Source organism: Strix aluco, chromosome 5 (assembly GCF_031877795.1).
Source record: "Strix aluco isolate bStrAlu1 chromosome 5, bStrAlu1.hap1, whole genome shotgun sequence".
Lineage (NCBI taxonomy): Eukaryota > Metazoa > Chordata > Aves > Strigiformes > Strigidae > Strix > Strix aluco.
Genome location: NC_133935.1, coordinates 20316965 through 20389053, shown reverse-complemented (window position 1 = coordinate 20389053; position 72089 = coordinate 20316965). Strand labels below are relative to the sequence as shown.

Sequence of the window (72089 nt, the reverse complement as noted above, 5' to 3'; positions counted from 1 at the left end):
AGGAATAGATACTCACCAAGAAGACCAGATAAGTGCAATCATTCTCTTTTGACTGCAGGGAAGGCGGGGGAGAGGCATGTATTGATCAGCCTTGTTCCATCCTGTCTCCTTCTCTGGCTCCATTTATTCACCATAATTAGAATGGTAAAGAAGGTACCAACAATACATTTTCACCACACCTGAAGCTTTTGTTCACCACCTCTTTGCTAATATAAATTAGTTGTTTCCTCAAATAGCTCTTCTGTAAGATTGACGAATTACGCCTCCTGCATTAAATAAACCAATGAATTACAGGATAAAACAAATCATGAACACTAAGACTCAGTCCATATTTTAACTTAAAATCTGAAATACTGTTTAAATGCCAAAAGGAAAATGTTATAAAAATGTTTAGTATAATGGACCGGAGTCAGTTTTTGTGCTACTCCATTAAAACCTACACCCTCTGGTTAGAAAGCACTTTCACTATATCAGATGTTGACACCTATGTAATTTCACTGTGATTCACATGCTTCTGCTTCAGAAGATCTCAAACTACTGTCTGGTTTCTCTGGGGAACTGCTCCAAAAACAGCAGGAAAGGGTCTTTCTTCAGTTAGGAACACTTCCTGCTGGGTATAGTTCAGTGAGGGCTTCTCTGGCGTAAGATGCCTTTTGGTGAACTTCTAACTCCAAAACAGCTGTGTCCATCCCTCCGTCTCTTTTATTCATGTCACTGCTTGGAGAACAACAGTTCTCAGTATTGGAATTTGGAGGTTTTTTAGAATTCCAGCTGCTCACTTATGAGACGGAAACAGTAGCATATAATTTAAGTGACCACTCACAGTGGGTGGTGACCAACAAGCAGTGAGAGAAGGTGAAAAGATACAATCTCCACTAAGCACAAGAGTGGTCATATCTTCTGACTGTCTGCTCAGTTAATACATTGTCCAAAACCCCCACAAAGCTTATTTACTGGTCATTTAAAGAGACTATGTGTAAGGTTATCCTCTAAAGTTGCCTACTGTCTTCCATCAAGTAGCACCATTGTTACAAGGAACGTGCAAGACAGGGATCAAAAGTCAGTATGTGGACATATCATAAAAAATACTCCAACATGTGAAAAATAGCTATAGGCTGTCGCTCTACACAGCTTGATGTCCCAGTTGAGGAACAACTCAGAAAGGGATTGGTGGGCATATAGGCAAACCTTTTCAGTAGGTCTATATATAAGCACATCATGGACCATTTTTTGCCTTGATTCCTCTTTCAGTGCATATGAATACTGCAGCAATGGTCTCTTTTCTGAAAATAAGTCTGCCAGCACAGAACCACCTTTGCAGCTGACAGTAATGCATACGTGGTGAGGTATTTAAAGTTCCATGCTGTACTGAAGGGAAAAGGGCATTAACCTCAGCTTTTGTGATATTATTTGATTGTACAACTGTTTTTATTAGGAAAGCAAGATATTGTATATCATTAAAGGTCATGAGAGAGTTGATATCATTATAATGCTCAGATATGACAATAAAACAGATTTTGCAGACACCATAGTTACTTTCAAACTAATCCAGTGAGAAGAGTTATTTGTTAAGCATTATTAAATACAGCTTGCAGAACAAAATCTGATCCTTTAAAATAACACTGAAGTAGCAGGAGAAAAATATTCATCATAAAAGTGGAAAGGTTATCAAGTTTCACTTCACAGATTGAACAGACAAAGTATACAGAGCAAAATTATTTTTAAGACATTGAGGCTTTAATCATTAATAGAAGTGGGTTTTCCTTGTCATTGTACTACTGCTCTGCTCTAGAGGCACAAGAAAATTATAAGCTGAAGACCAAACTGGAAGATTTCTTGCTACAGTGCCACTCCAATGTGCACAAGAAGGCTTACAATCAGTTTGAGTGAGCTACTGAGAAGACACAGATGATAAAATGTATCTATCAAGAAGTTGCCAAGGTATCTCTGTAGAGAAGAGATTCCTGGAAATAAGCAAAAGCTTTACAGATGTTGGAGATAACCTGTAAACATACAGACCTGGTATGTCTGTAGACAGATAGGTAAAGTTACAAAGTTAACTTTTAAAGTGCTCCCAAATCATACTGTGAGGTTTTTATACTTGTGTAGATGTAGGTATTTATGTAAGACAGTGAAAGAGCCAGGCCCTGTGGATTGAAGCAAGTTCATTTTTCCATGAGGGTACTGAACTGTTCTATGATGGTCTGAACCTTTGCTCACAGTTAATCTTAACTGGATTCATATCACAGTTGAATGTCAACAGGCTAAATGGTCCTGTCGCTCATTATTAGTCATCTGAAATTGGAGTTTCTTAGCACGTTGTATATAGATCACTGGTGGGATGTGAGCTGCGTTTAGCTAACAGAGCCACTTTTGCCTGGCAGTGTGGAGATGCTTATGAGAGCTGAAGGCAGTCAAGGAGAGGTGCACTCCTGTGCAGGTGGCTATTTTTGAGGAGTAACCATCTGGAAGAAAGAACTTAAGAGTTGCACATAAGCAAGATATCGATCAGTAGTAATCCCCTGTCCTGTCAATTGTCATGTATCACTGATCAGGTGGTAGGACTGTGGGTAGGATTCTGTTGGAAATACTAGATCAGAGGATGTGGGGAGAGGAAAGAGGTGCCCCAGCTTTTGGGTATCTGTTGTCATCCTGTAGGAAATGAAGGCTGGAGATTCCTGCCTTCAGCAATTCAGCTGTCTCCAACTCACAGCTTGAAAGAAGTTGTGTAATGAATGCAGAGTGAGTACATGCTGCTCAGTGAGGAAAGAGTACCCAAAATGTGCTTGTCTAGGAGTTAAATTTGTGTGCAAGTTGTTCTTATGTAAGGGTTGAGGCAAACAGTGTAGTCAATGTGAGCCAAACATCATTGTTTTAAAAAATCAATTATCTGCAATTATAAGGCCTACTCCAACAGTACCTATGCAGTATGCAGAACCTTCCCAGGTAGCATAGCTATTTTTATTAGCAATCTCCCCAGCTTTCTGTACAGAGCCAAGTTTAGAGTCAGCAAAATGACTTGGAACCAGCACACTTTATCCCCAACAGGCCAACCAACCACAATTAAACTGTATTACCATACGTTAGGCTTTAAAGGGGTTCCTTTACTGAAGTATAAAAGGCTGTAAGGAGAGACAGAGAGGGAAAGGAGAAGACAAACATTTCACACGTAATGGGTTAAAGTCCTCCCTGATGTAAGTCCATTGACTTCAGTTGGCTAGGGATGACTACAGACAATTCAATATTTAACAATCAGCAAGTTTTGCTTAGTTGGCAAGAAAAGGAGCAATTTAAGGTCCAGAGCCTTCCCTGTGCTCTTTCTGTCTTCCTGAATCTTCATTCGGTTGCAGTAGCTCTCTGCTAGCAACAACGACACTCTGCAGGGTTGGCTGTTGGGTATTTTCTGCTGTGGTGCAAGGTTACTCCTCATGGTTTTATGGTGCAGCAGTAGACTTTAATAGTCACCTGAGACAATTATTCAGATACTGTATTGTGCAGTAAGATTGCTTTTGAACAGCTGCAGAAATACTTAGCAGAGATACACTCCCTAAAGCCCTGGGATGGGAAATAAAAACAAACCAACCACAGCAGCAAGACAAGAGTCTGTGTCTTACTCTGTTTTTTAGCTTGTAAAAAAAGGAGTTGTGTAAGTGATTTAAAAGTTAATTGGGACAGGGACCATTTTTCATTTAGTGGTCCATATAACGCCCAGTAATAATAGGCTACAAATTCATATTCAGTCACTACCCAAACACAAATCCTCTTTGGGCAGAGTTGTGACCCAATGTACGGTGCTTTTCCAGACAATTCTCATTAAAAAGATAAAGAGGTGATAAGATAGGGATGCAATTATTCTCTCCAGTAATGATGATGTTCTTTGGTGCAATCCCATTTACAAAGAACATCACACAATCGTAAGTTCCTCTGGTAGAAATAGGCAATTTTCTTTCTCATAGCTTCAACCTTGACATTCTGATCAGTACTATGCCTTAACAAAAATGCCATTTCTTTTTTTCCCCCCACAAGCCATGATAACCAGTGTTTCTCTGTTACACCCTGTTGCAACTAATTAATTTCCCTGCCATTGCAATTCTAACTAGTCCTGGTGAAAATCGTTTGGCCAATATCATGGTTTGGCTTGATGCTCGATGTTGTTTTAAGTCTCACCATACAAAGGGATATTCAGCTGCACTGTCTATTTAGCTTGAATAAAGAGGGCTCATAAACATATACAATTTTATGGAAACTCTTAATAGCTGTCAAATCCTGCCTCCAGCTCTGGACTCAGGAGGATCTGGCAGTATAGCAGAGGGAAAAAAATACCCTTGCTTAGTTTGGTCTCTGAGAAGGATCCCTGCTTCTTTTTTTCTGCAGATGGGCAGTTGGCAGGGGCCTAGTAGGCTCTGCAAACCCACTCCTCCACTGTATCATAGCCACTTTTCTCTTAAGACACCATTTGAACATTTCCTCAGCATTTTCTCCTGGGGTGACCCCGCGGGCAAAGTCAAGCTGGGACAATGTTTTGTACTAAATACAGTGCATGATATGCTGGGAATTTAGTGGCTGAAAGACTGCTTGTTCACTTTTTACTGATGTGTGCTTCAGTGAAGTTGCTCTTGATTTATAGCTGGATAAGCAAAATCAGAATCAGACCCTTGCTGCTCATTTCTGTGGGAGCAGAACTGGGCTTTACGTGCTCTTGTGCTCATTATATACCTCAGTATCAAGTCTCACAGCTTTGATTCATACAGTTCTCTTTAATTTGGTACATGCAGGCTTCCAGACTAGATCACACAGCAGCAGGATAACAATCCTCAGGAGAGCATTTCAGTTTGAGAAATTCATGAAGAGGGTGACTTTGCTGCTTACTTTCAATGACACTTGTGGAATAGGAAAGAGAAGAAGTGAATGAAATGGAATTGCCAGCCTGTTTCAAAATGTATGCTCTGTTATAGAGCAGATGACAAATAGCATCCTCAATAACATAGTTCTGGTAGCTGTGCGAGTTTTTGTTGGGTTGTTGTTTTTTCACACTGTAATCTGTCTTTTCACATTTAGGGCAAGTTTTTCTTACCCATGTGCATTGCACACAGGAGCTCTGGAATATTACCTTATGTCCTTCTGCAGAGGAGTTATCCACAGGCCTTGTCTGGGGTGGAGGTAAGCAGAAGGGACAGAGCCTCTTTCTGCCATGCGGCAGGTAAAGACCTTGAATTCAGCCTTTTCCTCCTCCCATCTCAATCACTTTGACCAAGAGTGTTGCATTCAGAGCAGGACAGAAGTTGTCATATTATGAGACGGTACAGATCTAGGACAGGTCACTTCCTCATGGAGCAAAACCAGGTTTCTTCCTGCTGCTTTTCTGACCATGAAAAATTGTATGTGCTTCCTTACATGGGAAGGATTGCAAAGCAATAACATTGCCTTTTTTTCAGCAGGAAAGGGCCACTCTCCTATTGGTTAAGGCATTTTACTATATGTTTGGGAATATTGAAGCTGAGGGAAAAAATACATCCTTGACAGTAGTGATAGTGAATCATCGATATATGTATGTGCATAAAATGACTGTAGGAGCTCTGCAGCAAGAGAGGATGAGAAAGTGTTCCTAAAAGAAAAATAATCAGCTTCCCACTTTGAGGACAGCAGGATTTTGCCCCTTTTCATGGGAGATTGGCTTCCCAGTCAGGTAACCACACCAAGAGTATTGGGAACGGAGCTCTTAATGCTCTTCACCCCATCCTAATTTTCACACAGATGCATATTTGCAAAGGACAATATTGGCTCTAATGGTAGCGTGAACTGTCTTTGTACAAGAAAAATTACTTTCTTGTGCAGCTAAGTAAGGGATTTTGGTGGGATTACAGGTTGAAGAGAGTTGGAGAAATGTGATTGACTGTATCCTAAGAACAGAACAAAACAAAGGAACCTGACATACATCTTCCTCCTAGTCCATGTCATATTGCCCTGGCAAAAGCGTCCCACAGTATACAGATCATGACCAACACATTTAGCTCTAGTGAAGTAAAGAAGCTACAAGAAGCTACAAACTGAGGATCAGTATATTGTGAACAATATACATGGGAGCATGGAACACAAAAAGTAAAACGAATTGTAGAGACCCATGTTCTTAATGCTGGTGAGAGGTGTCTTTTAAATGTAATTTTCTTTCCAAAAATCCTGGGTTAGAATGCAGTCACATAAGGGACGGGATGTATGGTAAGAGAAGGGAAAATTGTAGTGATGTTGCTTCGCTACTTCTAGTGAGATTGCATAACTGCTATCACATAAACTATGTTTGGATGGATATATATTTGGGCACTGCAATCCAATAGAGACCCAGATACTGATGCATCCTGGTTTCAGAATTAGTTCATTTGCTTTGGTGGGTTTTCATTCCATCCTCACTGCTTCTTCTAAAAGGGTTGTTTATTTTGTGATGTATTTAATTTCAGTGCCTCAAGATTCTGTGTGTGCACTCACACTGTTGGTGTTTGTGGGAGTATGCTTGCTTGAAATGGTGCTTTTAGTAACAAAAAATAGTCATATGTGTGCAAATCCAATCATTTACCGCCTTGTCCGAGAAATTAATTTGTTCCTGTTTCATCAGATGATCTTACTGACAACAATTTCGGGTCGACATAGTGCTTAGGGATATGGTGTAGTTGAGAATGGTCAGTGTTAGGTTAATGGTTGGACAAGGTGATCTTCAAGGTCTTTTCCAACCTAGATGATTCTGTGATTCTGTGATTCTGTAATTGTCAAAAAAGTTATTCAATAGCAGTGATATTCATGCCTTTTACATATTTTCTTCCTGAAACTTTATAGCCCATTTGAGCTCAGAGAAATCGTCTAGGAAACAGATCTCCAACAGAAATTTTTCAAAGCCTCTTTACCCTTTTAAGGGACTTTATGTGTGTATGTATTTTTATGTTTTGTGCTGTACTGTTCAGACTCAGCAAGGGATCATGAAGAATAATGATCTTGCTCAGCTGTGCACAGTATGGAGCACTGTACATACAGTCGCATTGAGGCCAGTTATGCAGTAGTTCATGAGATACAAACAAACAAAAGTTGATTCAATAATAATAATAATATGGTCCATAATGGCCAAGTTCAACTTGTAATGCTTTGTACTGAGTAGGAAGTTACCTGATTAATCAGATAACTTAATCTGAGGTGGGACAGGCAAATGACAATCTTCCTAAAAGGGCAGATAATAATACTTAGTATGTTGCTCCCCCTGTCCTTTTTCCAGGGACAGGAATAGAAAAGCTTGTTATACCCACCGCAACAATGACCTGAATGAACTACAAGAAGAGGTGAGAGAATAACCAGTCAATGATGACAACTCAGTTCTTGGATCCTCCTGTGAAGCCTGACAAAAATGTTGCTGCGACAGTCACATACTGTCATTTGCTGGGAAGTGAACTAAGATCCTGGACTTGTTTCAACAGCCAACTGAACAGATGATGATTTTTGGTCACTAGCCATCCTGACATTATGATAGTAGGAATGAAGATTTGATGCTCCACTTCTACCTTGTGGGCTTCATAAATGTGTCTGTGTGCAGTAGGTTTTGGTCTTTCAGATTGTGATCCAAAGTCTACCAAAGTCAATGAAAAGACTTTAGACTTTGTGTTCAGTAAATGTTAAATACCCTTTCCCAGAAAACTCTGTATCTAAAGTCAGTGAAGTTCAAGTCCATGGATCATACACGGTCCTTCTAGCTCTGTATCATCTGGACCTTGGTGATCTAGGAACCAACAGCTGACTCACTTTGGTAGTTCTGTTGAAATCTGTTGCTGAGTACCATGGCCAGGTGTTCACAGAGTGGTTTTTATCACAAGCATCCATTATAACACTTAATCCATCCTTATTGATGGGCAGCCTTTTGAAGAAGAAGCTTCAGATGTTGTGCTTACTCCAGGATGGAAGCCAAGTTCCATCCTCCTGTGTGCTGAAACTGACTGCTCTTCCTAGGCAAGACTAAAGGATTTGCCCCTTAACTTCATAACCATTACATAATTAACTTGTAACAGAGTTAAGTGACTATCCCTAGTTTGGGAGTGTAGTTTTTTCCTATCCTTCTTTCATTTTTCTCAGCTGTTAGCACTGCACTGCGTGACACGCTCAGTCACTTCATTGCTTTCCCAGCCTACAGCAGTCAAAGCTAATGGCTGTTCAGCAGCATAAATGAACCCCTTTGTCTGCCCTGTATAACCCAAGGGCAGATTCTAGCCCCATATATTTAAATTATGTATGTGTTCACCATTATTCTTAGTTCATGTTTTCTTTAAATCTTTCATGAAGTTACTTAATTCCTTTAATTCTGAATTTTCAGGAGCAGTTTCATTTTTAGCCTCTAAAAAGCCTCTCTGAAATTGTGCCCACTCTACTTTCGAAGCCAGTTCAGGGACTCATCACTCCTTCTTACCATTCAGTATTCCCTCTACTCTTCCCATGACAAGGCAGATAAATTGATATTAATGCTACATAAGGGAGATCAAGGGCACATTACAGTGGCCTGATTTGCCTGAATGCAGTCTTTCTGCTACAGACCTTCAACAGAAAATCCTGTTAAATTCTGTGGACATTCCATTAATTCCATGAGCATCAGTGCAAGTTCCCTCCCTTTACTAAATTTTTTTGAATAAACAGACCACCTAGAAAGTTTCATGACCTTTTACGATATGTTCAGACACATGTAAAATATAACTGTTGCTTAATGGGCTGCTACTCGCTTGAAGTCAAGTCCTTTGACTACCATTCTTGCAGAAATAAGAGTAGTTGACTTGTTTCTTCCACTGCAGTAGACTTGATCCAAATCCTATTGAAACCAACAGGTTTTTTTTTTTTCTAACTTGTGAGATATGGCTCACACTCAGCTTAAGTGGCTCACAAGGATTTCAATTATTTTTATGCTTTTGAAAAATAAGCCCAGTCACAAGTAGTGGTACCTACTTTAAACCTGAATGTTCCTGGTGATAAAGAAGATTCATAGAGCGGATGCTGAATGAGTAGGGCCTATCTACTCATGTGTTTAACTCTCACAAGTGCAGAGAGTGATAGCAATGGCATATATTTCCTAAGAACTTTACCCTACAACAGCTAGAGATAACTTATCAGAATAAACACTGATGGGACAAAGTTTCCATCTAGTAAGTCCATGCCAGCCAGGAATCTTGACATCTATTATAAAGCAGCAAAATTAATTTTTCACTTCTGCACTTTTGTGCAATAGTTTTAACAAAGAATACTGGTTGTATCCCTGTCTAAATTCCTTAGAGAATCAAAGTTCATTGTATAACACTGGAAGGAAGGAAAAGAGTATTGTATTGTAATGTCTTTCTGCAGACTGAGTGGTGGTTAAAATATACTAGCCAGGGTTTTTCTCAGAGTCTTTTATCTGTTTGTTTTACATACTGGCAATGGTGGAGGATTATCATAGAATCATAGAATCATAGAACGGTTTGGGTTGGAAGGGACCTTTAAGATCATGTAGTTCCAACTCGCTGCCATGGGCAGGGACACCTTCCACTCGACCAGGTTCCTCAAAGCCCCGTCCAACCTGGCCTTGAACCCTTCCAGGGAGGGGGCAGCTTCTCTGGGCAACCTGTGCCAGGGCCTCACCACCCTCATAGTGAAAAACATGTTGTAATAAAATGTGGTTTAATTTCTCCACTTTTGTTGTGGTATCAGTGCTCTAAATGTAGCATAATTTATTGAAAATAATATGAGTAATGTTATTTGATATTTTAATTGGAGCAGTAGTTACATGTTCCAGTTTAGCTACATGCTTTAAAAGCATAAAATAAAAGACAGACCTGTCACAATGCCTTAAAGTGGATATATATACTTAACTGTGCTATTGCATTAATGTCAATAATGTGTATATTGTATACAACTTTAGGTGTGACCATAACTCATTGCAAGTTTCAGACTTACATTGGAGCAGTGGTAAATTTTGTTTACATTTACTACTAGTTTAACAAGCAATAAGATAGTGTGGTGGGAAGATTCAGAGGTTATACTCTATACATTCTGAGGCCTGATTATGTACTGCACAACCCAGTGATGATTCCTGTTACATTTGTGGAAATACATGAAAGAAACTACAGAGCGATTTGGATAGAAGGAGTTCAGGTATTTATGGAAGCTCCCTGTTGTTGGCCTTGTGGGGGCTGGGTGAGTTGAACTTCTCCCACAGTGCTTAACTTCTTCCTTACAACCTGCAGGTATTGACTTATGCAATTCAGTGTTGTTTCTTGTGATCATGTTGCAAGTTCTTTGATACTTGATGTTTTTCCTGAAATCCAAATCCTTCAGGCAGTGAATCTGTGAGAATTTTTCTTGGTAATCCTTTGTGCTAATAGGGCAGGAGGGAGTTAAAAAATGTGGCTGAGTACAGCCCTAAAGGTCAAGCCAGCAGAATACATAACACTGAGAAACAGTGCTCTCATTTAAAAAAGGAAAATCCATTATAAATATTTTTACTTACAGACTTTGCTTTTTCTAAACCTGATTTTTTTTTTCTTTTAAATTGGTTTACTTTCTGAATCAGTTGCTTTGGTTTTAGCTTGGGTCAAAGGTTTGGCAACTGTTTCCCCTCATTTTTATTATAATTAGACAATCCCTGATTTTTATATTCTCTATTAAAAGATTATTTTAAAACTGCAAATTCTGCAAGGCCTACTTCTCTGGTCAGTACAGAGTGTCCTCACATCATGTTGCTCTTAATGGAAATTAGTTGTATTGTGCCTACAGACCTTGGAGCAATTTTGTAGATATTAGATTCTTAGACATCTGTGGTGGTTTATTATTGATTAAAGAATGAGAGGAAATCTCATGGCTTAGGACCTTGTGCTGGGATTTATGAATTACCTTTTTTCCTGTGTGACCCTTGGCAGGTCATTGAATCTGTCTTTCAGTTTCCCATCCGTGAAGCAGGGAATAACGATGATTTTCTGCTGCTGCTCTTTGTCCATCATGCCTACATAAATAGTTCACTCTTTGGAACAGGTCTTGTTACTTGCTAGGACAAGGAAATCTCATTCTGGGTTAGGATCTGAACTGTAATACAAATAATTACTATCAGCATTAAACAGTCAAAGGTATTACATCCAAGATGCATTTGTCCTGAGGCCCACATAGTTCTTAAAATGATGGATTTTTAATTGATTATTTGGAATGAGACCTTTTTACAGACTAGCTAAATCACTTAAGGCCCACGCATGCTAGCTATATTTAGAGGTGAGGAGGTGGCAGAGTAATTCTTAAAGTGCTCTGTTTCTAATAACCCAGGTGAGTGACAGTCTGTGAGTGTTGCCTCTTTTAAAACAAACATGACTTACAACCCCCAGGCGGTAAGCATGTGCAGGCTAGAAATTGTATTGAACTGTCCCCATTCAAGAAACAATGAATACAGCCATAATCATAAACATTTAATTTAATAATTTCACATTACTACAAGAGGGTAGGCATACTAATGGCTTGGCATCTATAACAGCAAAATGCAAAAAGGCTGTGTAAAATCTGTATGTGGGGTTTAAGGTGAGTCTGGAGTAAACAAGGCAATATTTTGATCCCACAGCACACCCTGATTTCAGAAAGCAGAGATGTAACTGGAGTATTACATGTTGTTATGAATTCTGTAGAAACTACATCTTTACAAAAATAAGATTCTCTCCAGTGTCCGAATCAAAGGCAAAATGTAAATGCCTCCTAGATGCCTTGATATTTAATTCTCACTGAAATGGACCCCCCCACATATGGCTGTTTCCCAAGCATTTCTTGTCCCAAACAATTACCATCACCCATGAATGATCTTAGAGCGTACATGGTGATATGAAGCTATGTCCTTAGAAACTGCCAGGGAGGTGCACGGGAGGAGTGAGTACCACACTAGCCTTTTCATATCTCTGACCAAATCTAAAATTAAGCAGCTGAACAGGGAAAAGCTGGTTTCCCAGTGGGAGACGGAATGCTGCTGTATTCTTGAAAGGTGCTTTAATGCCACTTGTGCTCCTGGGGACAATGGGCCCAAGTGATTCTCATTTTGTGTCCTAAGCTTGTCACTGACCTTGGCACCCAGCCACATTGCACTGTTTTCTGTAAGATTACCCAAGTCAAGCTTATCTCTGGGAATCTAAGACAGCATTGCCAGGAACTCCCACTGATGCAACAACTTTCTTCCATCATGAGCTGCAAAGTTAAAAGCACACTTTGGTCTTAACTGCAGTACCAATGCTCGGCCAGGCTCTGGAATAGCTATATCTTTGTTCCAGCAGATTCGCATTAAAGAAGTTAATGGCTACATGAAAAAATGAAGCCAGTTCTAACTACTTACCTTCTTAAGGTAGTTTCACTAGAAATTAGATATGGTCCTTCTTCCCCCAAATCATTGCCTCTTTTTTAATAGTTCCCATGTTTCATTTCCAAGAATTCATATTCCATGAGCATGAAGTGACATTTTTGTGTAGTTTGCCAGTTAATGCAATACAACATGTAACAACACTGAAAACAAGTTAGGTTGAAGACACAATGCAGAGGCTTTCGTTCAGAATTTCCTTGCCTCTTGCTTCCTTTAGATCAAACACAATATTGATTTTGCATTTGCCTCCCAGTTCAGTTTCTCAACAGTGAAACTAGTGACAGGTGAGAGCTGGGCATAATACCTGCTTAACAGCAAGTGCACACCCAGCTCTGCTATTGCTAATGAAAACTCCTCTTGTCAAAAAATCAGGTAGACATTACTCAGTGGTTTTGCACCAGACTAGGAATCTGTGCATTTTAAAACCTCTTCTTTATGTGGGCTTGAGGGAGCCTGACAGACCTGGAAAATAAAGACCCAGCACCATGTAGCAAGGACTTGGTAGCAGAAACTGTTCGATGTCCTCCCACCAATCTGCAAATGTGCCTTCAATTCCGACCCACCTTACTGGGTGGTGTCTCATGTAACCCTTTCTCTTTTTAAGTTTTACGTATGTAAATAACTGTATAATACTTATATATAATCTCTTCCATCAATGTAAGTAGGCCTCCAAGCTCTGAAACTACCAGGGTGTACTAGGTATAAGCTGCATCTGGTACCTGGGGGTGTCATACAAGCTAAGATCAGCTTAATAAAAGTACCGGAAGACTGAGAATTAGTAATATCTGCAACGTGCAGTGCTTTATGCAATATCTCCTTAACTGGAAGTATTTCGTTCAAGTTATTGCCTAAGATTTAGATTCTGTTCTACTTTCAGAAGTTCCTTTATTTCTACACCACTACAGTTAACTATTTATTTGCAGCTAACCACATTGAGCTGCTCATTGTCTTTGTCAGTTTGGGCTGGTCAGTTTACAATTGCTAAACATCTGAAATATGAGATTTAACATCTTTTCCAAACATTTGTGTTGGAATTCTATATATAAGTAAGTCTGCATACATTTCAGTCTCTTTTTGTATCTTGTAAAGTTCTTGGCTTCCAAGAGAAATTAATTTCAAAGTCCAATTATATGCTGGGTAAAAAGGTATCGTTTTTTCAGGGTTGGGTTTTATTCTTCCTAATGGCATTGAATTGAATTTGTCTTCTGATTCTGTATTATGAGACAGTGAGAAAATAAGATCTTTATATCTTAGTTACTGATACACACTTTCAGGATTATTCTTTTTATAAAGGATGCTCATTAGTTTCAGGGATAGATGCAGTGATTAACAGATGAATCACACTTACATTTCAAGTTAATATTCTCAGGTTTTTTTCTTCCTTAATATTTGCTACTATCACAACCAATTTCCAAGAAGGCTTTCCATCTGCTGCTTGTGACCCCCCCCACCCCCCTACCTGCTATAGTGAACATTTCTCTTCCAACCACACTGGCTCCAAAGTCCAATAGAAACAGTGGAAGATTCCCATTGATTTCAAAAAGCCTGCAATCAGGTCATAGTGAAGTTAAAGCGACAGGTTTTTTTCTTTTTTTTTTTTTTTTTCCCTTCTAACTCAGCCTGGGAAGATTTGGCACCGCTTCTAGACTGCTTCAGTCTCTCTCTGCCCAGGATTTAGTTTTATTAATGTATGCAGAAAAAGTATAATACAGAAGGTGACCTTTTCTCCTAAAACCATGCCTGTTTATTCCTTTAAGTTTCTACTTAATAGGCTGTTGCCCTGAGTTGTAGCTCCTGTTTCCTACAAGAACTAGCTTGCTTTGTTTGTCTCCCCCCACAATACAGGACTTTTCTCCTGAAATCATATCCCATATAAGCCATTAGTCTAATCAGTCCAACTCTTGACGAAGCTGATAAATCAACAGTAATCTAAACCCCAGCCTCCCTTCAAGTGCCAGCCTATGTCAAAGGGCTTTGGAGTTCATGCCATTCTATGTAATGAGCTCTGCCCTGGGAAGACAGAGAAAGTACAGCTTGATAGATGATGAACGTTTGAGATTCTTTCTCCTTCTGAGCAGGATTGTGATTTTCTTGCATTTCAGTAAAATATTAAAAGCTAATTTAATCAGTGTGTTGGTGGTGGTTAGATGTGGATGCTTGACCGCTAAAAACTGAGCTGGCAAGCTACACGCTCCTTTCTCCTTAAAGTCACTTAAGAGAAGGGAAAATGATTATCTAGAGTGAGCTGTCAACCTTTATGCCAGCTTTGCTCCTGATATGATTTATAAAACAGCTAAGATAACCTCTTGGGGGGAGCTTTACAATGGAAATAGCAAGTGATTGTTATTCTAATGAACATAACACTGTCACAAGTTTAAAGTTCAAATCTGAGGTACGAAGGTTTGGGGGAAAAAAAGAGTCCGTAAAATATGAATGTGACAGCATATGTGTTCCTTGCCTGCACAGTGTATGAAACAGGAGAAATAGGCAAACTTTATTTTTCTAATGAGGTTTAAAATATTTTTCAGTCTTTATCAGGCAGAAGTTCCTCAATACTGGTTCGTTTTTTGTTGCAGGTTTTTTTGCTTCACACTCTCCCTGATTGAGATGAGGGATTTTTCTCAGAGCAAGTTGTGTGCCCTTTGGTCCTTCAGCATTGCAAAATGTACTGTCACAGTTGGCACTCATTAAATAAGGCTTTATTGGTAGCTTCAGCCAACAGGCAGAACGCTGAATGGACTACAGGAATTTAAACTCCTGGAGGAGGCTTGTTCTGACCAGCATTTAGAAACACCAAGTGAGGATTTATTGGAGAACTTACTTCTTCCCATTCTCTTAAAAAAAAAAAAAAAAAAAAAAACAAAAAACACCAAGGAAAAGAAAGAATCCCATTACTGGGTATCTGACAGCTTTCATTGATACCTAGCTTACTTCAGAACTGTTTTGAAAATAAAAACAGATCCTTTTCTAGAAAGTTACATGCAAAAGAACAAAAAGAAAAACCTTAGAAAGTTTATAAATCAATGGCAGGTTAACCTGCCCCTGAACTTACCCAGCATATTTTTTATGACAAGAGCTGTATGAATGCAATTTAGATAGTCAGTGAACCATAGTATCTGCAGGTTTGCTGAGGCTGATAGCTTTTCACTGTTTGGTCAGTATCTTTCTGCTCAAGACTAGAGTTGCACTAGATCCTTGCTATCAGCTGAAGTAGAAAGAGTCAGCTGAGTAGAAAAGGATAGTGAGCTAAAACTTTTAACAAAGCTGTAAAAACACTTAGAGTAATTCTGCTTATTAGCCTCACTTTCTGTAGGTGTATCTCACTTTGAAGCCTTGTATTAGTAGGAAGCTCACATGCTGTACTAGCTTCTGGGTGCGCTACCCAGTTGGAAATGATGTGGTGGCATCTCGTGGAGTCCAAGAATTCTGTGTTGGTCTTTCCTCAATGGCCCAGCCACCCCCCTCCAGGTACAGAAGGAGACAACGTGCATGCGGCAAACTCCTGCCTCTGTGGAACCATAGAACTTTTCAGTGGGACACCAGTCGAATGCTTATGACCTGGAAGAAATATTGAATGTATCAGAAATTTAAAAAAAAACCCCTTCTGCTGGTTTGGTACAGTTCATGTGAGTTTTGCAGAAGGTGTTCCCAGCCAGTAGGAATACATGCCACTGCCGTGTACTTGCTTGCTGTGGAGTCCTGCCATGCTGAAGTTCCATAACTAGCAGCAGTATTAATTTAATCCCACTTATTTCTCCTTCTCACACAAAATCTGTGTATTTACAGAAAGGTACTGAATAGCCTGAAGACATAAAGCGTTAAAAAAGAAGAAGTATAGATCTAAGTTATGTTTTCCAATGTGGCACACGATTGCAGCTCACTTTACTGTGTTGCAAAAACAAAAATGTAATCTAAACTACTTTCAAAAAACCAAAACCATGATTGAGAAGTATTTTCTTAAGCCTTATCTGCTTAAGTAACTAACTGGTGGGACAGAAAAAGAAAGATGGATGTCCAGAAACCCCCAACATCCTTTTTGAATTTCTGCAAAAAGAAAAGGAAAATGAACAGATCCTATCATTCTCCAGCTGTTCCCAAATGATAGATGCTACCACAGCATTAGGGGGTTTGCATTTACTCTGGGAACCTGACTGCATATGGGAACTACCTGACATTCAGGGAGCAGCAGCCAGGTGACAAGTACCCTGTCCCTCTGTGGCACAAAATGCGAACTGAGTGGGGACGATGTAGCTCAATATTTCTTTCCACAATAATGTCTTCTGAGATACAGTCAGCACAGGTTTGGATTAGGGAATACAAAAGCTCAGTATCACAGCTTCTTGAAAAAATCAGGAAAACACTGGAAATTCTTTCTCTGTTTTTCAGCAAAGTTTGAATTTCCACAGGGAAAATAAAATCAGTAATTCCTGACAAATATGAAGCTTAGTATCAAAAAACTTTGAAGCTAATAAAAATAAGCAGCCTCTCTGTTTTTCATTAGCAGGTGTCTGAAGCCTTGTTGGGTCTGTTACTGGCACAGAGACATGCTAAATGCAGTATTTTGCCACCACCATGGGATGATTTATCTATGGAATATAATTTTTTATGCAGCTGTTATACCTCAAGTGGTAAATAAGGCTTTGTCTGTGCTCCAAAATTGTGCCACTTTAAATATACCACTGTAGTTAGAGTAATACAACCCATTGGTTGTTGTTACAGCCCTGTAAAACAGCATCCAGTCATGTAGTCATCCCTGTACAGCGAGGGAAGAATATCTGTGGTGATTTTGTACTGCATTGCACACTGAAGTTTTATTGGTGTTACGGTAACAGCTAAAAGAAAATAGACAACCAAAATGTTATGCTGGTTAAGGTCCTGAGTGCCGATAAGGCCCAAATCAGAAAAATCGTGAGCAGCTTCACGTACAAACCACATTTTCCTGTGGTCAGGGATAATGGCAACACATTATGTGCTGTATTATATATCATTAACAATGACAAGAGTGTGGCAAAAACTTTGCTGACGCAGGAAAATATGAGTCCTGGCAGTAGCCTTACAACTGAGCACAGAAGAATTTCTCAGGATCCAACTCTTGTGCAGAATGAGACCATTTTAGGTCTGCTAACTGTCAGAAGTCAGTGTCATCGTGTTATGAAGATGCTCCTGAGAACTGGATAGAAATCTGTGCCATTGTAAACAATTGCTAAATACCTTACAATACTTGGAGTATAGTATTTGTTTGCTGATTTCAAATAGGCAGTGAAAAAACAATTCTTGCCAAGGGATCCAATAAGGATTACAGCTGGGTAAAGATTATTTTAATGCCTGATTTTGGAAAAATCAGATTCACTTAAATTAATTGCCTTTTTGCAAAAGAGAGCAATTTAGAGAATATCTGCCTGGAAAAAATCTGTAGGTTCAGGACAGAAGTTATTCTCTGAACAACGCAGATATCAGCATAATGCTCAGTACCAGTGACAGGCTTTAAATGGTGTGCCCCACACATCAACCCCATGATCTGATTGTCAAACTTGGATATTTTGAAAAGGCTTTTTTTTTTCCCCTCCCATGTTAAATTTGGAATGGCTTTGATTTCATCCTCGTGTAAGTAGAGTCATTACTTAGGATATTAGTTTCTCCTCTGATCTTATTTAGGATTCTTCATTTCTATATTTGGCCCTGCTGTTGATTTGCAAGGGGGCCACAAATTCTCTGTATCATAACTGACGCATCTCTAGTGTGGCAAGTAGCATTCCCTGCCTATCTGACAGAAATGTGCCAGACTTAATTAGCAACAGACAATGTTTTCAAAAGTGACTAGTTAGAGACATCCTGTGAAAACTGAGACTCTTGAAGACTATCAGGTTGAGCCTCTGGATACACATTCACACTTAAAAATTCACAGATAAGTTGTTGAAACACGGTTGGTCCTCTGATAAGATACTTTTTAAACACACTACTATATATCATAGCAAATATATTAATGAATACTTTCATACACATATTCTGAAATCTGATTTTTATTCTTTCCCTTATTCAATGCCAAAGACTTGAAATCATGGAATCATTGTATCGTTTTCGTTCGAAGGAACCTTAAAGATCATCTGCCATGGGCAGGGACAAGTCCTACCTACTCTTGGTTGATATATTCCATTTTGTCTCACAGAGAAGGGCAAACTCTGCCAGACCTACTGAGGGTTACCTGCAGAATCCAGAGGTGAAACACACTACAGACTATGAGAAGAAAGAAGTATTAAAATTTAAGTTTCAAGCTTAGATCTGCTCAGGATTTCACAACCCCATGAAAGCATGCTTGTGTGACTGACAAAGTCTGTCACTATGAAAAATATGTATCATGATTTCATCATCAAACTGGAAGCAGCGGCCACTTGCACAGCACATACAAGTGCTATACAGCTGTTTTCATGATGGATCTCTTGCTTGCTGACCTGATTTCATCTGGTGTCAACTCAACACTGTAAACTTTGGATGATTGGAAAACATTCCCCTGAAGTATGCGAACAAATGTGAGCTTCAAGCACTGGGTTGGAGATTATTTTACAAATGTAACATCTCTGCAATGGGACTATGTAACTATGCTATTTTTCTTCCATCAGCTGCTTGAATATTAACAGGTAGTTGCAATCATATTAAACATCTCCCTGACATTTTTTTCAGCAGGAAGCATAATTCTTTTCTCCTGGGAAGAGCCAGATCAAGTTATGTGCTCTATCAACAATAAGTAAATGTAAAATCCAATCTGAATTCGGTGTGTATTTTGATGTAGTGAGGTATGGTAATCTGAGACACTCGTTGCAAGTCTTCCATGGAACATGAACTTGAAATTGTGGAAAGGCACTGGAGCCAAAGATACCTTCCTTATCCCTTGAAACACTTGCCTAATATGCTAAATATTTGTCTGTATTTAGTAACTGCATATTCCTCTGAAATCTTAGTTTGTATGACATGGAAGGATTGTTGGATTTGTAGCATCAGCATCTCCAGAAGATTCCCTTTGCACAGAGCATACTCCATCCCCTCCCTGCTCATAAGCATGCACCAGACTGCAGACAGCAACTACATCCATTTTTGCTGGTTTTAGTGCTTCTGGCTGTCAGAAGCTGCTGGTGCTCTGGGCACTGGAACACAGAGGAGGAAAATGCCATTTTCCAACTGTCTCAGCTAGTCCCCATGCAGCCTGCAGTGTGGAGAGGGCTAAAAAAATAATAATTCAACTTGATGGAGTTAGTCAGTATTTCAAAATTGTGTTTGTGGCAGCTTTGGAAGAATACCCAAACATTTCTAAGTTCTCATCAATGAAAACACCCGTGCTGGTGTGTTCCAGCTGTTGGCCTGAGGATTCCAGCCCTGGTAGATGGTTAAAGATATGTAGGCTTTGGAGCATCTGTCACTCCTGACTTGAAGGCAGTCCAGGCAGTAGGCTGCCATGGGAGTGAAGGACAGCAAGGCAGGCAAGTTTTACATAAGTCTGGCCTAACAAGCACGAACCTGCTGGATTTTTGGTAATCTGGACCCATGTAGTGTAATTGTTCAATTTTTAAAGAACTGGCATTTCTAAGAAAATAGTTTTTACCTCTTTCTTTACCTCTCCATCCCCTCAAAGAAAAGGCAGCAAAACTGTAGAAAGGGAGAATGAAGAAAAAGGTAGTGACAAGAAAAGAGTCTGGGAACAGGCTGAAGAGGAATAATGATACAGACATCTCAGTTCCTGCTATTCTCTGCATAATAAGAGTGTGCAGTGATAGAAGAAAGTAAATAAAGGCCAGGTTAAATTGGAGATGCGTAAAAATAGCAGCAGGGTGGAAAAATGGAGAGGATGGGGAAGAAATTATAGCAAAAGAAAAAAGGTGGAAACTGGAAGGAAAAGTTGGAAGCCAACCTGATTTCCTTAGCTTAGCACTTGGGGTTAGTAGTAGTCTGTACATCTCTTCATCAACTCCATACTTTCCATACTCTGCAAAAAGCTGAGTTTTACAGAAACTCTTATTTGATGGCAATTATCCCCAGAGTAAATCTACCTTGTACTTTGAGATTATTAACAAATTTTATTTTTTAATTAAAGACTATTCACAGTCCAGGAGGAAAAAAAAAAAAAAAAAAGACTGAACAGATTTGCACAGGTCATCCAAAGTTTAACACTTACTATTTTTAAAGTACTTGCCTTAAAGTCTTAACTGTTCTCTCAGGTATGTTTGTGGCATTTTATTTGGGAAAAGGGACTGAAGGGAATTGTGTATAGCAGATAGAAAGATACCATGGTAGTAAAACTTTACTAAATCTTTACTAAAACTCTGCAAGGTGCTGAGTTATCGGTTCCTTTTACATGTGTGCAGCCTGATTTCTTGGGCCACCTCCAGACTTTCTTCTGTTACAACTGGAGATCTTCCCTCCAAAATTCATGGCAACTGTTACACATGGAGAAAGGCAGGCATTTTGTTGATATGGCTGTATTGTTAAACAGTGTAACCATGTGGTCCCCTTGTGCATCACGTGGCACATAGGCTTCTCCTTCACCATTCCTTCATCTCTTCTGCCACAAATATAATTACTTGATGTATGTCTCGCTAAGAGATTTCATATCTAAGATCTTCAAAAAGTCTGTCAAGGAGAAAGCAATAGGGAGGAAAGCTGAGAAACTCAAATGTGGTTTTAGGTCAATGTGTAGTATGAATGTGACAAAACTTTACTGATGTACAAATGCTTATATATCTAATTGTAAAACATGAACACCTAATAGCAAATTTATTTTGTTATTATTCCTTCTCTTTCTTTTTGAGTTTAGCCTTTCTTCCTGTAACAGTATCAATTATTTTTCAATAGTGTCTTGCATCCCATTATTTCTCATCTCTTTTTCAGTACTACCCTTTTCTCTGCTAAACCATCAAAGATATTTTTGTTCTTTTACCTATTGTGGCAGAGTCTGTAAACACAGTCCTACAAAGAGAATTTTTAAGTGTAAGTATTTGTGATGCATTTCACTAAAAGTTTTGAATTTCTATCTCTGATAAAGCTATTTGGTCTGATGATATTGTTTTGGAATTGCACATTCAAGTGCACCTCTCTGAAAAATGAATTTTTCAAAATGTAGTATATTGCATGTCTCAAAATGGGGGAGGATTATTTTTAAATACTGTGTAATCCATGTAAGCAATTGTATTTCTATTCTGAAATTCACACACCAGCAATTAAGAGTGAAATTTAAAGTCCAGTGTTTAAAAACCAACAACTCCTAATCTTAAAGATGTATCAAATATAAACAAATTTAATAATAATTATTCTGGTTTTCATTCTCTTAAATTGCTTCCGTGCTTTGAAGACTGCATGGACAGATACTGCAGGCAGTTCTTGTATTGAACATGACAAGCATTCTGCATAAGCACTGAATAGCAGGTGTAACAACCATTGATGGTTGTGGTATATTTTTTAAGCAGGAATTGAAAACCATATTTCCAAATACAAATTCAGATCTCACAGGCTGGAATTTGACTGGAATTTAGGTGGCAGTAACTATGCTTTTGGAAATTCAGTGATGTCTTTACAATAAGTAGTCAGGAAAAAGTGTATTCAAGTCATCAAGTAGCAGAGGCCCAGAAGTACAGCTGGCTATAAAGTTACACAATGTATTGATCTCAGCATCTGAGGCATGGGCAGATGTTCCTTTCCTAAACCTTTGCAGCTGAAGACATCACTACCCTGGGACAGACATCACAGCACCCACCAATTCCATCAGCGGAAAGGATTTTCTTGAGCCTTCTTTAATCTGTTTCAGTCAAAATCAGTCAGGTTAAACAGCAACTGAAGTTGAAAAAAGTGAATCCACTATGTTTAAGTTGAAGTTAATTACCAGGATTTTTTTTACCTGCCATGTTCAATGGCAAGACATCTGGAGAAATTAAATGTAAATGCTGCCCACACTTTCACGTTAACAAAATATATTTCCTTACTCTCACACGTCATCAGTGCAAGCACCCTCTGAGCCTCATAATGTCTATTGATTTTCAAAAGCACTTTCCTTGACAGAGCTGAGCACCCTCTAATAAGAGTGTCAGTGGACCTTTAAAATCATGCTTCTGCAATGATGATTCCATAGCCGTGTTCTCAAAAATCATTTTTTTTTATAGCAACGTACTGATTTCACTCTCTACTAAGTTAGTGTCTGGTGCCCTTCTTCTTTTTCTATGTATTGATGGTTTTAAAACAAGGAACTGAATTGCTTTTAATAAAAAAGCTGCCTTGTTTGAAATGGTAGCCAAATCGCTTATAACATGTAACAGACACTAGTCTGTCTTATCTCCAGTAATAAATCAGTAGCATACATGCTGCCTTATGATATTTAAAGACAACTCACAGTACTTCATTATAAGCTGTACAATGGTTTAATACTGTGTTTTACTCCAGCTAACTAAGGAAAATCAGAGAGAAAATGAGTGAATCCAAGGTTTCCTTCTCTTTCTGCTTATGTACAGTGTACTTAACCTCTCCATTACATCTCTTTGAAGGACTGTAGGAAGAAAGTACTAGATGTATTCAGTGACAGCATTTTAGTACAGCATTACAGAAATTCAGAAGCAATCAGCTGAGAAGTTGGGTTGTGTTAAAATCTGAAGGTATCAGTGCCAGAAGATTGGTATCTGAGTACATCCCATGACTTTCCTTAGGTACCAAGCAGCCGTAGCTTTTGTGGACTGATGTGAAGACTGGACATGCTAGGCATTTCCGATAAGGCAAGCCATTCTTAACTGAGACTCATATCTGGATCAAGGATTCTGCCCTTTGCTAAAGTTCCTGTGTGCTACTGGACTAACATTTGGAGGCTGTAAAAATCCTTGAGAGATTTGGTGAGATATGGTGAGAGCTAAGCGTCGACTGTGCAGCCCCTTTCTCAAACTCTGGGACAAGGGTACTGGGAAAAGGAACAACTAGAAAGAGAAGATGGAGAGTTTATGGCCCATACCACTGGCTGAAAATTATATGCTATCCCAAGCACTGGCTGACTTTCTTGGAAACTAAATAAAGCAGTTTATGTGACCTGCTGCTGCACACAGGATGTGCTTTCAGAAGCCATGCGTGGAATTCCCCAGAATTATTACTAAAATATTGACTGTTTGTCATCTGCATTTGAAAGTCAGAGTTCAGAAGAGCTGATTGGAACAAAATGTGTACATGTATGTCTGCAGACCAATATGCTTCAAATACCCATATGATGAGGGTGGCTTCACTATCCCATACAGGGCAAAGACAAGAAGAAAGAAGGCTGATTATTAGGAAATATATATGTCTACAACTAAACACATGGAAGTAACATGAGACAATCCTCCTTAGCAAGTAGGGAAACTCCTAATGACCTGCCTATTTCAAATTATGGATGAGCCTCATTCCCAGGGATTTTAGATCTAGAATTCTTATTTTTCTTCACAAAGGTTTCAAAAGACTCAGAAAATAAAGAGCGAGCTCAACCTGGGTTGTATTGTCTGTAGTATCCTAAGAGACCTTTGGTTTCTTATTTCCATAATCAAAAGTACAACTGCAGCTACATATTTACCATTCCTTAGGCTGGATTAGATCCTAGCAGTAGCATTTTGTACTACTTGTAGTTTGCTAATTTGGTGTGCTGGGATTCCAGTCAAAGGTTATTACAATAGTTAAATGCAGGTGACACAGAGGCCCTAATGTAGTTGTGTGCCAGAGAAAAAAAGAAACAACATGTGGCTTCTCACTTTAGTAGATGGATGTGGTTTCCACATTAGATGTCAAACATAGGAGAAAGCTTAAAGAAGTTCCTGCACTTGGGAGATCACATCAAAATCCAAACTTGCCCAGACCAGTTCAAACTCATGGTTTCGGTTCAGATCCACATTTAGAAGATATATTCTGAAACCCTAAAAAAAAAAATCTGTGTTTGGATCATGCTTGGTACAAAATTTCAACCTGACTGTATTTACTGCAAGAATAAGAGCTAGTTTTAAAATAATTCTACTGTACCTATCCCCATATTGCAAGCGTAACTTCAGTTTCACTCCTTTTAGGCAAATTGCTGACAATAGAGGACATTGTACCCAGTACTCCAGACATCCCCTCATCAGTGCCGAGTGGAGTGGAAGGATCACCTCCCTTGATCTGCTGTCAATGCTGACACCTTTCATAAAGACTGAAAACTCCATTAAAAACCAATTTTAATGAGAAAATATTCACCATTACAAGGAGAAGCATTTTCAATTCTGCCAGTTTCTCCCTCAGTCAAGCCACACAAGGTACTGTAGACAGGGTCTGCAGTAACTCACAGAGTTTCCAGCTTGTGGACATTCATGTTTGCAGCTGAATAAATAAAGTTATGTTACGCTCTTTCCTGTAGCAGATTACAAGGGGAAATGTGTATGAACAGATGAGGGAAATAAAAAAGGTTTCGGGATGGCTGTCTGCAACTTTCTGTTATCAACTTTTATGCGATCATCTGTTTATGAGAGCTTTATATGGACAGATGATCTGGGTTTCATATGATCATTGACCTATCCCATGAAAATTTGTGAGATTCCAAATATTATTTTGTGGACAAAACTGAAAACTTTAAAGTATTTCTTTTCCCTTTGTAAAAGAATATTCTGCTGGCTCTAGCATTCAGCTCTCATTTTCTACCATTCTCTTACATCCAGTGTGCCAAACCGTGCTTTTCTCAGATAGTGCTTTCTCACTGCTGTCTGTTGAGGACTATTTTGTAGACATAATTAACTATTCATTGACACAGAGCCTTGAGTTTGCCTCTCCCCAAATTCCAGGAGAGCAGCCCTAATCTCTAGGTTACAAAGTCAGCTTCCCTACAGCTCATAAAGCTTTACACAATGTGTTACAGCTCCAGCAGGAGAGATTAAGAGACTATCTGGGCACTGCAGTGGTTGGAAAGCTCTTCAGTGAGGTGGGAGATCTACTGTCAATCCCCTATTCTGATGAATATTTGCTTCCAAAAAAGATGTTGACATCTTTTCCTGGCTTCTCTGAAACCAGTTACATTGGATCAGGGATGAATTTAGAGCAGAAACTCTGCCATCACATAGTACTTATATATGTATTTTAGAATACTAACCACAGTCTACTAAATGGACTTGAATATAAATGAACTGTCACTCTGGGAGAATAGTTGAAATCATCTTGGATGTACAGATAATATTGTCTCAACTGTGAACCCTGCTTTAGAATCTCGTTTCAGTCTCTACCTAAAAATCTATATGTCAAAAGAAAATATCCTGAGTGCCATCTACAAACTATAACATGACACAAAAAAGCCATCTTTCTATATGATAGAGCTACTTCTAATTTTCCCATTAGGCCAAACGACATCATAAAGAATATCTGCCTACAACGTGATATAAAACCATACCATGCATCATGAAAAATAATTGCAATTCAATTACTCCTGAATTATAAAACTGTCAACTAGGTGCAATAAGACAAAAGCCTTAGAACATATGAATAACTGCTTAGCATAGATAATTATATATGTTTGAACAAAATTCCAAAAATAAAACATGTGCGGTTTGAAGGAACAGGGTAATCATGCCAAAATAATTCTCATTTATAGCAAAGGTTTGAGGATCAGCAATTTTAAAACCATCTCCCTGAAAAAAAAATTATAAAAGTAAATTAGCAAACCTTTCTCACTCTTAGAGGGCATACCCAACAACTGGCCAAGAAAGCATTTTTTTTTCCTCTATCATCTTCTTGCTTAGATTCTGCTTTGGCAAAGTATTTAGTGTTGTTGCTCAGAATCACAGAACAGTTGAGGTCAGAAGGCACCTCTGACAGTTGTCTAGTCTACCCCACCTACTCGAAGCAGTCACCTACTGCAGGTTGCTCAGCACTGTTTCCAGCTGTGTATCTCCTAGGTTGGAGACTCCACAACCTCTCTGGGCAACCTCTTCCAGTGTTTGACAACCCCAGAAGTTTCTACTTATGTTTAAATTGAGTTCCCTGTGTTTCAGTTTGCGCCCATTGCCTCTTGTCCTGTAACTGAAAAGATCCTGGATCCGTCCTCTTTGCACCCTCCCAGCAGGTATTTATATGTATTCATAAGATCCCCTGAGCCTTCTTTTCTCCAGGCTGAACAGTTCCATCTCTCAGCCTCTGCTCATATGTGAGATGCTTGAGTTCCCTCATCATATTCATGGCCCTTAACTGGACTTGCTCCAGTATGTCCATGTCTTGTACTTGTATTTGCGCTTGCTTAGGTACTGTGGGAAAAGCTATGGAAGTTTTGCTTCCTGTCAGTTCTGTGTTTTAGCCACACTCCCTGGTTGAATAGGAGAAAGAGAGAAAAAAAATTACACTAGGGAAAAAGTAGGACTCAGGGAGAAATAACTGCAGCAGTCTTTTGTAGGACAAGCAGAGAAAAGAAAGCTTTTTGCAGAAGAGAAGGTTCTGTCTGCTGTCCCCACTGGGGCCTCTTGGGTATTCTTGAGAGAGGGATTTGATTCTCTTTCTTGATGTGTTACCTTTCGGCAGAATGAAGAAGAAAATGGCTTTCCACATCATTTTTAATTATGACTACACAAGGACAAAATAACAAATATACGTCTTAAAATACAGCTTTTCCCTGAATTAAAAGTCTCACTCACGTCTTGCACTTTCACAGACAAAAGTTGCCATGGAGCTTTACAGAAAGACAGACATTACATCTATCCTGCAGCAAGGCAGAACTGGGCTAAGGTTCCCGGTTACATCTGGCTAAAGTGTGGAAGGTTTTGCAAAAATACTTACCAAAGGGAGAATAAAATTATTCAAACATGATGTGGTACCATAGTCCCAGAACTTCCAAGAGAATTTCTCATATTAGTAATAGTATAGTAATTTTAATAACTGGTTATTTCATAGATGCTATTTTTCAGTTTCAAAGTGTACTTTTGTAACATTTAATAGATCTTTATAAAATATAAACCAATTTTACTTGAGTAGATTTGCTAATCTAACAGATTTCACAAATAAGCTTTCTCAATCTCCCAGTGACTACATTTCAGTATCTTAATTGTCCATTTACATGATCCACAGAGCGCTTGAGTTTTGTGTGTATTTGTTCTTCTGGTATGTGGTCAGATAAATATTAGTCAGCATTTTTACTGACGCTGATGAAGTTCTTCAGAAGCATCAGATACAGGTTACCAACGCTGTGAACTCCAAAAGAAGCACTGTCATATTCTGTCCCAGTTCTGATTGAAGGCTTTCTGCACAACAGCCAGAGTACTCTGAGACTGTAGTGACAGGCAGTGCAGAAATTGCTAAAATGGTTGTCTGAGGTAACATTTTAAATAGAATAAGTTTCATTATTCACCTGCGAAATAGGATATAGGACATAGGAAACAAGACATTGTCCAAAGTGATACCTAAAGATGAAAAAAAAGGGACAAAAAAGAACAAAAAATTTGACAGAAAAAGACAAAGAAAGTTCATACTAGAAGTTAAATCTATTTTTTTGAATATGAACCTTTGCTTTACCCCTTCTACAATTAAACTCTGTCCTTACAACTATTTTGAAGTCCTGTGAAACATATTCACAAGTGGCAAGTCATCTCCAACCTGTACAAGACCACAGCTTTCTAGTACTTATTTTTTATGCCTCAAAAGACTGGTAATTTGCATTTGCTAATTTTTCCCCTGCTATAGATGTACCTGCAGGGAAGGGAAAAAAGAGAGAAGGATATACCTAATACCAGAGTGCCTGATGCTTTCTCTGAGGCCACACATTTTGCTAGACAAAAGCAGGCATGAGCAGTACCTGCAGAAAGCAATGGTTAGCTGCCCTTGCTGGAGGGCATCCTGCAGGGTTCAAATTGGGCTGGTAACTGCTGTTATGTGTTAAATTGAGAATTTCTCATATGCATAAGAGAAGGAAATTAAAGTGGTGATTTTGAAAAACATGAAGTCTTCTTAGCCTGTGCTTTTACCACAGCTCTTCTTTCTGTCACTAACCTTGTAACTCTTCCAATTAGGCACCCGAAGCTGTAGCAAGACACTTGGTGCCAGAAGCATTACTCCAGACTTGTCTTTGCAGCATTTTCCTGCTTCCTCCCTTTCTGTCATCCAGCTTTGAGCTGTGTTTCTTTACTGTGGCTGCCTGCTCAACCTACCACCTTGGACCTGTGTTTACATCATCAAGCAGCAAACCTCAGGCATATTTACCTGTGCGTGGCAATGCTCTTACCCAGAGCTTTTGCTCTGCCTTTCTTCTGACTTTGAAATTGCAGTCCTCAGGTCAGTCAGTGGTCATTGAGCCAACTTCTCAACCCATGCAAGTTAATAGGAATCCTGGTGCTACTTAGGAAGGTTTGACCCCTGTAATTTTTTATTTACAGTGTCAAAATTGTTGTGTTGCACTGTCAGTCTTGTCCATGTTAATTAGGTTTCCATCCCCGATATTTAGCAGGAACAACAGCTGCTGCTATGGTGAAGGGTAACACCTCTCACACGTTCTTTAAAAGAGTAAGAGTAAAGCTGAATTAGATTTGTTAAAACATTAGAGAGGCTGACCCTTCTAGAACATAAACAGAAATCTAGAGCCACTACTGTCTTTTAGCCAGGGGAACTGTTGTGCTAGACACTGAAGTTCTGCCTCTTCAATTGCAATAAATTATCCCCATAATAGAAACACTGACAACTGTCACTTGTCAGAGAAAATTAGGAGAAAATTTCAGTTCCAACCTGTCCAACTTAATTCACGTGCCTAATGCTAATTTATAGGTTCCAGTATGAGTAAAGTAACCTTCTACCTTGAGTGACAGGCTACCAAATAGCAACTCTTTTATTAATGGCCAGACCTCTAGTGAGCTGACACTGTCATGTTAGAGCAAGTATTTTTATAAACCTCTCTCCAAGATCTGACTGCCCCATCTTGAGAGCTATCCTTTAAAGAAGGTCTGTTTAAAAAAATTTACAAAGTCCTTACCAGCAGACAGAATTACTGCTAGAAGGGCTGGATTTTGAAATAGCGGTTATTTGGTGCAGCTAGTTTCTAGCTGCTTCAATATATATAAAGCTCTACATATGTTAATACAAATAATAGAGTTTTTCCATGAGGCATTATGCAGTCCTCCTACCTTGTGTATTAAGAATAAGCCAAGTGAATGCCAGGTGATTCAACTAGAATTCAACTAGAACCTCATCAAGTAACTAGATAGACAGACCACTTATAATTGCTGCAGAACTGATTAAAAAATAAATCAATAAAGATTATATTGTTCTATGAATTTTTATATTCTCTTAGCATTGAGCATGTTAATTCATGTACTGTTTGTGATCTGTGACTATCATAACCATCACACCCATATTAGTCACATGCAAAGGCAATTCAAAAGTAACAATGAAAATCACCCACCTTCCCCTTTCTATGACATTTATAAGGCTCAGTCAATTATTCCTTTTCCCTAGCTTGTAACCCACAATTAGGGTAAATGAAACCACATGAGGACTAAGATACAGCCATCCTAGCTAGTAACCCTGCTGTCTCTGCTTGTTCTGATTATATGATTCACTTTTAATTGCTAACACTCATGAGAACAGGTAAACTTTGCGCTCTATAAAGAAAAACAGACTATTTTACATTGAAATGTCTATAGGAGCAAGAGTGTATTTATCCTGATGTGTTCTACCTGATTTTAAAATACAGTTGTATTTCCTTAAAAAAAAAGAAGAAAATGTTCTTCATGAACAGTTAGATAAGGGCAGCTTCATGCAACAGAAGATATATGCACCTTTCAGTTAAAATACTATTGTCTGTCCTGATTTGGGATTGGCTTTATTAGGCTTTGATGGAGAAGCTAAGCTGAGTTATAAGTGATTTCTAGTTTGGATTTCTCTGGTCAGTTCATCCAAATGAAGGTCATTTTAGCTATTATAGATCAGAAGACAGAAATAGTTCTTGGCGTGCTCCAAGTCACAGTGACTTTCATTCCTATCTGTATGACTCTGAAAACTAAAAGTCCTTTGTTGTCTGAGTTCTTGCTTTTAGACCTCATCTAGATTATAATATATATATTTCAGAATTATTTTAGGGAGCAATCTATTGCTACTTAAATTTAAGCTTCAGAGCTTCTAGGTTTTGTGTTTGGATCACATTTGCCTTTTTTTTTTTTTTTTTTGGAGGTGATCTTGGAATCTGTCTTTATCCATACTGGTTCTATACTATTGTTCATCTGTTTTGGGGTGTAGGAGTTCTCATACACTAAAGAGATCTGAAGAGGTAAAATTTGAGTAGTTATATGGACAAATGGAAACAAACAGCAGAGCCTATGTCTCAAAAAATGCCATCAGAGGCATTGAGAGCTCTATTTAGAGAAGCAGACCTGATTTACCACTGCCATGTAATGTGTATGCATTTATGTTTGTGCAAAATAAATGCAGAATGCTTCTCATTCTTAGTTGGGAGTATTTTGAACAGGTGTTAGTGATCTTAATGAGCTCCAAAAAATGGAGAAACTGATCTGGGAAATCAGCAAACTTCTCTGTGGATAAGGTAGCAGGAGCATTATAAAGCACTATAAGTTTAGCTCTTCCTGATTTCCTTTCAAGCTTGTAATTTCTTTTGGTTAATATGAGAGAACACATCATCTGTGCCCCTGCCCCTGATGATGCATTGTAGCTATAGTGCAGTATCTGGCTTGAGAAACAGTTTTGGTTTAGGTTGCTTTTAGATTGCTTTTTTTTCTTTGCTAATACATTCAACTTTATTTTAAAATTTGCTTTCAATGCAGTAGCATTACTTATTTTTATAATTAACTTTATCTGAATTTCAACCAAAAATAACAAAAAATGTAATAATGATTAGATAGTTAACCTTAAAAAAGAAATCCTTCTCTTTATCTTTGCTTGCAGTTTTTTCACTTGCTGCCTAGTTAAAGTATCAGATTAATTTAACCAAATTATTTTCTTGATCTATTATTTGAGTTCTGCTGAAAATGTTAGCTTTCAGGTGTATTTAAACCTTTATCTTTAACATACAGAGTGAGTTGCACATACAGTATTGGATTCATACAATTTAAGAGGTAATATAATTCTGGGGAAAAATCTTGTTCACCCCCAAATGGACCAATTAAATAAACTGATTGAGTTCCTGAGTGTTGCTATATTCAGAAGCTGAAATGTTGATATAGTTCTTTGATTTTTAAAAAAAAAAAAATTAAAATATTCTTTGATCCTATATGTAATGTCACAAAAGTGACAGGTGCCCTGAGAAATTGTAGTAGTGAAGTGTGGAATTCAAAGTGAGAGTCTTACCAGTTTGCTAATTACAGTGGAGGAGAGCAGAAGTATACCTGTAACTTAAGCTGCTGTACTCAGTCGTACTCAAAAACAAGCGTGCCTGGTGCAGACATAAGAGATATGCAAGAAAAGCAACTTCTGAACCAGATGGCTGACAAGGAGCAAAGACCATTACCTGGCAGAAGCAATCATGCTGGAAACCTGTCTCAATCTGAGAAGAAACTCCGGGAGGCTATTTGTGTGCTGCTGGTGGAGCTGTGTGAGAGATTCACATTCTTTGGCATTGTCTGCAACATGATCCTCTTCTGCACTGCCAAACTTGGCTATCGCAACTACCAGGCAGCCATTGTCAATATGTGCTTTGTAGGCATCTCCATGTTGACACCAGTACTGGTTGGCTGGCTTGCTGAATGCTTTGTGGGGAGGATCAAGCTTGTGTGCATCTGCATGTTTCTACACTTCCTAGGTAGGTGACACCCTGCTGACTATTTCATGTTTTAGTAATTCTGTTGCAGAAATGCATTATTGAGCATTGTTTTTGAAATCTAAGAATTTTCTCCAAGCTTGTGGCCACCTTCTCTAACAGCTAATTACTTAGTTTCTCCTCTACAAAATGCACTGCAGTATTTTTGCCTGTGTAGTTTAGTGAGGGAGTGCTCTGAACAAGACTAAGGAACGTTTGCATGTGCATCTTGTGATAGTTGGTGCACAAACTTGACTCCTCTAAAGTGGCTTGGCTATTCATAGCACAGATGCTCAACTGTTAAAATTGGTCCCTTTAACAAACATCTAAGGTTATCAGTGTTTGGCACAAATGTGAGGCTTTAGTCGGAGACATAGTATGAGAGAGAGTTTGGAAACTGTTTCCTAGCTGTTGGTAGTAAGACTTTATTGTATGTGAAGGTATATGACTTGTATTTGGACAAGAAGGAAAGATGTATTTAAGCACATACCAGTATAAACAAACTTTGCTTTAAGTAGTACCTGTGTTGAGAGCCTGCTTTCTGCTAGCATAGAACACAACCACTTGTTATTCTGAAGATCTTTTACATAAAACACTGTTTAAACTAAGTATGAACTGTTCTGTAGCACTCAGTGCATCTCACAGCTGATGGTTATTCTTTCAACTTAAACCAAGCTGATAGAAATACTTTTTACTTGGACCAGTTGTTGAACGTAAGCAAGTCTGATTTCTTTGATAGCCAGCCACGTTGTTATTTGGACATGCAACAAAGTTAAAAATCAGAGTAATTCCTGAAATATTCTTGAGCTGATTACAAAACCATTGTGCAAGCATCCTGGAAAAATGATTGCCATTATGTTCCACTATTTCTCACATGGGTTTCTAGTTTGGAGTCTCCTTCTGCCACTTGTCCTTTCAATGAATATCTTAAAGTAGAAGACTGGTGACACAAACAGAATTTGATATATGTGGGTATCATTTTAACCAGAACTTTTTTTTTGGAGATAGATCGTTACACAATCCTGATGTATTAGGGTTTGATGCACAATCGTAGTCTCCGTCATGGCTAATGTTGGTGGCATTGACACATCAATATATTTTGAATTTAGTCTCCAATTATAACTTGGAGAATCTGTAGCTGATTAAATCTGAAAGACTTGCTTTGCAGACTAGAGGTGGTAAATGCAATTCATGGCAGTGTTTCTATAAGTAAAGTTTCTGAAAATCATTTGTTTTCCATGAAGCTGAAGCAGAAAAAATTGTTTTCACAAATAATTTGAGAATTTGCTTGTTAAATTATGATTCCCATTGCATATTCTTTAAACTCCAGAACTGTAAAAAAGGCTACGCTCCACCATGGGGTGTTTTTTTTGGTTGATTGGTGGTTCATCACATGAAGTTACACGTTTTAGTTGGCGCCCTCTGGCAAGTGGAGAGCTACTGCAGGCAGTGGGGAAGGTCAGTGAGGAGCTACATTTCCAGAGTGAGGTCTTCAGTTGCTTGAAGAACCTGAATCCGTACAAGCATTTCAGAGGAAGATTGCTTTCTTGGAGGCCCTTAGTGGTCTTGCCTTACTATGTATAGCAACATCCAGAAAGGTTCTGCCTCTCTATAGAATTAAGACTATCCCTCTTTGCACTCTTTGATTTTTCATCTGTCTTTTCAACATAACTGCTTAAAAAAAATGTGTCTTATTCATCAGTCTGATTCTAATCCATTTCAAATGACAATTTTCTTTCCAATTCCAGGCACAGCACTATTACCGGTTGTGGCATTCCCCTTTGAAGATATTTACATTGACAGACGACATATTCTTCATACGCTAACCCAAAGGGAACAGAAAATAGTATTCTACTTTGCACTACTCACAGCTAGTCTGGGAATAGGAGGCATAAGAGCCATAGTTTGTCCATTAAGTGCATACAACCTTGAGGACTGTGGACTGAAGGAACTTCTTTCTTTTTTCAACTGGTTGGTAACTTAATGTCAACTAAATGTCTGTTGGGGACGATAGAGCATTGCCTTGAAACTCACTGCTGACTTACAAGGCAGATTCTACAGATGGTGGGTTTCATGTTTTGTTTTTAACTGCAAAACATTTAGATTTTGGAAGAGTTTCCAAGAATTTCTGTAAAAACTTTTTTCTAAATTTTTCCTTTTGCTAGGACCAGTAAGTGATCATCTGTTTTGGCCTCCTACAGAAATCTTCAGTCAGAATTAGGATGAACTGATTTGCCCAAATACTCAAAGACTTGACAAACTAGTTACTGTTAGAACAACATATTTTGCTTGGGTTTCTACCTTTAACATGGCTATTTCTTTAGGATATTCTGCTGTTACTCCCTAAATAACAGTGCCAAAATTCAATGATATATTAGAACTTACATCAGAGTAAATTTTAAGCAATGACAGGCAGCAGTAGAGTCTGTTGGTTTGCTGGAAATAGGGATTCCTAGTAGTCTCTAACACTGTTAAGCTCAGTGGCAGGAATCTGCTGTATTGTTTCAGCTCTGTTGCTGTGAAGTTTTGGCATCAAATAAACCACTTGACATTTGTGTTTTGGGTTGAATATTTTAAATTTTTTAAGAAAACATTGAGGAAAAATTGTTCCTAAAATGGTTCTTAAAATTCATTTTTTTTCCTATTAACTATTTCTCTCTCTCAGTGCATCAGAGAGGTTATTTTTGACGATGTGTTTGCCTGTATTTACCATTTCTGTAGCACTACACAGAGTGCTATATACATTCACCTGTACTTTCTGGTTAACCTGTGGAGTGAGGATCAAAGAAGTCACAGTGGGAACCTCCAGATTTCTGCTTCAAGGCAGGGTGAAATAAGCCCTATGCTGTCCCCCTTTTCTCTCATTTCCCTATACATGCACAGTTATTAAAATAAAAACTGAGCACATTTGCATATTAACAATGCAATGCTGAAGAATCAATGAAGATCTTAGTGAATCAGATCTCTCCTCCATTGGGGATGGCTTTTCTGACTATTCTTTTTTCCTCCAATTATGTTAATATCAAAGAGTTTTGAATTAAATGCAAACTTCAGTGAATAAGGCAGCTTTACCAAAGGTGGATGAGACTGTTTAGTTCCTTAGAGCAGATTCTGCCTCCTTGACCTGCCCATAAGAGAGAAAAAAAAAAAAAAATCCTTCATTTTTACTCTATTCTGAGTTTTAATCCTTAATTAGCAACATCATTTTGATTAAATAAGACTCTGGGGGATTAAGACTGGAGAGCAATCAGTTGTTCTGAAAGATAGCTCTGGAGAATTTATTGTACTGTGGTCTTAGCCATTCAGAATTGTGTTTAATCAAAGTGACATTTCTCAGTGTTGATTACAAAGGAGATATAATACGACTAAAAAGTTCCTTGGGGGAATCCAAATGGGTCAGTTCTTGGAACTTTGGAAATATCAAGAAAGGCACATGTGCGATTAAAAAAAAAAAATAATAATTTTTGCAATGAAATCCAAGGAGAAGCTGTTTGAGTGCACTCTCAAGATTTAAAAAATGGGGGGTTCATTCTTAGCATTCTTAATCTCATTAAAACCTCTCAGAATACAATCAGTTTTTCTTGGTAGGCTGTTTTTTCTTGGTAGGTGTTTGTCACAGGACTGAATTTTAAAGTAATATAAAATGAGATGGTTGCATACTCTTGATGAGTTTGAGTCTGTGTTCTTAGCCAAGTTCTATTTAAGCAGTCAGAATTATTGGTTTAAAGATTGGGTTAAAAGACCCTGTCATTACCTGTTGTCTAATTCAATCCTTGAAGAAGATTGCTTTTCACATCTAGGGCCTGGTTCTAACCCCTAGTATGAACTATGACTCTGACCTTTTAAATAAACAGAATATACCAATACTATGTGAAGAAAGGACTTGGCTTCTGCTGGACTAAGTTTCCCGAAGGACTTCTGCCTTTCTAAGGTTAAGGTTAAGACTGGTACTATTTTTGCATCAGGAATATTCTGTCTATGGGAGCGGAGAGTGAGAGCAAAGCGTACAATCCAGACTAAGGATGAGAGTTATCAGTGTTGTGTCTTGTCTTAATGATCTGCTGTAAGAAAATTGCAGGGAACATGGAACCAGACTTCCCTTCCCCTAAATATATACATTGTATATAATTCCAGATTACCTAGAGACTGCTTTCAGTGGAGAGGAAAAGTCCATGATTCTGATAAGTATCACCTCCTGAAAATCTAAATTACTTAAAAGAAACAGTAATTGTTCTGGAACTTTGGATGTGTCTTGGTGTGAGTTGCACCAAGCGGGAGAGCTCACCGCTGTGCATATCCTTGAGGTTCCAGGAGAGCTTCTGCTGCCTGGCTCTCGGCAGCACTGACTTTGCCCTGGTGGAGTACATAATTTTTCTTCTGCCACTTGCCCTGGGTCCTGTGAGGCAAGCTGCATAAGCATGTTCCCATGCCTACTGATGCACAGCCCTGTGGTCATTTCCCATCCCTTTGCAGGGGGAGAGAGTGTTGTCTTTGTAACCAAACAGACCTGAGTAGCATTACCAAGGTCCATACTGCTGACATGATAAAGGTGTTGCTTTCTTGGCACTAGCTAGATGTGGTGTAATGGGCAATGTCAGAACAAGTGGAAGGAATGCAGCAGGCACTTCAATACTGTAACTTGCAATAGGACTATGGTTTGTCTTGGCAATTACAGCGGGCCATCTAGAAATTTTAAATGAGTGAAATGTGGTTGAGGAAGTCTCCTAGGTGTCAAGAGAGACTTGCAATCCCCCTTTTAGGATTTTCAGATCAAAACCCTTTGCTGTGATTGCTGATACAGGGAGCTGCAATGAGAGGCTGATACTTTGCTCCTACCCACTCATTTGCAGTTGAGGAGGGATCAATCTGGAAAGCTTAGGAGTCGGATTGTGGAGGGGTAACTGGTCTGCCACAACATATTAAGATTTTTCTTTTATTGTTGAGAATGTAATTCTAAATGATTTGGGAGACATAAATACTCAAGTCCAAATAGCATACATGAGGCAGAAGTGGCACCAGGCAAGAAAGCAAGCTTTATTTCCTCAAGCAATATGTATTAAGCCATATAATTATGTATCAATGTCTATTGTACCTTTAAATGAAAGCATTTTGCTAAGGGTCCAGCAAAGGTGAAAGAATCTCCTCTTGCAGTTGCTTACAAAATGTAATCTGTGATGTATGGAGGTAGTACTACTCCATTATTGATCCATCTTCTTTGTTTAAAATACAGTTGTCTTTAAAGCCAACTTGGAACTTGAAGGTTTAGTCAAAGTTAAAATTCTTAACTTAAAATTTCAAAGACTTAAGTCTGCAAGCCAGAGTCAAATCTGAAGCAAAAATTACTGAATTGACTGACTCTGACTCTTCAAATGAAGTGTTATACTGATCCCTGACAGTTAGTATTTTTGGAAACTGTGACTCCAACAAAGTAGGCCCTCCCTAAATCTGATCTCTCTACTCTGAGATGCTGAATATTCATTGAGTCTGCTCTGTAGCCTCAAATCCCTGTTTTGTGTGAGAGTTATGTTTAAAGGGAAACCTTGGCTAAAGCTCTGCTGAAAGCAGAAAGACAGCACAAGTGGCCTGAAAAACAGTGTAAGTGGAGCAGCTTAGAATTTAAAAGAAGTTAGAGGGTTTATAACTGAAACACTTGTAATTATGAATGGTAAAAATTGGTCACTCGTGAGAAGAGGGCTATGCAGTAGAAGAATAAGCAGTACATTTTGTTTCACTTATGTTTCACTTATGTTTCACTTTATTAAATAGCTATATAGTTAATTAAAATTCAGCTTTTTTGAGAGGTTAGAAGAACTCATGATTTAATGTGTTATGTAGGAGTCAGAATCTAAGGAGAAAATATGGTGACAATATACTCCAAACTGTGCAGAAATAAACTTATTTGCTAGAATAAAGAAAATAAGTAGTTATTCTTTTGCATCCTATCAGGAAAATGCATTGTTTTGTCATTTTTTATTTCTGGGGGTTGTTCAGCACTTACTTGAGAAGGATCTCTGCTGCCAAAGACAGTGTCAGAGCAAATTATGCTGGGGAATCTCCTTATGAAGATGTTTCCAGAAGCCAAGAAAAATTCAACCTGAGCCTTGCAACTAATAGAAAAGTCATCCTTTCTGATAAATCTAATATTTCTTAAACAAGGGATGGTGGCATTAAGACTGGCATTAAGATTTCTCTCTTAAGACTAAAGTATGTGATTTGATATTGCATACACAAAACTTACATTATCAGATATTAAATGTGTAAATGATAAATGTTGATGTATTTAATTAATCTGATCCACAAGAATATTTCCAGTACTAGATTGATAATTTATTCAGCTCTGCTGCCTTAGTACAGTCACTTTAATCTTATACCTCTTGAAGCTGAGACATCCAAGTGAAATTTGGTGTAATTGCTGTGTCAATGTGTTCATGGTACTGATGCTGTCCATGCTTACTATACTTACCATGCCTTTAATTTAATGTTTTAATCTTCTCTAAAGGCCTTATATTATTCAGCCTCTCCACTCTTCTCTCTTGTCTCTGTGTACTAGGTTTTATTGGCTCGTTAACTTAAATTCAGCAGTTGTCTTTGTCAGCATTTCTTATATCCAGCAGTCTGTGGCCAGGAACCTTGGTTTTCTTATCCCATTTGTGTCCATGCTTATGGCTATGATCACAATTCACATGGTGCGGGGTGAAATGATTTACAAACCCAAAACAGGTAAGAGGCAACTATATCTTAGGAAATATCTTTAGAGATTATTCTCACAAACGAGGTCAACTTGCATATCTAACTGTTCTTCCACAATACTGCCCTGTTTGGTTGGAGATACTTGGGTTTTGTCTCTACAAGGTCTGTGCGTAAGAGACAACATCCATCCTTTGTAAAGGTAGACCTGGAGATTCTGGATAGGCTGAAAAGGGGGGAAGCAGCCTCTGGTAAACTTATGTACTTTTTCTGTTGTGTCAAGGCATGTGTCAAAGCATTTGCCTGTGCAGGAGGAGGTATAATATACATGCTTCTGGTGGACTTTATTTTGTCATGTTTGGTTCAACCTATGCCCAATGTGTTTTGGTCAGTTGAAGCAGAGTTTGTGCCTATGCTAAGGCACCAAGCACACTTGTGTTTTCTCCCTTAAGGGTGCTCCATGGCTTCATCTGAGCTTGCACCTGGGCAGCCAAACAGTGTGGTTAGTTAGCTAAACAGGAATATGCATTAGTAGCAAAGTAGTTTTATAATGCCTTTATCTTGCAGAACATCTGATGCTTATCGTTACTTCAACGTGCTTGCTTATACAACATCGTGTTTTTACACATTTGAAAATAACTAGAAATAATGAATAGCTCTAAATATTTTCTGTGCAGACTGTGCAGATATTTAACCAGAAGAAGTTCTTACACTTCTGTGGCCTCATCAGTTATTACCTGAGCTCTACAAAATCCTTTGATGGCTGCTACCCCTCTCCATTCACCAAACACACAAATATAAGTGGAGCCTAGCTGACTTGAAAAAGGCTGTATATGGCCAAACCTTGCTGCTCTTTTTCCAATAGAACCCAGAAACTGAAAGCAAGTTGTTGTTTCAGTACTTTTGTTACAAATATAATCCAAGGAAAAATATATTAGCAGTAAGGGAATGAATGCATAAATCAAGTGCCTGGGAATATCATACTGACTAGTCACTAGAGAGGTTTATTCAAAACAAATAGAGCCAAAGAAATGCATCTCCTCCACAGTGCCCTAAAAATGTCATGATAATATGCAGCTGAGGTCTGCAAAGACTAGCATCAAATTAGCTAGCTGCTTATGGAGAGAATGGTGGCTGTCTGGCTTGCTGGGGCTCACTACAGGTTTTACAACCTGAGACGGTAAAAAGATTCTTTCATATCCACCCCTGAGCTGGACTATTTCATACGGACTAAATCTGTAGTTTATACTCTAACTAGTTCTACTAAGTGGAATAATATGAATTTGCGGATTATGTCTATCTCGGCCATCAACAAAGCTAGCAGAATATTTTTTTGTATCAAGTGTTTTTCCCTATGAGTGTTGCTTGATTTATCATATATTTTCCAAGTCTTTGCAGAATGCCAATCCCTACACTAATATCTGCAGTTTTTCATCTCCTTAGTCAAAATAAAAGCTAATATATTCTGTACCTTCCAGTGAAATTATGAAATTGGAAATTCTTCAGAACCGTGATTCAAATCTACAGGTGACCTTAAATGATTTTTATATATGCTGCCTTTTTTTTATTTTAAGGTAACTCTTTAAATATGGATCATGCATTCAGTTATGTTTAGCTGTCAAGCATGGGGTTCATTTGCATTTCTTCCCACTGCTATAATTTTGAGGACTGGCAGGTGACCAGAGATGAGTCAAAAATGTGTATCTACCATCTAGGGTGTAATGTAGGCTTTTTATTGTAATTAAGTAGCATAGATATTCATGATTAGATCAAGGTCAAAGTAGCAGAACATTATAGCCAAGGGCTGAAGTATAAGCGAGAAGGAAAATCACTTTCTGAAAGTTGCAATTTAATATCTATACAGATAGATTTTTTTTTTTTTAAGAAAATGTTAGAAATACAAGTATAGAGTGTATGATGTTGATCTACACAATGTGCACTGATATAAATATTTATGCTCTTAAACACGTCTCTTACTAGCTGATCAGATTTGTAATCTGAAGAATTCACCACTTTGGAGTTCTGTGGGGTTTACTACTTTTCTTTTAAAGAAGGGATGAGATACTCTAACTACATCATTGGCAAAATCCTCTTGATATTGATTAGGTCTGTGTATCATTCAAGTTGCTTTTTGAACTACAACTTCAAGCAGCTTTATCTTCCTAGTTTACTAGATTTTTATAATCTGCTGGAATTCCATGCTGAGAAACACAGCTAAATAATGTATTATTTGTATGTTTGTTTTGCCTCATACAAAATAAAGTTTCCTACGTAGTTGACTGAAATTACATTAAAGAGGGTCTCAGCTGATCCATTAGGAAAGGCAGGGAAATGTCAGGATTTGTTGTGCGTTTTAGCCTTTTTTTTTTTTCAGTGAGAGTAAGAAAGAGTCTGCCCAACATCTTCCATTCCAAAGGAAAGGAGATGGCCATGACTATCTTCAAGACTAAACCAGGACACAGCCATGCTGTTGCTTTGTTGGGGTACTCCTCTGTACATCTTCTGATTTCAACACTGACTGGGTTCAAACCCTTGTAGAGCACCACATTACTGCTTTTCATTCCTTCTTTGTGAATGTCCAACCTCTAGCGTAGGGAAAATCAAAAGATTATCGCTTTTCTGACCTAAAACATGTAATTATTAGTTCTGCCAGTGAGTTGAGCTGATACTGACTTTTCTGCTACCTTCTTTTTATTTCTGAAAATAACTGCTTTTACAAGAGCCCCAAGTCCCACTTGTTTTCTGGTTAGCTTCTTAGTCAAGTCACTCTGGAATTCTGCAGATTTTTCTTTTAGTCTTCAGATTTGGTCTTGAAATAGTCTAGATCCTAAACTTAAACATCACTTATGATGAGTGGTAAGATTAGTTGTCTAGTACAGTCATACAGAACAATAAAAACTGTACCAACTCTGTGTTTGCAAGCTTTGATATGTTATTTCAGATTTTATTGAATAGTGCCAACATCTACAGGTTAATGCTAAACAGCCAGAGAGTTTTAAATACCAGGTTATCTAATAAAATGCCCTTTCTTAGTACTCTAGAGCAAATGCTTCTAATAGGTGTCAACGGATATTTCTAAAAAATCATTTCCATACCAGAGATAGCAGGGAGACATTTTGCCCCTGCAATCTGGGTTCACCTTAGTTTTTTGAGAGTATTTATTTATAGATACCCAAGTTATTGTAGTGCTTCAACACTCAGAAAAGCAGAGAAGTGCTATAATCCCTATTTGCATGGATGGCAACTTACCAAAGGTAAATGAATCTGCTTTCCCAAGCCTGAAGCTAACAGTTTTGTCCTTGTTTTACTTCCATTTCTATTGAGTCTGAGAACTAAGTTAGCAATTCCTGAACCCAGTAACCAGTAAGCAGGTTTTAATAGGCCAAATACTAGATTGGAAATTTCTCCTCTGCCACAACATGCTGCTTGGAAGTCCTGAGATAGTACTTCTGGCTTTGAAATGCATCCATGAAAATTCTCTTATCAGCCCTCTTTTGAGCTCCCTTTCCTTCTCACTTCACTACTTTCCTTCTCTTGCTGCTGACTTCAGCAGATATGCAATATTTCAGTACCATCTTGAATTGAAAACTAAACTCAAATAGAAAGCAAAAGCAAAGGAAAGTAATACTTTGCCTGCTCAGCCACAACAACAAATTGTTGTGGTGTGTTAAATAACTGGTAGAGAAAGGAACTTTTCTCTGTGGATTTTGGGCTGGATTTCTTTTGTAACAATTAAGTTGTGAACCAACTGGCTTCCAAAAAAGACTGTTTTGAAACAAATCCAGCCTGTTGTTGCCTTCCCCCTCCCCAAAAAGACATAAAGGTGAATATATCAGGTTGTATTTTCCCTCCCAGAGTGTTTTGTCTTGTCTTGTTTATTTTGGCAACAAGTAAAAACATACCAATGTCTAATGTCTCTGTTTGCAGACAGTTCCCTGCTGACGACTTTTGGGGTAATTTCTAGTGCACTGAAAGTGTGTTGTGTGCGATATCACTACTTCAGTGGTGGCGTGACAAACTGGCTAGATCATGCCAAGGAAAACTATGGTGGTCAGTACAGTGAGACTCAGGTGGAAAGCACGAAGTCACTTGCCAGGCTCTTCCCGCTGTTTGCTTTCCAAATTCTATACAGAACATGTATTATGCAGGTGGGTACACAGTTTTTAAACAAAAATCTTGAAATATACTGTCATGTGTTTACTACTATGTCTCTAGGCATGTTCTTTTTAACTGTCCCTTTACCAGCAGAGCAACCTTGCAGGGTAGTTTTAATTACCTGAGATACCTTGCTGTATCCTCTCATCTCATCAAATAAGTAAAATTGACCTGATCAAGACTCATTAATGAGCTTGTGTGACTGCTTGCTACTCATTTCTCTGAACCCTTACTGGCTGAAACATCTAGCGCTAGAGTCCTGTGCTTCTCATGCTGCTGTGTTGCAGTTAACAGAGGCTCAGGCTCAGCATTCTTCTGAAAACTTGTAATTTTCCAGTTTCTTAAATGTTCACTCACTTTTTGGGAGAGGTAGAAAAATCTTTATTTGGTCTTTTGTTTGTATATTTCTTCTACTGTTTTGACAGGATTATGTGGCTTGTGTACCTACACTGGACATAGGTGGTTTTCCATTTGTGGAAAGAAGCAGCCCTTTCACAGCCTCTATATCAGGCTATGGGGTCCTTTCTGCTCTGAGTGCATGTATGTTATATAAATGCAAATGTGTCAAGAAGATACTTAAACTGACATGATTCCTTCAGATTCATTTCTGTCTGGATGATCCTGGCTAAGCAGAAGTTTGAGGTAGCTTACTCTTTGGCAACTGGAATAACAAATTTATGAGTTGGCTCAGAAATTCAGTTTTACTTATTGGTGTTAAAATGCTACTTAAGGAAATTCTTACAAATATGTAACGTATAGTGTATTATTGACATTCCCTCTTGTCCTCACCCTACATTCCCACCCATCTGCCTCATTCTTTCTCCTCTTCCCTCCCTGTTCCCCCTGCCCACCCACCTCCCCCATAAGCACAAAAAATCCCAAGCAGACAAACAAAAAACCGCAAACCAACAAATGCACACATATGGCTGAGGGTATGCATTAATGACCAGATGAAAATGAACCAGATATCATTCATTGAGGTTGTAATAATCATGTATATATCTAGAAAAGATAAAAGTATTTGCGCTGCTGAAAGAGATTATTTTTATTCCTTTGGCAGAATTTCCAATATGTTTAAGGCTCTTTCTTAGACTAGGCTATATATTGGTATCTTTTTTGTAAAGAGTAATAGTATTTTCTCCATATTATTAAGTTAACAGCTTTCAGTGCTGTGATTCATGTTGATGATATTTTAATTCCTATTAAGAAGTCAATTCTGATTTGCAATAGGCAGTGGAAAGAAGGAACCAACAAAATTTGGCTCAATTCTTATCTTTCATAGTTCTGTTGCCATTTATTCACCCTTTTACAATTTATATCTTCTTTTGGAAGAGGAATGTAGGTGAAAAATATTTTTAGTAAGAGATAGCATTTGAGCAATTCTGAACAGACTCCCAGTGAGTAGGGTTGACTATAACCATTGATGAGAAACCCTACACAGGCTCAGTTACTAACTATACATTGATTTTTCAGACAGCTATAAAGCAGTAATATTCTGCCTGGAACTGGCATTACCAGTCATGTTGAAGAGCAATGCAGAATGCTGCAGGAATCCAGAACTCTCTAAAAACAGAAATAGAGTAAAAAAACAGTTCTACGTCCAGCTCTGTCAGGACTGTACTCTGTGAATTGCTCAAGTTACCCCTTTCTTTTGCCCATTGGTCTGTAAAATGGAGTGGATTATAACTCCCTGCTGCACATGAAATTGCAATGCTTAGTTAATCAAGCTTTGTCAAAAAACTGTCAGTAGAAGCTGTTGTGGTTTTTTTGTTTGTTGTTTGTTTGTTTGTTTGTTTTTTTAATAAACTCAACAGATCTTCTGTAGAGCCTCACACAAGCAGGAGGAATTATCTGCTTTTGAAGTGAGAGATTGTCTTGCAAATCTACCTAATTTCATCCCCTGATGACTGCCATTGGTGGGTTCCTCATCCAGTTATTTGTTTTCTTCTGCTTTCAATTCCCGGAAGTAAAAGGAAGTCCTGTATGTAGCTGCTATGGCTGTCAGTTACATTAAACTGGTCCTAAGACTGTGGCCTAATCTTCATTCCCTGTAGCTTTTAAAGTCATGTGCTGGGAAGAGTCTTAAAAATTACTCGTACCTTGAGCACACAATCAGAAGTTCAAAATAACTCTGTATCTTGCTATTCTAAAATTCTGTTCTGTTGAACACTGTCTATGAGAAGTGACCAAAGTATTGGGCAGAACCACACAGTATATTGGCTGATACCTCTAGCTAGGGATGATCAAACAGATTCACGGACTGCTGCTTAGACTTGTTAAATTCAGGAGCAAATGAAATACAAGGAAAATGTTATGTTCTGGCAGAGAAAGAGAATGTCACTTGACATTCATGATTTTCATTGTGAGTGGTGTTTCTTTTGGCCAGCAGGTATTTGGTTTACTGTGACTTCTTCAGAAGGAAGAGAGTTGGAGAAGTTTCCAAATACAGTAAAATCTTATCCATGAAAGGTACCTGCTATACTAATGGAGTGGGGTTTTATTCTTCAATACAGATTCCTTCAGGATATTATCTCCAAACCATGAATTCCAACTTGCACTTCAGTGGATTTGTCTTGCCAGTTGCAGCAATGAATGTGATAAGCATTGTGCCACTACTGATTCTTGTTCCTATTTTGGAATGCATTAACTTGTGTCTCTTTAGTTCAAAGGACACTGGACAGTCTCTAACAACTTACATTGGTAAGTATAAAATACATGTGATTATACTTTTAATACGTATTCTTTTTTTGAAAGAGAAACTTCAGTAGCTGATGGATGATCCAATGCAATTATTCCTGAATATAAATGTTAAGATGTACTGGTTTGGGGATGATGCTCAGAGATGAATATGTTTCAAAAGAATATTAGATATCAAGGTATCAGATATCAAGAAAAAAATGTGTAGCTTTTTTGTAGGACAGACTGAGACTCTTCTGACCAATAAAAATTTGAGACACATTCATAAATAACTAGGAGTTGTCCTAAGGAATTGGTGAGAGAAACAGTACTAACCATTTAGGCCTGAGACTTACCCTGACTTGATTATGTTCTATGTATTTGTTTATTCATTAACTTTTGGAAAGTGAATTTACTTTGAAAGTCTTTTTTGGAGATGGAAGAGTCCTTCAGTTAGTTGAGCTCTGATATTGGAGAAATGTTCCTTGCTCAAAATGGTGAGTTTGGATTTAAATAACTAGGTTATGAATGAAGGCTTTGTTTTTCTGATATTTTTATGTTATAACTGCATTGAGATTAGGACTGCAACTCATAGGAGGGAAAATGCATTATCACTAGTACAGTTTATTCCAGACTCTGCAGTTGTATCACAAGAGAAATAGAAGGATCTAGTCTAATTCTGTATCTGCAATAGGTATTTTTAGAACTGGCAAGCAAAAGAAGACATGCAGAAAACTATGTAAGACAAATGGATGTATATCACGGGACTGCTGTTCCCACTGAGCAGGCTGAATGTTTCACAGGTGGAAGGTTACTTAAGAGAGGTGCAGCTTTCCTCTCTAGTACTAGAATTTTCATTTGAATATCTAGTATGGGATAATTGTCCAGATGTTTAGTAATTTTATTTATTAAAACCGTAAACTGAAACATACCTTGTTGTACACTCAAAGTAAAGCAAAGAGGGATCTCCAGAGGTGAAGTATTATCTCTTTCTCATAGAAGTGGTACAAAGAAGTCTTCTCTGTTGTGAGTCCCAATGTTTTCAACAGTAAGTGTTGTAAGCTCAGGCTTGAAGATTGGCACTCATTTTGGATAAATTAATAGCCTAGAAGTAATGATGGCTTTAGTAAGGATTGGGCCTCCTTCCTTTGACACTGATGTGATTTTTTTTTTTTTTAATTTTTTTTTAATTTTCCCCCTAGCCCCAAACCTTTTCTAGGATTTGGAGGGATCCTCTGCAACGCTTTTCTGATATCAGCTACATCTAGTACCACCAGAAGAGCAGCTTCCATTCTGTGTTCCCTTAAAACTATTCCCTTTAGTAGATACTCTCATTGAACTTCCTACATTTTTTATCTTCCAGCCTGCATTACAAGGCTCAGACAAAAATATTTATAAACTACTATTTTCTCAGTGTGCTACTATTAATTCAGTGCCCCATGGCAAGCAGCACAGTGAGTACTGACACACACAGAGGTATTAATCTGACTAAATTAGCCTAATTAAGAGTGTTATTAAGTTTTATACAAACCAGATGCATATAACACAGCAGGTTGCAATTACCCTAGTTTTTAAAATAACATCTGCATTAAAACACAAAAAGCACATTCAGATAATAATTTTCCTTAAAACCATGGAAATTTCAAGTTAGTATTAATGTTCTATCCTGTTATGTTGAACAGCAGTAGAATATATGCAGTGGTTTATTCTTAATAGCTTCATTTATTAAAATAGCCTCCTGTTAGGGGTGATAAATTACCTGAGGCATAAAAATACCTGTGAGTACAGGGATGGCTTTAGGTATCCAAGTATATGACTGCACCTGCAAATATGGTAGACCTCTAAGTGCCAATATTTTTGCCAACAGTTAATTAGGTTCACAATTATTTTCAGGAACAAAATTGGAAGTATAAATAGGCTGTTGGTGTTAAGCCAGCCTATAACTATATTTTAATTCAAGTCTTGTAAGAGAAAGAAATTTGAATAGTTTTCTGGAAATTTTCAGTAGGTTACGAATAACAGTTTTCAAGGACAAACCATACAGACAATGTTGAACTGAAATATCTGATTGCTCTGTAATAAGGATCTACACAAAAACTGTAATCTATGTTACTTTCTATATAGTTGTTGGTTTATTTGTAAATTAGGTATGATCTAAAAACCATTAAAATCTTAACATGAACTTAGATTGTGTCCCAAATACATTGAGTATCTGGACCTCATTATGAACATGAGTATTTGGTAAACTTAAATTTTTTCCAGCTTCATCATTGTTTGGTTGGGGTTTTTTGGTTGTTTGGGGTTTTTTATATGTTATGCTGCTTGATTTAGCCAATAGTATAGAATTCTGATTCAGCAGAGAACTGAAGGTATGTATCTGCTGGATAGCTGTTAATCAGCTACAGGCAAGAGGCTCTAGCTGAAGTACCTGAGCCATAGAAGTTCTTACTCTAATATTTTTAATGCCTGATTATACTGAAATGTCTTCTTAGTCATGGGTTTGCTCCATCTAAGAGTGATGTGGAGAATAGCTCTCTGTACATTACACAGAAGCAAGCCTGCAGTCCAGTGTCTCTGAGGTGATTTGGGAGTAGATGATGACCATTTCTCCCTAAAAGATGTTCTAGTTTGAACAACTGTTAATTCCAGGAAAGCTTTTTGACCTGTTTTACTTGGGATATGAGATCAGGAATCACAAATGTCTAATACAACCTTAGTCTCTAGATAATATAAACAACTGTGTCCTAGAATCAGCCTCAAATGTTCCCAGAACAGCCTGTTCTCCTATAAAACCAAAGCCTCATGTGGTCGTTCCAAACTGCTTGTTTTAAAGAGGACTGAAGGGAGAAGTAGGAGGAAAAACAGGTCTCCAAGGCACTCTGTTTCTTCCTCTGCCACATAATGTCTTACAATTGTTGGGCATTCAGAGGTTACTTTTTCTGAAATGTTTTGGCTTTTAATAAGGAAAATGCTTAAAATATAACACTGTGTAGTAATATTGAACTGCTTGAGGTTTCTTTTGTACTAACATAATTTTTTACTAGGAGAATTCTTGCTCTAGTAGATTACAAGAAGCTCCTTGAGGGCTTTATACCTGGCCTTGATAAGGTGCATTGGCTAAAAAATGCTGTTGAATTCCCTCCCATCATCAATTTTCAAGCAATAATTCATTGCTGTTCTTATTAAGCACTAGAGTGGCCTTAAGAGCAAAACAGCTTCCAAGCCTCAGGTTAAGTGGAGGGATGCATATTTAAAGTTGTGAAAATACAGGAAAACTGCTGGCGGAAGGGTGTGAGAGTTGGCTGCTGAGAGAAGAAACACAGATGCATGCAAAAACATAACAAAGCTAAGGCCATTTAGATATGTGTTTTCTGCTTCTTCTGTCCTGACACCCAAAGAGACAAACTTTATATATGTTATAAATATAATATGAAACAAAAGTCTTTCACTGTTGATGTCAAATCTAAAAAGTGTAACAATTTGCAGTCATGAAGGGAGACAAGGGTTTGTAAGACAAATGGAAAAACATAGTCCAGATATTTGAGCCAAAACTGTCAAAAGAATCCGAATTCTCACACCTGTACTTACTTTATAGACTAAAAATGCTGAGGAATCACAAACTTAGTCAAAATTATTGAGATCGCAAAACATCAAAAGTATAAATGTTTCAGGAGACTTACTTGATGACTTTGCTTTCTTTATATTTTTCTGAGAAGCTACAACCACTTCATACTGTCGACATCGACAAATATAAAATTTGTGTGGTGTAGTGTACAGTACTTAAAATACATCTGAGTTTATTGGAAGTTTTTATCTTGCATTATGAGACTAATCATATAGGGTTTTTTTCCTGCCCTGTGTGCTTGTGCAGTACTTGTGCCTTCCCACTGAGGCAGGTGGTAAGACTCCATGCGTTGCAGGTGCTGTAATGTATTGAAATGCATTGCAGATTCAGTGTATTGTGGATCATGCAGTGATACTTCTTCAGGGCAGCTGAAGAAGGCAGGAGGCAACTGTAGTCCAATGGCTTCTGTAAACACTGAGGAAGCTGGAGATTATCTCTCCCAGTAATGCAACTCATCTTTAAATGTTAAACAGTCCAGCAAATGCACTATCCAACAAACTTTCAGAAGTAGTTCAAGGGAACTCTATAGTGGAAGGAAAGGGGAAAATGTAGGAATGATTGATCTCCTTAGGCATGATATGCACTGCTGATCTTTTTCTCTCCCATCTACCATGGCCTGAAGCCTTAGAAATCCAGTATTCAACTGCCTGCACTACCTCTTTATGTATAGAAAACAAATGGGTAAAGCATATGGTGTATGTGTATGTTTCGGAATCTTATTGCTGCTTGAATAGGAATATTACTCCCTGCTTGGTAGTCTTGTTCCTACCCAGTCTCTTGTGATATCTGGAAGGGCAGCTGCCCTTTCTTTCTCTCCTCCTTTCTTACCTTCCCCAATCTTCAAAAAAAGTTCTTGTGACTGCTATTCAGAATTTTTCCTCTCTCGTTTATTCTGCATCTCTAAATTCTGAGCTGGTGTCCATTTGCCATATATTTACAGCTAGGCTCATGGTGTAGTGAGTACTCTTTATTCATGTTTATGTGTCCAGAGAGATGGGGGGGGGGGGGGGGGGGGGGGGGGAAGCTTCTTTTGTATCTCCTAGAACTTTGTTTCCATCTAAATACATGATGATCCTGTAACTACAGCGTTAGTGAATGTTCTCTGTGCTCTTTACCCAGTTGTAGGTCAGTTATCTGCTGCACTTTCTGTGATGGTTGCTGGCTTCTCTGAAGTACACCGAAAGCATTTCCCTCAGTTGGAGCAGATGCTTTCTGAGGAGGTTCTCCTGGTCTCCTCCATGCCTTGCTTCCACTTAGCTCCTCAGTACATCCTACTTGGAGTGGCTGAAGCCTTGGTAACTCCCTCCTGTAAGTAAAAATCTAATAGGCTAAAGCAAGAGTGTCCTGATTTGCAGAGAATAATATCAGTTTCCTAAAAATAATTACTGTCATCTGATATTTTATCCCTGGCTCTCTTCCACGGGCTTAATGAACAGATCTGTGCTTTACCTGCCTCAGAGTAGCATAATTTGTCTTGCTGGCTGTAACTCAGAGTGAGCAATGACATTTTTCCAGATTAACTGGAAGGTAACAGAGACTGGTCAGGTCCCTGGGGTGTGTAATCCACCATTCAGCGGGGGGATGATCAGAGCAGTGGGACTCTGGGCTCAGATGTGTGACTGGTCTTGAAGCTGAACCTGCTTCAGGAGGGCTGGACCTGATGAGCTCCTGAGGTCCATTCTGACCTGAAGTCTTCTGTGATGATTTTCTTGAGATGGAACAAATACGCACATGACAACTGAGCTGTGGTCATGGTCTATGAGCAGTTTTTGGACCACAGTCAAAGCAAGGTAAAACAATTTAGCTTAACCCTTTTAATTTGTGAACCCAGCTAATAGAACTATTACGTGTTTTTCACTGACACAGAGCATATGCAGGCCGGTAACACAATTCAACTGACAGGCTAACCTGGAGAATATTGTAGACAGATGCAAAATTTTTGTTTGTGCTCCAATCAGGAGCCATGTGAACATGCCTGCACAGAGCATGATGCCTTAGCTTGTGGCATGGAGCCAGAGATAAACACCCCTGTTCTGCAGAGCTTAGCTCATGCCTGCCATCCGTAAATTATGTAGACACAATCTTGATTGTGAGTCTGAACCTTCTCTCCCTTCCATAATTTACCTTTCCACATCTACACTGACATTCCTGAGGCTTATTTTCTTCTGAGGAGCATGCAGAGTGCTTACCAGTGTTTTACCTTGCAGACCTTAAAAAAATGTTAGTATTACAGAAATAATCTAATCAACATCCATTTAAAGAGGCACAGGTAAAGTAATTGACTAGCTGATCTTTGCAGGCATTCAATTCTACAGGTTGAGTGTCTATTGTTCCAGTACAACCCCAGAAATGTTCAGATTTTTATTTAAGAGCAGGAAATAACTTCACTGTCTCAGCTTCGTTCTTATAGTCTAAGACTACTGAGAGCTGTGGGTCACAGTCCATCACTAAAAAGGTAATTTTCCCTAGTTTTAAATACTTAGCACTTTCATAATGCCTCTTTATCCAATAGCTCTGAAGTACTTAACTGAGACAGGTTTCTAGGCAGGTAATGTGGTTTCTAGGTTACAGGCTAAGTGTAACTGAAAACTGTGACCTCCTCTGTTTAGCTTAACAAAAAAAAGGTTAGGAGGTGGCTTGCTTACAGTCTTCTCATGCAGAAGTATGAGAAGAATATTACTGGTAGAATAAGGCTTTTTAATCTAGCATGCTGGGACACACAGAAGTCCAATGACTGGGAGATGACATTAGCCTTTAGAAAAGAAAGCTCTGTCTTGGGGGTGGGTTTTGGGTTTATTGGGTTTTTTTAAATCTTTTTAAAGGATTGTGATTAGAATTTCTTAGGAAGAAAAGTTGTCTTCCCCATTTAAATAAAGATTAAGCATCTTGCTAAGAGCTGCAGTTAGAAGTGAGATTCAAGAACCCAGGTAAATGGGACTAAGTCTGAATTTGAGACTTGCATGTAGAAAACTAAAGGTAGGTGTCTAAAATAGTAGATTACTGCTGAAGTTGATGAGGATGCAGGCCTCCATTCACTTGCCCACACATAGACGTCTGACACCATTTGTCATGTGGTATCTAGGCTTTACACGTGGGGCAAGCAGGCTCTCTACAGTACCTGTGTGACCTCCAGCAGCTGCTGGAGAAGAGCATGGTCTTCCTATGGGTCTTGCATCTTAGCAGACAGCCCTGTGCAGATGGCTAAGGTGCACTAGAGCATTTCAGGCAGCACTGGGCATCTGTATTCAGGCTACTGAACTGAGCTCTAGGTTTCTACTTCAGTCTGAACTGAATTGGTGTTCAGGAACCATTCAGTGGATCTCTATGGACGGTAATGACAGCCTAGACACTTAAATAGTTGTTTCACCTTTCCTGACATTTCGCTGCCTTTGTTATGCAGAAGGTCAAATTCAATTATCATAATAATTTACTTGACCTGAAAGTACATGATCCAAGTTGAAGACAGAAATGTTCACACTTGTAATCAGAGGGAAGAGAGGAGATAGCTCATTTCTGAAGTGCTTGGTTAGAGGAGCTAGATTTGGCATATTGAACTCTTTATCCACATTTGAGCCCTGATACTTACAATTGTGCTTATACAGTAGAATTCATTATCTTGTTGATAGGAGTTTTATATAATCATCTGCTTCATCAGCATCTCTTAGAATAATATCAGCATTTAATGTTTCCCTAGCACTGAGGTACTCTTTAAAAAATAAAACAATGATAAAATAATTACTTTCATCCACAATATTAGAATGTAAGATCTCACAGGTCTCTGACAGCTTGAATTTGTAATCCTAGCTTGGTTTAAACTAGGAAATTACTCTTTTAAAGCCCAATGATTTAAACGAAAAAACACACACACACACACACCCCCAAAAAACCCCTCCACAAAAACCCCCCTAAAACAACTCCATTCTGTGGGGTGATGTTAGCAAGCATTTGCCCCCACAGTGCATGAGATTGCTGGTGAAGGGAAGCCAGCCTGCTGGCCACTGCAGCTGTGTTACACTGCCAGTGTGCAAGCTGTCTGGTGCCCTGTAACTGCTCTGCCCTACAAAGGGTTAGCAGATTTGCAGTGTTTGCCGGAGTGCTGCAAGAATATCATCTGCCCATCAAGATGTCTCAAAGCACTTAGAAGTGGGAAGCCTTGTAACAAACAGCCCTGTTAGTTAAAGGATATATTGGGGATCACTTCACCCACCGATGAAATGCAATAGTCTCCAGGGTGAAATGCAGCAGCTGTTTAATAGCTCACAGCAGCACCGTGGGAGAAGTGAGGAACGGAGTATGCAATTGAAACAGCAGGGGTAATTTAGGTAAGTAGGATGCAATTACCCAAGCTGAATTTGGCCAAGATGCATGCTTTGCACCCTTGCTTTTAGAAAGGGGGAATAACCAAAAACTTTTCAGGCTTTTAGTGATTCAAATTAGCTAGGACACTAACTGTACAATGTTTCAGACTGTACTGTTGCATCTACAGATGGTGTCCCAGGATCACCCGTTTTCTCTTGCTCTCAGGCTTTTGGTTCCTATTGTGAATGAGGAAAAAATACTGTCCGTGGTATTTTTTTCTTTTCTTTAATATGTTTCCAAAGCTCTCATTTGGACATCCAAATTAAAAAGGGTGGAAGATGGTGACTGCAAAGTTTCATTTGTATTCAGAGATGCTTCAGGCAACTCAGCATCCAAATAGGATCCTCTGCTGACAAGTTTCTCAAGATGGAGGACATTCAAACTCAACTAATAAAGCAGGCTGGGAGACACTGGGTCTTGGAGAGCAAGTGTGGATGAGGGCTCAAGGTGTGAAATTAGGAAACGAGGTTTTGATAATCAGGAAAAGTTACTCAGAAAGAACAACCATCATAAAGACTGTTACTGTAACCTAGTTTAGCCAAATTGCAACTGGTGGGATTATTTATACTCATGCTACAACAGCATGCTACAGCTCCCCCTCACCACCAATGCTGTTGTTTCTTTTGGTTTAGTCTTCTGGCAAGAAGATGAAGAACAGTGTGTTAAAAATTAGCCAGTGACTCTGGGGATTCCTCTCTGGGGAAGAGAAGCATTATCCAGCCTTAAATTAAAGCAAGTTAATCATACAAGTTAAAGTAGAGCTCTGGATTTTTGAAGTATTTACTAGTGACCATGCTGCATTGGCTGTGGCATAAGATGTCCCCCTGTCCTGCAGTAAATAACACATCTGCTGTCTTCACACTTGCTGACTGTGGTGGTGTGTCTCTTGTCTTGCTATGCCTGAGGTTTTAAAAGATGAAAGCAACTGTCTGGGTGAAAAATCTTTACGTACTTGTGGAATATCAATAGTTGTGTGTGAGATGGTTTGTTACAGAGATTAATTTAAACAGTTTAAATAATCCTTTGTTAATAGGGTACATACTAACATGTCTGATTACCCTTCTGCAGCAAATACGTTCTCTGTGTAAAATATGGAAATTCCCTATTAGAGACACTTTGGATTTTTTTCTCTTATTTAGCCTTCTTTTATTTTTATTTTCTTTTTTGTTCTTTGTCTTTTACTTATGATTTAGTTTGGGTTTTTTTTTAAACGTGTATCTGCTTCCTTTCTAAGGTTCCTTACTTTCATTCTGGCTTGTGCCAGAAAGAATTAGAGGGATTTCCATGCATTTTTTAACTCTCTTTAATGGAGCTGGCTGCTTTATGGGAGCTTTCTTTGTTCAGACAGCCCACGCAGGCACTCAAGGTAAGAATATGCTCATGACCGGTGTTCCTGAGCAGTTTTCTAACATTGATTTGGAGAATTAGGCAGCAGAATTAAGGGGGATGCCAAAGTTTTATTGATTTGCTCTAACAATTAAGATGATATTAAGATAGGAAATAGCCTTCCAGCTGGATTCATCCAATTCTAATGAGTCTTCTTAGTTTTGATAGTTGGAATAAGTAGAGGATGGCATCTTGAGGAAGCCCTCACCTCCAATCTCTATACTTCTGTTCTAGAAGACAAGAAAATAAATTGTCTAGGAAGCACCTTTTTATGTTCATGGAGAACTACATTCATGTTAACCATGCTTACATGGAAGCCTCTGGATATGAGTGCAAGATTAGTGCTTCAAAGAATGGAGAACGTGCCTTTCTTTCCGTTCTACAGTGTTGTAGGGGAAAGGAGATGGAGTGTTTCAAAGCTGTCTAAGGAATTTGTTCCTCTAGACCCACCAGTTCTCTTTAACCATCTTACATCTCTCCCTTTGCCCAGCTACTGGAAGAACTAGATTCTGTGACAATATGGTCTCACTGTGGTTTTACCCTTTTGCAGATGAATACTGCAATTCCCAGAGAACTTACTGTTTCAAAAGGAGTTGCTTCAGAGTCAGCCTGTTGAGTATTTCATGTAAACCCTGAACTGGAGATTTTTCTGGGATCCTGACTTTCAAGATAGGCCAAGAGTTTCTTAAAGTCTTTTTTCCTTTCCTGATGAATCTTTGTTTAATACAGAAAAGACTTGTTTCATAAGTGAATTTAAAAAGTAAAGCACTTGAGTTCTTGAATCAAAGGATAGGTATCCCTTTGTTCACATACCTGAAATAGTTCCACTTGCTGAAGGAGTACTTCTAAAGATGCTTTCCATTGGTAAACTTTGTTGTTACTGTATTACAGAGAACTGTTCTTTTATAGAGCACAACTGTTGGCCCTAATGCACAACACTGCTCCAATTACTACAGCTGCAGAATTTTGTAACTGCTCATGGTTAAGTTTTGGGTTGTTCTCTTTCCTACATAAAGAACTGTGTAACTTAAAAACAAGGGGAAGTGGGGTTTTTTTTTTAAAGTATGACAAGAAATTGTAATTCCTACTTGCAAGATCTGAACAAATGAATTGTTCTTTGACATGCAGTGCTGGTTTTAAGTTAACAATTCAATTAAAATTTTATTACGAAGTATAAAAGCATCACCTAGAGATGGGTAAAAAACAGGAATGCTTACCCAGATGAATCAGGCAAAGACCTATTAAGTACCAGGGCAACCAATGTGGAGAGCAGAGCTCCTTGGATGTCCCCCAGTGGAATAGATTTATTTTTTTTTTCTTCATTGTGTAATATGAGTTCAGTGAAACTAACTCTTCAAGAAAGACTGTGTTGATGACTCTTTTTCTTCCCCTCTCCCCAAAGGTATGGTAATTATTAATTTTGATAAGGCTGAAATATTTTGTTTTAGTAAAATTGACATATTTTACTGCAATTTGACTTTGGGTATAATTAAATATTTATAAAATAATTAAGCATAATATCAACATCAAAACATTATTACTATGCTGTGCATCTATATATGTAATTTATTCCTTTATAGAATATTTTTATACAAAGTGATAGAGGAAATCAATTTTCGCATTTGGTTTGCAATTCAGTAGATTTTTTTTTTTGTCTAATTTTATATCAAGGCAATTTATTCTTTTTCTGTAAGTCTGTATGAAAACATTTAATTGATTCAAAAAAGAAAATGTTCATTTCTTGCTAAAAATACTGTTTTATCAGAGCCTTCAAATTCTTATCCTGGCTGGGACCAAAAAGCCTGAACTCTCCAAATTCTCCACAGACTGCAGTTGCCGTGTTCTAACCCTTTTTGCTCAAGATTTTTGAGCAAACTGGAAAAGTTTTCTGGCTAAAATACTTCTCACTTTTATGAAGCTGGGTGGCAAACTTCTCTACTTAGCTTTATAAAAAAAGGTGTAACTTATGTCTTTATTTAACTTTGTCAGATCTGCTGTTCCTGTAGATGCAATTGACCACACCATTATCTTGAGCAAAAGTCACTCTTAAATTTCCAAGTGATTCAGTGACAGTCTGTATTCAGATTACGGTGCTGTAATGGGACTGAATAAGCCCCTAAATAAGGGAAGTCCTCTGCAAAACTTGAAAAGCTTTAGAGAAAATATAGTGAAAAATGTTTAATGTTTGTTCTGTTGCTTTAGTTAGTAGAGATTACTTTCCCTATTAGTATGTAAACAACATATTATTGGGCTCTCGCATTTTATTTCTAAAAATAAGTGGAATCTCACTGGGTGTCTCTTTCCAAGTGTTGCCTGCTTGAATTAGGTTAATTATTCCAAGTCACTACAATTCATGCAATTCACAGCTTGTAAATAATGGAGATATTCCTGTATCTTAATTTGTTAAAACACTTCAGACTGAAGACTTAGAGTATTCCTCTACTCATCCCAGCTAGACTTTTGTTGTGCTGACTCATAAATCAAAGTAGGCTTGGGATCAGACTTCTGGTGCTGGGTATAGACTATAACAAAAACAAAGAGGCGTTTAGGCTTGGGTGTTTTTTTTCTTCTAGTTTGATAGGAAACATTACATACAAAATTCTATTGTTCCATCTGTATTTTTTCCAAACTCTTCCATTGTGTTCTTATGGTGTTCTTTGGTGTTTGATGAAAAGCTTAAGATCAGCAAAATAATATTTTTTTAATTTTTAAAACTTAATGGTTACCTACTTCTAAAGATGACAGCACCTCAGAGAATAAAATTGTGACCCCTCTTAGGTCAAATTAAGGTCAAATGACACAAGTTAAGCTCTCATTACTTATATTTGGGGTTTTTTTAGCTCTGTTTAAAGAGCTTGTAAAACGTTCGATAGATGGACAATTTATGGAACTGGGAGTAAAGCAAACCAACCGAAACTTTTTTTTTCCCTAAAAAGCTGAACTCATTTATTTATATTGGAAAACCAAAGTCCTTTCTCTTTTGTTGAAAGATGATAGTGTTTGTGCAATGGTTTTGTAAGATTTAACAAGGTTTAGCATGCACATGTTGAGCTATGGGTGCTTTTGTCTTGTCCCATGATTCTTGTTTCACTAAAACCTGAGCCAAGACTATTTCTGGTTCTCCCATCTCTAAGCAATGAGACCATGCCTGCCATGAAGCAATTCAGGATACAGTGAAGTAGATCCTCCAGTGTGTATTTTGAAGTGCTGAAGCACAGAGGGTGTTGACAAAATTTAAACATTTTTATATCCTATTTCATGTCACTAGTTTAGAATTTTATTTGGGTTTTTATTGGCAAAGTTGATCAGATATCAGTCACAGTCAAAGCTGCATTAATCATTTTTAACGCATCTATGGAGGATGGTGTGAATATGATAAAATAAGACTTTTTTTAAAAAATCTGACGAGTGCAAACAGATGACGGGTGACAGTGATATTTTCAGTACAAGCTGGGAAACTGATTTCTTTTGGATCTCTTACCTCTCCTAACATTTTAATGGAAGAAGATGCAAGACAAAACCTGTCCTCCTATGCCAATCATTTCAGAATACATTTCTCTAAAAATATTAATGTAAATATGTATGAAAGAAAAAAAAAAAAAAAAGGTCAGAGGAAAGAAACTGCCCCAGACACAGTTTTCCTTCTTGTATTTTGAGAACTAGGATTTTTTTTTTTTTTTTTTTTTTTTTCCAGTTTGGAGCCTTGTGTGGTTCTAAATACCAAAGATGATAAAGCTAAAGCATATTTCTTGCAGTCCAGATGGTGGTGTCCACTGGTGCCTACTTAGCTAATAGGGATTAGAGGCAGACCGAGACTTTAATTTGGATGTGATTAAACACTAAATATATGCCCACTATCTTGATGAAATGATGGAAGGCAATACAATCCTTTTCTAAGATATGAATTAAATTTTTCTATAATCATAGTCTATGTTGCAGGATAGCTGTAAAAAATGTGGTAATCATACAGAATAGGCTAACTTCTGGCATGTGACTGTTTTGCTTTGTCTTCTGTGTTTTCCCAATACTAAAATATGATGGTGTTATTCAGTAAATGAACTCATACCCAACTTTGGGCTTTGTTGTGAATCCATTGAGAGCTCCAAGGGTGCCATCATAGTAACAGATACCTTGTGTGCACTACTATATGTCAAAGACTAGTTTACAGCACTTTCCACATCTTTTGATGGCTAGTATTGCCATCAGTTTGTTGCTGCCAGTCATCCACCAGAAGCAGCCCAGGAAAGTGTGTTTTTCTGTGTCCTAATCCCTGCTGCACCTACTTTTCTGCCTGTGTTGGTAGCATCAGGTGTTTTCTCCTGGTATTGTATAATATTCCTCCTTGTACTACCCGAGCATTTTTGATGCAAAATTGATAGGACTGCCAAATGTCGGTGGAAGTTTACCAGGCACTTTATTTCAACAATGTATAGTATAGCAGGCTTGAGGAACTGACTCTGCCTAGACTTAATCTTCTAGTTTGTTCTAAATTTGCCATGAAATGCATAACCAATTCACCTCTAACCAATAAGAAAAGGTTCTTTAAAATATACACAGCTAAAGGAAACTTCTGATTCTCTGGGGTGATTCATGCTACAAAGTATTTCCATTGTTGGAATAAAAATGGAAATCAGGAGCTTGTTGTAGAAAGTTAATTCCCAGTGAGCAATTATCTATGTGACAAACCAACCTTGTAATTGGCACTTCTGTTGGCAATCTCCATAGAAAAGTAAAGGATTGACAGAACCCAAAGGCAGTGTCTTTGGGGGGAAAGTGAATTGCTAGCATATTGCATGCTGATTCAAGGATGAGAAAGCGCTGGACTCTTCAAACACAGTAGTGCCCAGGGCGTCTTACTCCAGCAAAAACAAACAAACTGTCTCAATAAATTCCTGATTTTCATGACTGAGAGTATAGTCCTGAAAGTGTGAACCCCAAATCCAGTCAGTGGAGGGTGCTGGAGTCTGCAGACAGCTTGTGGAAGGTGTTAGTGGGGTAAAGGGTGAAAGCCTCTAGAGGGAGTTTTGTTGCCTGAAACACATGGTTGATGTTTTAACACTGGGGGATGTTCTCCCAAGGCTTCTTCCTAGCAGAGGATTGTCCATGCAGTGAGTGTAAGTATAAGTAAATGTAGTCCAGTAGTTCAGGTCTATCCCCTCTTTCATGGAAAACCAACTTCCATTTAAAAAGGAAAAGAAGAAAAAAAAAAAAAAAAAGAAAAGTAAATATTTTTGACTGAAAATAGGAAATTATTAGATTAATCTTTGCTATATTCACTGATGAAAATTCATATTGGCAGTAAGATAACAGTCTAGATATCTCTAGGATTGCTGCCACCCCTATTTCTCTTGTAGAGAAAGGCATCCCTGACACACCTTGTTTAACCTCACCAAAAGGAAAAGAAAACCTTGCTGCTACCTCTTGCTTTGGATAGAGCAGTAAACTAGAGAGTGTGCTATGGGCACTGGAGTCTTATCATGCCCAATCTAATTTTGACCCTGCCTATGCTGTTGCTCATTTATACTACAGGATTTTCTAAAGGCTTTGTGTCGTTATCCTGGCCTCATTGTTTAAACACTGGCAATTACTAAAAGAAGCACAGAGGAGACAGAGCAATGATCTTTGACCCAGGCTGTGGAGGATACCAGTGGTGAAGTGGGGGCAGAACCCAGATCTGCTTGCCAAGCTGCCCTCCCACCCTGATAAATCCAACCACTTTCAACACTTCAATGTGGTGCCTTTGCTAGCATTAAGACAGTTTCAAAGGTCCATTTTACTACGTTCTCTTAGCAGCTGCTAAATTCATACCTTTTTTTTTTTTTTATTGCTCAGTGCTATTTTTAAGTACATATTTTCTGTTCAAGTTCCATTGTAACACCATTCCATTAGGAAGCTCCTGCTGCTCATACAGTTAGCCTACCCGATGTAAATAACCTAGCAGACAGTGTGAACTCTGCTTTGACAAGCTGTAGAACCGAACCCCATGCATGCTTTCTCTTTCATCAGATACATACACTCTCTCTGCGACTTCTATTGGCCACTGGGGGATGTGAAATGAAAAACTACCTGATTGTGAATTATGACAGTAAAAGTTTATAAGCTACTAAAATGAAGTTATAGCACCTAGGAGCTCAGTCAACTGACAATGTTAAATGATACGTTTTAAAACTCACTCTGAGATAATGCTACAAAAGGAGTTGCACACACGGAGGTGAGGTGCTGCTGCTCTGTGACAGGCAGAAAGGTAACGTGGCATGGAGCAAACTGCGGAGGAGTTAGGGAAAACTGCTGCACTGATGGCAGCTCCTTTCTGTTAATCCCAGGAGAGCTAAAAGTAACTGCTTTGAAAAGAAATGTGTTTACAACTCTGAGATGTGGAAGAAAAGAGAAAAATGTAAATATATGTATATGGAGTGGGGTGGGGTGTATCCTTTGACTGGTGGCTCTCTTGGGCTGTGGAACTGCTCTTTCTCTCTAATTAGACCGCTTTGACAAGATAAGAGTGGCACTGGATGGCTAAAGATGTCATTAGTGGCCAAAACATCAGTTAAGGCTATCAGGTTTGTACAGCACAGCTATGGCAAAGAAGGCTGTTTTTTTCTCCTCTCCCTTTTAGTTCATTCAAGTGGTGAATAGCCACTCTATTTAGATGGGTAGGATTTGGTACCAGACTTTGAGGGAGCAAAGAAAGACGACTTTGGGCACGTTGATGCTGGTGTTTCAGTTCAGATCAGGAGTGTGCTTTTGATCTGAATCTCTGATTTGCATCACAGAGTGATCTTGGAGCACAAAAAAACTGCATTCCTTTTGGATGGAACTAAACCCAAAAAATGCTCATGCCTGATGTGTTCCAGCTGTTAGTGGGAACTGATCTGATGTGAACCCCCCTGAGCTGTGCATGGTGTGGACATCCTGTTCTTAGCACCCGCTGTTTCATGCTCTGTATTTGCTCCTATTATACTTCACTACTTGCTAATGAAGGCAATCCCTCTTTCATCTTCAAAGGCAATAAATATCCTGTATGCCCAAATAGTGCACAAGGTCATTACAGCACTGTAGAACACTCTCTGATATACTATATCTACTGTAGCTTCTTTTTCAACCTTGGTTTTATGTTTTTGCTCTAGTTGACTCTGATACTTCAGGTACTGATTGTCTTCAGATGCAGACTGACTGGGGCTGTCTTTCTTTTAAGCATATTGATTTCCACAGGTATTTACCATCTGAGCTTGTTTGCAGACAGGTTGCAATGGACAACACTGAAAGCAAGACAGTTGCAAACTAAAGCACATAAGAATACAGGCAGGGAAGATTCTGGGTGTATATAGGTGGTACTGTCCTCTGCTGAATGGAGTTTAAGCTGCCAAAATGTCCCAGACAATATTGCCAAAAGCCTTGATAGAAAAAGGTCTGATTCATGCAAATAAATGCCATGTGCAAGACAAGGACACGTTGCAGACTCACAGCTAAAGACAGCTATAAAGGAAGATAAAGCAAAATGTCAGGTAGCATCTCGGTAATGGAGCACCATCCAAGGCACTGAACAAATGCTTTTTATGCATTTTTTTTTTCTTAAGAAGGGCCTATTAAAAGCATGAGAGATGTGAATAAGGATTTCTACAGACTACCTTAATTCTAGCTCTTCCTAAATTTTTCACATTTAACATTCATTTGTCTATGTGCACAGGATAATATAGTGGGAAGATGGCCCAATCATTATACTAGTATCTGTGCAGAGTTAGGTTTTCCAGTACACTTCAGATTTGTTAGAAAAGTTATTTAGTTTCTCTAGATCTCTATTGCCTGTCTGCAAAGCAGGAGCAAAGTACACTGTAGATTCAAAATAACATAGATGCTGTGAGAATGAAGTCTGTATAAATAGCTACAGAGGGGGTTCAAAGCACCTGCTGTGATTGTGTCTTACACAAAGTTATCTTCGTGTCTTTCATGTGAGCTGTGTCTCATCCTGCAATGTAAACTAATTCTGCTTCAAATGTCTGCTTTGTCAGGCAACTGGTTTCCACACTTGCTGCATGAAGGTAAATTGGAGAGATTCTTCTTCTTCTTGGCTTCCTTAATGATGGTGAACACCCTAGGGTTCTGGACCATCGCGCACAGGTATGTGTGAGAAAATGAAAGCTTGATGTTTCATTTGTAGATACGGGTAGAAATTCTTGCAAAACCTGTAAACTAGTGTGTAATAAAGAATTGGTAGTGATAGATCATATGTTATCCTTCAGGGTTCAGACGTCAGTATTTTTCATCTGCCTTGAGAAGAGAGATTTCACAGTTAAAATTATGTGGTAAGGTTAAAGAAAAAAACAAAACCAACTGATGTAATTAGCCTTAAATATTTAAGGGGTCTTCTTAGTATAAAAATGCCTTGAAGAATGAAGAGCATCCTATTCTTTACAGAAAGATGTAGATAAGTTATGGAGTTTAGACCACAGCATCAATGTATCTCAGTCATGGAACTGACCTCCACTGCACTTGGCTTTGTACCAATCTACAGAAAGCGTTGCTGTTATCTCAACGAGCAAAGAAGGATTTCTATCTTTAGTATAGGACAGTAGGGGAATGGGTTGCAAGAAAAGAGCAGACCACTACTGGTTAATGCTGTATGCAGCAGTTTCAACAGAATAACACTGAAATATTTTCTGATACTCTACTGGGCAATGAGATAAAAGCAACTTTCTGCTGGAGGCAATGGAATTGCTCAATTAGCCCCCCCACAGGAAGCAATTTAATGCCTATAGAGCCTAGGTTTAATGCCTGTATGTTGCCTGTAAAATGCAAAGAACTCACAACTGCAATTCCTTTTTACATCCAGGGTGGTTTGAAAGTTGTCCTGCTTTCTGTATTCCGGAACATTAATCATAGTTAACTTTCTGTTGTCAGTGTTATACATAATTCTCACAGCCAAGAACAGGAAGGGAAGCAACCTGTGTCACCAGGAGTGGGAAGGTTCACGTGTGAGTGGCATTCTCTCTTAGACATTGGGCTGCAGTTCTAGGGAAATCCGTCAGAAACCTTGATGAATTAATGATTTGATAATTGAAATAATAAAAATTTTCCAAAGGCAGTGTACTTGTAGAACTCTTGAGAAAAATACTGCTTTTCCTATTATATATAGCACTAACTCTGCAGCACCAAAGATAACCATAGCATCTTGTCAATAATTTCAATGTAACCCGAGACACAAGTGTCCGTTTACTCTGGTGACTAGTTCTTAATTCTCTTGTTCTAAATGTGACCTGAGTCATGATTAGGAAAGTTTCTCCTGAATGTAGTTTGTCTTCCTTTTATAAAATGGGATTTTATTCTTCTGTAAAATGAAATTTTCATATGTGACATTTACTGCTGAAAACTAAAAGGTTTTGGTTATCAAAAAGTGGCCATAAAATTGCACTGAACTCGACAAATAATTTTGTCCCAAATTAACATATTTTTATGAGGAAATTTGTTGACCTCCACTCTTCCTAAATAAAAGAAAAATTTTTAAAAATTTTAATTCAAATTGGTATTTTACTTCAAAATAAAGGTACCTAATTTTTCAATGACACAACTAAAACCTACATGAAATATGTTTTCTGAGGTTGAATGTAACTGTTTCATTTTGTGCTGAATAATTCTCCCAGAGAGGAGAAAAAAGGGTGAGGACTATTCAAATAAACACTGATTTAGTGGTGGTGGTAAACTCTGAATTAGAAAAAAGATACTAAAATTTATCTGAGGGAAAAAGTATGTTTCTTTTTTTTAAATTTGTTAAAATGACACAGTACAGCTGTTATTATCATCTGCATCCTGTTTGGCACTTCTCATCCTGAAGTTCTGAAAGGTTCTAGGAAAGTGCCTATCACTATCTTATGTTTTTGGCTGCTTAGAAGTCCAGGACTCAGAAGGCACTGTAGCTTGCAATATATTACCTAATAAACAATGGGTGAAGCTAATTCCAGAAAGGATAATCATTTTAGTATCTTCCTTCCCTATCCTCCCTCCCAGATACAACAATCTGAATCAGGAATACACCAATGAATTCAGAGGAAGTCTTCCTGAAGAAAAACTTTTGAAGCATGAAAAAGCCATCAAGCATTACGATAGTGTCCTGGAAAGTTCTCCCATTTTGTGTCCTATGGAGAAAACCTGATGAAATTTCACTTTGACTAAATTTTGATTGTGTTACCAACTAGGTTTCTAATGAAAAATTACCTAGCATACTTAAGTGGAACAGTCAATGTATTTATGAATTAAATAAGCTTACAAAGTAGCAGTCATCAGCATTTGAACCTGCAGAATGCTGCAGGTTGTAATGCACGTCGAGGACAATGAGAGCTCGCTGCTTGGAATGGTGGATGAAGAGAGGCTTTTAATCTCTATAGGGAAATAGATAGGTATCCACGTGTATTTGTGTATTTGTACTTAGAAATAGTTCAAAATTAATAAACTCATGTATATGTTTGTTTAGCAAATTACTTTGTGGCAGTATAATTTACAAATAATTTTGGAGTCTGGTATTTGCTGGTTGATGCTTGCCAAGGTGGGAGACTCATGTGCTATTCTTGGCTCTGCTACTTATCTGCTACCCAGCCTTCAGCAAGTTGCTTCTTTACCTTAGTTCCCCCATCAGTAAAATGGACACAGTCGTACTAACCTTCTTTGTAAATTGCTTTGAGATCTACCAAAAATATACTAGATGCTGAGGCATCTAGTCTTTTATTTGACAGGAGCACTGTGAGATTTGACATTCCGAGAGGGTGATATAGAGAAAATTGCTAGTAAGTAAACTGGAGACTAGCATTTATTTACATCAAAATTACTAATTGTAGCTCAGGTAAAGGGAATTAGATAAAGAAGATCGGGAAAGGGTAGATGCTGTTGGAAATGAAAGAAAAAATTATTAGTAAAATGCATTCCACTTTAAAGATCTAAACAATGTTAAACATTCTCCAAATTGGCTGACTTGGGTGTTGTGAGCGGTGCTAATCTAGCACTTAACATTTTATTTTTTTAAAGTTGTATTACTAAAAAGAGTGAAGATAGAAGTGGAGTCTCTATGTCATAAGGAAACATATTGAACCCAAAATCTAAAAGAGCATTTTGATATCAAGATGTTCATATTAGAAGTGGTTGTCAAATCAGAATGCTTGCTAGATGTGACAAATGCTCTACCGCAGAAGAAACTACATTAAAGGAATATAACACGCTCAAGTGACACAGGGTAGTTTGTGCACTGGAACTATTAAAGGGCTGGTAAAGGGAATCATCTCTCCACTGTTAACCATATTTAATGCTGTAGCTTTGGGTTGGGTGTTGCAGGAAGGGGAGCAAAACATTGTAAATACATCTAAAAAGTAGGAAGGCAGGCAATCAGGAGCTGTTAGTTTGATCTCACTATTACTTAAGGCTTTTTTAAAAAAATTACAAGAGATTATTTGAAGTCATGAGACAGAAGAAAAATTTATTAAAATGCAACACAGATGTATCAAAGGTAGATTTGTGAGACTACCTTAATGTCTGTGTGTAATGAGAATTAATTTTCTAAACAAAACGTAGAAGAGATGATCTGCCTTGATTTCAGTAGAGCATTTGACATATGTCCCATGGGAAATAAATTGTGAAGATGGAGATCAGGGTCAGCAGAAGAGCTACAAGGTGGCTGAGGGACCTGTTAAAGCCCAGATGGCAACAAATATTGTAGAAAGGGGAGGAACCCATCGGGAAGCAAGGTTTTTTGTGTAACTTATTAGGTATCTTCCTTTGTGGTAAAAGAGAATGTGATCCTAGGATGCACTGGTGGAGAAGGAACTAAGTATATCTTTATACAAGTTCATCTGAAATGGTCATCCATGTCAAATGTGTGCTTTTTGACTAGTGTGGGACATCATGCCTTGATGGCGGAGCTGAGTGTACAACTCCCTGTTTGCCCTGTTGGAAGTGGTGTGGGGAGAAAAAAGGCTGCCTGATTGCCTTTTCTGGCTCTTGCCCTGCCAGCAAGAGACAGCCTCTTTCTTCAAAAGTGACTACGTAAGCTGGGCTGGTGCTGGGGCTGTGAAAAGAAGAGGCAGCAAAAGGCTGAAGGATGTAGTCTCCAAGGGTACCAGTGAGGCAGACTAATTTCCACATATTTGAGTAAATCTGTCCATCCCACCTGACAGTTATTTGCTTGTAAGGTACTGTTTTCTAAATGGTATTTGTATTGCAATAAACCCAGCTTTAAGCCACGGAAACTCCTAGTTTCTTTCCATAAAGAAAATGTGAGAAATTCCTGAACATTTGACTTGGCCTTTGTCTTGGCACAGAAGAGCTGCAAAGATGCTGGCTGGAATCTGCTGACAAGAGGTATGTGGTTGCTGTCAATGTGTTTGAGAGTTAAACACAAAAGGGGAAGAACTATTAATAAAAGGGTAAAATCTAAAATTTGAGCCAGTGAGTATAATTGGGATGGAGATCCTTTTATCAACTATTGTTAATTATATAATTAAAGAAAAAACCAAAACAAAACACAAAAATAACAGCAGTTTGGAACCATTTACATCAAGAACAGAAGAACGAGAAACCTAACTTTCTTTTAAGGTAAATTGTTTCCTCTGGTGCATGTTCAGGCTGAATGACCTCAAACTTCCTAAGACCCTTTTTTTACCCTCAGAAAATGTGAGAATAGATGACAGCAGAGAATGGAATGCAGCTATTGCAGTTTAATTGTCTGATGAAGATCATTCTGCAAGAAAAAGAAGATTAGTTAGCTCCCTGAATGGGATCCCTCTCGTGCAATCATGCAAGAAAGGCTTTCAGCAATGGAGAAGGAAGCAGTTGGGCAGCCTCATAAAGAGGTACTCTGGAAGATATGGGTTAGAATGGGCTTTGGGATGAATAGTTGACTACTGAAAACTCTCTGCCCTCTTCACAAAGGCTAGAGGAAGGCTTTTTCTATCGGATTTAGTTAAGAATTTGGCCTTTTGGATGGATGGCAAAAGAAAAGGGGTACTCATTTCTGGATTTTGACTTATTTGAGCTAGTGGTGCAGAGGAAGCTATATGCAAAAGTCTATCAATCATGCTCACTGTTACGACAGAGCAATTTAGCAGTTATACCCAACAGATGGGTATGCTTCTTGAACTGCAGCATCTGGGACTCCATACAAAGCTGACGGAATCCTTTGTACTTCCAGAGCACTGCCTAAATTTTATAAATCTTGTACCAGCACACAGTGAAATTAGGATAAAGGACTCTATAGGTTTGGTCTTGACTATGAAAGAAGCTACTTTTTACATCTGGTTTAATACTTTAAAAAAAATGAGGGGACAGAAAAAATAAGGACATGTGTGTACGTATGAAATAATGCAATAAGCAGATGGAAAATGTTAGAATAGCCTTCTTTTGTTCAGAATTTTATTGATCTGTGGGAGATAACAAAGCATTCAGATCTGGTTGCCTGTGTTTGAGGTCATGAGTTGATGTTGCTTTGCACAAAGTAAATGTTTTAATCCTCACCATAAAGGATTATAATTTTGAAACTGATTGTGGAAGAAGTTGCTTCCTAAGTGAGGTTAGGAGTGACCAGAAACATCCTGGTTCAGCATCTGGCACTCCATACAAAGCTGATAGATTCCTTTGTACTTTCAGAGCACTGCCTAAATTTTCTAAATCTTGTCCCAGCACACAGTGGAATTGGTATAAAGAACTCTGTAGACTCCATCTTGATATTGAAAGAAGCTGCTTTTGTGCTGTCTACCAGCTCTGGTTATAACTATTTGAATAGATGCTGTGCTCAGCAGAGGTTATTACTAACCTTGAATAGCCATATATGTTGCTGATTACTGCTGGTACAGTTTTGGGGGTTTTTTTAAGGGTTAAATATGTGTTTTATACTGTATTCATGTATGCACATACAAAAAATACAAGTTTTGTCCCAGACAGTTCATTGAGCACCTCAGTTAAGTCTAAATGCATGGGACACCATTTTGAGTGAGGGAGGGTGAAGAAAGATAGCTGGAGAGGATTAAGATCTCCATCTGTTAAGTTTGCACTGATGATAAAACACATGCTCCCAGTTGGAACAAGATGCATTAAAAGAGCAATTTCACTTCTACTGCCTAGCAACAATGTCATTGAGCACCTGCAATAGTTTAAACATTAAGCATAATTGGCTTTGCTTGACATAAATCTGTAGTTTTGTAAATAAGAGCAGTTGAGTTTCCATGTAATACCAATTAACTATAAGAAATGCTTTGTTTGCTGAAGCCTGCAGCTTTGCAGAGGAAAGAGGGAGTTGTAAGACTCAGCAGTAGTAGTCAGAAGGTAGAACTCAGATCAGACATTACATAGGCTTTGAGTGTCCTTGTGCAAGTTATTTAATCTGTTTCAGTCAGGTTCCCGAGGTATGAAAGGAAGAATAACATTCAGAAGTCAAGAACTCTGAGTGTGCCTGATTAAAATACCTTGGATGTAATTTTACAGCATTAATCTGAGCTGTCTGGGTCTGTGCTGGCTTTCTTTTCCCTTCTTTTAGTTAGAGCTACTATTGCATCTTGAAAGTTCTTGTAAATTTCCCAGAATTGCTTGCCTTCTGCCAGTGGTGGAAGAAAGAGGTGCGTGACCCGCTTGATATCAATCAGTCTTGTTCAGATTCTGTGGGAACTCTGAGTTGAAAAGATGAGGTAGGAGAATGCCTTCCTGTGGCCCTAGAGCAGAGCTGCAGAGCAGAACTAAAGCTTTGAGACTTCAGCTTGGTGTCTGTTTGCTGTAACATGTATTAGATTTGCCTTGGCAAGGGCAAATACAGCTACCTTCCAGAGAATGTTCTAAAAGTCTGCTTTTATTTAATCTTTTAAAAAAATTATCAAAAATTCACTAATGTCATCATGTCTCTGTTCTGAGTAGAATAAAAATTACCTTTTCTTTTCTATTACCTGGTCTCTAGAAAGTCTCACCATAGAAGTAATATTCTGTTGGTGTAGTACTTTAAATTATTCTTGTTTCAGTGTCTGTCTGTAACCATAAATATAGATTTCCTTGATTCAGAAAAGGTTGATGTCTGTACCTTACGCAGTCTACTAGTACTGGTGCTTACTCTTTAAAGTTAGTTAATCAGTTCTAATACTCAATGGTAGTAAGACTGAAAGGAACTGCTCTGACAATGATTTTTCAGTGTTTTGGAGATGCTTCATCTCTTCAGAGTAGTGTAATGCACCCCAAGACTACCAAAATGTAGATACACTCTACACATTTTGTTGGGGGATACAAGCTCTCGAAAGGAAAATTAGCAGAAACTTTTTTTAAAAGTACAGCATGATCAGCATCTTTTCCTACTTTTTGTTGTTGGCTGGTTGGTTTTGGGGTGGGGGTTTTTTGGGGGGCAGGGGGGGTGGTGTGGTTTTGTTTTGGGATTTGGTTTCTTTAGTTTTGATTTTTTTTCTCCAGATTAAATAAAAAATATGGAGTACGTATAGCTACAGTTTGGCTGGGGGGTAGTCCATCACCTTTGCAAACACCAGCATTTTGTGTAGAGCCAATATATGCTCATTCCAATTACCTAATACACTTCTGAGAAAAAGCACATGTCTAGAAAATATTGCAGATATTAACTTAAAGTTTTGAGGGTTAATCTTCTTTCCTGGCAATATGGGAAACTCCTGTTCAAGTGCTTGCTCTATCACATCTGGAACAGCTTAGCTTGTAGATGGCCTAGCTTTATACAAAACTGAGTCTTGTATATTCAGCAGTGTGCTGACTGAATGGAGCCTGAATGTAACGTGTGCATATTTTCTGGATTCTCCTTTTATTATTTAAATATATATATATATTCTTTTTCCTTTCAGATCAGAAGAAATGTTTTGAAATCTGAAACACTTAACAAACAAACCAAAAACCCCAACTATGGGGCGGGGGAACCAACAAAAAAACCCTTAAAGCAGTCAACGTTTGTCCTACCCACTTTGTAGCCTGGTAAAAAGCATCTTTTGAAACCAGATCCTGAATGCTTTTATTGTCATGTCATGTGAACTACAGAAGAAAGATTGCTGATGAGGTTGGGGATAGTAGTTATAGTAGCACTTAGTAAAAAGGCACAGCAAGTTCTCAGCTTTGTTTTTCAGATGGTCGATGAATATGATATGAAGATACTGTCTATTTAGCTGGCAGAAAGAGGCAATCTTTGATACCAACCAAACTCATAAATTCAAAACAAATGTTGAATAGTAAACCAAAGGTTGCAATAGGATGCTGCTTGAAAGTGAATCCAGCATTACATGCAATTCTGAATTTCTTTACCTTTATCATAGAGTTTTCCTATTGTCTTGAAATCATTCCTTTTTAAAATATTCAGGTGAAACACCTAAGAGATACTAATATCATGCTGACAGATGATAACCCCCTCAACAAGCTTTGTCACTGTTTGTAAAGAGCTGTCATTTAGTGGAAACGCTCTTTAAGCTTATGCTGTTTGTAAACTAAACTTTAATGTGAGAATTTTGTATAAAACCTTAAGCAGCAAAAAGTTCTGCCTTATGTATTCTGTGAAAAAGAGCTAGGGAAGGTCTGTGACTTTAAGGGAGAAACTTCACTGCAGAGATCTAAGTACAGAAATTATGCAGGTCTTGCAAAAATAAGCAAATAGTTTCAACAACAGAGAGAGCAGCAAACTGTACCAAGAGGGGAGGAAGGAAATTATTGCCTGTTTGAAAATGGTGTTGTTTCATTATGGAAGAGCTTTTAATTGCTGCTCCTTGCTTAGGGAGGAAATTCATGTTTATGAGAATATGTGAGAGTGAATGGAGGTCTCATCTATTAGGTTGCATAGATGTTAAAAAGGCTAAATACAGTAGTGATGAGGGCACACCTAAAGTACATATTTCTTGTATTTTTTAAAAAAATTGACCAGAAAGAAGATACTCTTGGAGTTGTAGCTGAAATAGTTGAAGGGTATAACTTAGTGAATCCAGTGCTTCATATCTTTTCAGTTCCAATGTGAATTATCAGTCAATTGATTCTTGCCTTTACAAAGTTTGTTCATCTGATTAATGGCTGAAGTGGACTATTGTCTGCTCAGTTATTTAAAATAACAGCCCCTGTTGTAGCAAGGGTTAACTAAATCATGGTTATTTTGTTTT

The 72089-nt window shown here is 38.2% G+C and overlaps 1 protein-coding gene across 1 annotated transcript; it reads left to right on the top strand.

Moving 5' to 3' along the window:
• The first annotated feature begins 31777 nt into the window (after window positions 1-31777).
• On the top strand, window positions 31778-65128 carry SLC15A5 (solute carrier family 15 member 5). The gene is made up of 9 exons (XM_074825361.1): window positions 31778-32096; window positions 33842-34064; window positions 38644-38813; window positions 42708-42928; window positions 45449-45635; window positions 50356-50544; window positions 54830-54961; window positions 62991-63099; window positions 64984-65128. The coding sequence occupies exons 1-9, from the start codon at window positions 31778-31780 to the stop codon at window positions 65126-65128; spliced, it is 1695 nt and encodes a 564-aa protein (XP_074681462.1).
• The last annotated feature ends 6961 nt before the right edge of the window (window positions 65129-72089 follow it).

Coding starts and splice junctions, on each gene's coding strand:
- SLC15A5 (XM_074825361.1), top strand. CDS start 31,778: ATGGCTGACAAGGAGCAAAGACCATTACCTGGCAGAAGCAATCATGCT. Junction 42,929..45,448: donor ACAGAACATGTATTATGCAG/GTGGGTACACAG, acceptor TCTTCAATACAG/ATTCCTTCAGGATATTATCT. Junction 63,100..64,983: donor TTCTGGACCATCGCGCACAG/GTATGTGTGAGA, acceptor CCTCCCTCCCAG/ATACAACAATCTGAATCAGG.